The sequence below is a fragment of the Bidens hawaiensis genome, unplaced genomic scaffold (assembly GCF_021521415.1).
Source record: "Bidens hawaiensis isolate Kalapana, Puna unplaced genomic scaffold, B.hawaiensis_p1.1 tig00011762_1, whole genome shotgun sequence".
Lineage (NCBI taxonomy): Eukaryota > Viridiplantae > Streptophyta > Magnoliopsida > Asterales > Asteraceae > Bidens > Bidens hawaiensis.
Window position 1 is genome coordinate 661,025 of NW_027491932.1, and position 65,340 is coordinate 726,364.

The 65,340-nt window shown below is 36.6% G+C and overlaps 4 protein-coding genes and 1 pseudogene across 5 annotated transcripts; 2 read left to right on the forward strand and 3 right to left on the reverse strand.

The window, feature by feature from the left end:
- Positions 1–10,565: 10,565 nt before the first annotated feature.
- Positions 10,566–13,438, reverse strand: LOC143538942 (uncharacterized). The gene is made up of 9 exons (XM_077032378.1): positions 13,035–13,438; positions 12,637–12,850; positions 12,423–12,556; positions 12,240–12,352; positions 11,905–12,145; positions 11,607–11,762; positions 11,394–11,473; positions 11,171–11,220; positions 10,566–11,081 (listed from the first exon to the last, which is right to left on the reverse strand). The coding sequence occupies exons 1-9, from the start codon at positions 13,428–13,430 to the stop codon at positions 10,945–10,947; spliced, it is 1,521 nt and encodes a 506-aa protein (XP_076888493.1). The 5' UTR covers positions 13,431–13,438; the 3' UTR covers positions 10,566–10,944.
- Positions 13,439–24,015: 10,577 nt separating this feature from the next.
- LOC143538944 (uncharacterized) lies at positions 24,016–43,319 on the reverse strand. 2 transcript variants are annotated; one of them, XM_077032380.1, is made up of 9 exons: positions 43,250–43,319; positions 41,053–41,772; positions 40,217–40,335; positions 38,140–38,859; positions 37,796–38,042; positions 24,625–24,790; positions 24,470–24,557; positions 24,219–24,386; positions 24,016–24,139 (listed from the first exon to the last, which is right to left on the reverse strand). In XM_077032380.1, exons 2-8 carry the CDS (start codon positions 41,668–41,670, stop codon positions 24,302–24,304), a joined length of 2,043 nt encoding a protein of 680 aa, XP_076888495.1. In that variant the 5' UTR covers positions 41,671–41,772; positions 43,250–43,319; the 3' UTR covers positions 24,016–24,139; positions 24,219–24,301. The 2 variants fall into 2 exon arrangements, with proteins under 2 accessions (XP_076888495.1, XP_076888496.1); XM_077032381.1 differs by lacking the exon at positions 43,250–43,319 and having other exon boundaries at positions 41,053–41,955.
- Positions 43,320–48,366: 5,047 nt separating this feature from the next.
- Positions 48,367–50,720, forward strand: LOC143538927 (pentatricopeptide repeat-containing protein At1g73400, mitochondrial pseudogene; annotated as a pseudogene).
- Positions 50,721–51,176: 456 nt separating this feature from the next.
- On the reverse strand, positions 51,177–51,593 carry LOC143538936 (uncharacterized protein At1g08160-like). Its single transcript, XM_077032373.1, has one exon. The coding sequence runs from the start codon at positions 51,591–51,593 to the stop codon at positions 51,177–51,179; it is 417 nt and encodes a 138-aa protein (XP_076888488.1).
- Positions 51,594–57,257: 5,664 nt separating this feature from the next.
- Positions 57,258–59,815, forward strand: LOC143538928 (cyclin-dependent kinases regulatory subunit 1). The gene is made up of 4 exons (XM_077032367.1): positions 57,258–57,291; positions 57,376–57,452; positions 57,539–57,599; positions 59,434–59,815. The coding sequence occupies exons 2-4, from the start codon at positions 57,400–57,402 to the stop codon at positions 59,590–59,592; spliced, it is 273 nt and encodes a 90-aa protein (XP_076888482.1). The 5' UTR covers positions 57,258–57,291; positions 57,376–57,399; the 3' UTR covers positions 59,593–59,815.
- Positions 59,816–65,340: the final 5,525 nt, after the last annotated feature.

Genomic DNA, 65,340 nt, shown 5'->3' on the forward strand with positions numbered 1-65,340 from the left:
TTCATATAATTTATTTGAAATGACTTGCCTTTATGTTCGAGAAATACGAATCCACTTACTAGAGCACCTAAACACTCATTTGAACTGTCTTGTACTTTTGAGGCTGATATGCTTTTTGGTTGATAAAATTTAAATAGGTTATTGTTGTGTGGATTACTTTCTTGGTAAAGGTCTATATTATGCTACTCTATTTATGTTGATTTTGACTTTTTTATGTTATCTTACTTTTAATAATGAATATTTTTTTGACAAACATGTGTGGTCTTACAACCACTTGCTAAACCTCTTTTCTTTGTGTTGATTTGGACCTTGTTTTTTCGTTACATTAACTTTTTTTCCCCTTTGTGATGAGGTTTTTCAGGGGTTAATTTACCAGCTTTTTTGCTGTTGACCCTCCTTATTTTATCTGATTTTGGCTTTTTCGTTAATGTGCTGCATATGTTATAAATGTTTTCCGTTGTTTTTATTTTCATTTTGGAACTTATTTGATTTTCTAACTTTTGATCCATTTTTACTATTATCGGGACTCCTATAACTAGAACACCCAAACGCCAACTTCATAGGATATTTTACTTTGAGGCTTGTGCAGGGTGTTCGAGTACTAACCAGATAATGGTGTTTATGTTGCTGTTTTATTTTGAGATCTAGTTTGTTAGTTTATCTTTTTTATCATGATATGAGATCTTTTTTCTATAATTGATTGGAGATGAAATACCATATATTCGAAAACTTAGAATCCAGTTGCTAGAACACCTAAACCCTCATTTCAACGTGATTTATACTTTGAGGCTTGTACATTTCGGTTGATGAGGTGTAAATAGGCTGTTGTGGTGGGGATTACGTTGTTGATAAAGGCATTTATGTGTTACAACTCTATTTTTGCTTATTTTGACTTTCTTGGTTTTTTGTTAATGGGATAATTTTGTTTTGATTGTTACCTTTTTTTGGACTTAAGTCTTACTCGTATAAGGAACCCTTTAACTAGAACACCTAAACACCCATTTGAAAGCTTATTGTACTTTGAGGCTTGTACATTGCGCTTGATGGGCGTATGTAGCTTGTTCTTATAAGGATTGCCTTCTTGATTACGGTGTTTCTGTTACTACTCGGTTTAAAGTGATTTTTATTATGTTTTTATCTCATTTCATGATTTTTTTTATTTTGGTTTTTTAATTTAAGTTTTGTTAAACAAGTGATTTTATTATTCTTTTTTAAATTTGTTTACTTATCTCATTTCTTGATGTTTTTTTGGTTTTTTATGTATTTGGCTATGTGCTGTGACTTCCAAGTTCCAATTTTTTTTGACTTTTGAACTTTTTGACCCATCATGTTAATCTTTTTGTGCTTTTCTTGTTTGACATTTTATTTTTTTCTACTTTCTAATCATGAAGTTTTTTTTAAACAAACCTGTGGTTTCAGAACCACTTACTAAACCTATTTTCCTTTGTGTTGATTCAGGCGTTTTTCTTATTGTTACATTAACTTTTTTCTCTCCTTGTGATGAATGTTTTCTGGAGATAATTTACCAGGTTTATTTGATTTTGGTCTTTTAGTTAATGTGCTGCATATGTTATAAATGGTTTTCACTGGTTTTCATTTTCACTTCAAACTTAATTGATTTTGTAACTTTTGATTCATATATTTGACCTATTTTGTCTTACTATTATGGGGAATCCTGTAAGTACAACCCTCGTTTCAAAGGGCATTGTATTTTGAGGCTTGTACATTGCACTTGATGGGATGTATTGTGGTGGTTGTTACATGGATTCCTTTCTTAACGAGAGTGTTTATGCTGTTACTTCATTTGTATTGATTTTGACGTTATTGTTCTTTAATCCAAGTTTTGTTTACTTCTGTTTTATTTCTACTTTTCTACTAATCGTCTTTTTTACTTGGTTAACTTTTGTTTGAATTATACTTTATACAAATGGTATATTTTTGGCATTTGAGAACCTAATGACCCGTTTCAAAATGCAATGCACATTATTTTAGATTGGGTTCATGTAGGCTGTTATGATAATGAGGTTTGCTTTTTTGAGATTTGTTTCTTTTTCTACTCTAGTTTTGTTAAGTTAGAACTTTATATTATTGTTTTTTCTTGGTTACGAGTTATTTTGGGAATTTTCAGTTTTTGTTTCTTATTTTTCTTGCTTCATTTGATTTTGACCTATTATATAATGGCTTATATGTGTTGATTTCAAATTTTCAACGTTTTCAGTTTTTGTTTCTTATTTTTCTTACTTCATTTGATTTTGACCTATTATATAATGGCTTATATGTGTTGATTTCAAATTTTCAACGTTTTCAGTTTTTGTTGATTTTGGATTTTTTAAAGAGCTCAACTTAGTTATTCGTACCTGAAATCTAAATTTGTTACTCGAATTTTTCGTATTACTTTATTTGATATTGACTTTGTTATTGTTTTCTGTTTCTTAATTGATTTTGATAATTGGTGATCTTCGTATAGAAAACATAACCCACAAAGTTGTGCTTCTCTGTTCTAAATGTTTTTGCTTAAATTCTACTAATTAAATAAGAGAAAATCAGATACTTGGTTCTGGTATTAAGATTAATCTTTATGTCGCTTTATTGTGATGAACAATTTTAAAATGTTGGTTCCAGCTTACTGCTTGGAAAAGTGGATTAAACATTGATTATATTGAGTTGAAACCAAACCAAGCCGATTTCGGTTGGTGTCGTTTAGGTTGAATTCTTTAATAGGTTTTCAGTTTGTTATTAGAATTGGCATTACCCTGGCCATTTAATTAAAAATTAGGTGGAAGGGTTGAAAATTTAATTGAAAATGAAATGGGTGAGCGTTGAAAGTCCCCATAATGTTTTACAGAGTGCTTTCAAGCCTCGTGGATTGATTTAATCACACAAATTAGATTTTTTTTTAATCTTGTTTTTGTAATAATATCATGGTTGTAAATATCGTGCCTAGGCCCTGTGTACTTCCCACTTAAGCCGAGTACTCGGCGAGTTATCCCCGAGTACTCCCCAACTAAGGCCGAGTTGGCAACGCCGAGTGACTTCTGCGATCATGAATAATATTATGTCTATCTAAGTTTCTTGATTATCGATTTTTGAATTCCCCTTTTCACTTATGTGTCAGCTTAGTTTTTGAGTGTTTTACTACTATTAGCTTTGCTATTTTTTTTAATTTGGTTTCTTGCTACCAGTTTGGATATAATAATGCCTTCTTAACTTATCCAATTTGCATAATTGAAATTCAACTTTTTCCCCAATAAGCATCAGCCAAGCGTGGTATTGAATTCATTTTGTTTTGCAAGCTTCTCAATAATGGATATCTTAAGAACCCTTTTGGATTTTGAGATTGTCATTTGATACTCGGTTTGTGGTTTTGATATACGACTCAGTTCCACGGTTATTTGTTTACACCTACTTGGCAGATTGTGTTTTTGAAAATATTCAGATTTTCAATCTAACTTGTTGACTTGACATTTTGGCTTTAAATCTAACTCGTCATCAGTGACACTGCATGTTTTAGTGCGTGTGAATTTGTTATAATGTATGCCAGGCCTTAATTATGTAACTGTGGATTCATTGTCATGATCAGCAGCTGAATCGATTCAGTTGACTAGATTGTGCAATCTTTTTAGATTGGGACATAGGTTATTCATGTGCGGCTTCTGCATATAAAAATAGTTATATGCAAACATGGTTATGTGTAATTTTTGTGGCAAAAATATCATTATGGCTGAAGAATGCTTGCATATCGGTAAATATAGTTCTATTTGGTTTCTGTTTTAACTGACGTATATAGAATTGCATACTGATGTCTACTTACATATTGGTTTACTTACTATCATATTAGTTTTATCGTTACCTGTATTTTCTTAGCTCGTGTTAACATTGTTTTTTTTAAAGTTGCAAATGTTAAATTATATCAGTTTATTATAGGCAGTTATGTGACCCAATGGGCTTAGGATTAATTTGTCTTAGAAATGGTTCCTTTTATAAATGATGCAAGCATAATCATCAATCTTTGTTGCTTTACCTTCTTATGTGACTTTTTTGCTTTCTAGTTTTTAATGATTTGTAACTGTTTGTTAATATGTGTTTACATGCTATTCTTGATGCTTATAAGTTACATTTCATTTCAGTATTGGTATTGTTATGTAGATGCTAAATTTTTTAATGTTCATTTTGGTTTTTGGAATATTGGAGTATTATCAAAAAACAGAATTTTCCAAGTATGGATAAAAAGATTTCTTTTACTATTTCTTCGTTGTGTCTATTTGATTTGTGAATATGTTTTACTACTTTTAGTTTTATATGTTTTTCAAATGATTTCTTTGGTTCCATAATTAGCATTAGCCAAGTGGGATAAAGAATTCATTTTGTTGTGCAAGCTTCTCAATAGTTGAATTCCTAAGTACCCTTTTGGATTTGAGATCATATTTTGATAACATGGTTTGGGTGATTGAAATCTGAGTTATTTGCACAATTAGCATCCGCCAAGTGGGTCAAGAATTCATTTTGTTTTGTAAGCTTCTAAATGATGAATTTATTTAATACCTTTTTTGGATTTGACTTCTATTTTTTATGTTCATTTTGGTTTTTAAAAAGCTGACATTTTTAAGAGTAAAATCTGCCGTAGGGATGAAAGGTTTTCTTTTTTCTTTTCTTTTTTTAGTATACATGTAAGTTTCATGATTTCAGATTTCATTATTATGTCTTTTTAATTTATTACTTTTATATGTTTTAGGGTGAAAGGTTTTTTTTTTTTTCCTTTTTTTAGTATACAAGTAAGTTTCTTGATTTCAGATTTCATTATTATGCCTTTTTGATTTATTACTTTTATATGTTTTCAGTTTTTTTTTTTTTTTTTTGAAATTTAAAAGGATTTTTATTAAATTCGTCTAAATATGAAACGTTTACATCAAGACAGAGGGCAAACGGGCAACAAGGTGCGCCGCAAGCCCTTTTTGAATATGATAAGTCCTTGTTTTCAGTTTTCAGTTTGATTTATTGGTTTTCATAAGTGTGTCTTTTTGTTTTTTTTTGGATGTTTTACTATTTTTAGTTTCGTATAGTTTTCTTTACACCAATTTGGATAGTTGAAGTTCAACTCAGTTACACAATTAGCATCAGCCAAGTATGGTAGAATTCATTTTGTTTAGCATCTGCCAAGTTGGGTAAAAAATCTTATTTTGTTTTGCAAGCTTCTCAATAATGAATTTCTTGAATACCTTTTTGGCTTTGAGTTCAGGTTTCATTGTCCATTTTTGTTTTTGGATGCTTGACATATTCTCAAAAACACAATATGCCAAGTAGGTGTAAAAAATACTATAACCACACCATCGGTATCTTAATTTCTCCTGTTTTGAATGTTGCAAAACTATTTAAATATTTAGTAATTGTTTTTAATAGCAAGTTTCCTCCAAAGTTAAAACTGATTTGGATGCTCTTCTTAACCTACCTGTTTCAATTCTGTTGTTGAGTGAGATGTTGGCATTTTTTGGTTATATTATCTTAACTAATCATCAGTGACATTGCATGTTTTAGTGCTTGTAGCTTAGCTCACTAGCTTGTAGGTTTGCTATAATGTATGTTCAACCTTAATTATGTAACTGTGGATTCATTGTCATGATCAGCAGCCGAATTTATTCATGTGCGGCTTCTGCATGCGAAAGTGGTTATATGCAAACATGATTATGTGTAGTTTTTGTGGCAGAAATATCATTATGGTTGAAGAATATCTACATATTGTTGTTAAACTTGTTGCTGAATTGTTGTCATTATATATATATATATAATAGTCCTATTTGGCTTCTGTATTGTAGAACTAATGTATATAGAATTGCACAGTGATGTCTACATTCATATTGATTTAATTGCTATCATATTAGTTGTTTTGTTACCTGTATTGGTTTTCTTAGCTTGTGTTAACATTGTTCCTTTTGGATGTTAGATTATATCAGTTTATTATAGGCAGTTATGTAGCCCAATGGACTTAGGGCTTGGCTTAGAAATGGTTCTTTTTATACATACACACCATTTCTATGATGCAAATACAAATTGCAGTCTTTGTTGCTTTTTGGCTTCTGATCATAACACATTGCTACTACCGTTTTGCTTTCTGTTTATTAATTACTAAAGGTGTTGGCGTTGGTTAATATATGTTTACATTGCCATTCTTTGATTCTTATAAGTTGCATTTCTTTTCGGTATTTTTTTTATATACTACATGGCTTGGCTTGTAGATAGATCTATTACTAACATATGTTCAAGCTAGCTGTACAAGGCTAAGCATTTCCTGGGCTGAATGTGAAATTTCCTATCCCAGTTCGGTCCTCCATTTGTAGAAATCTGGTTTTGGGTTGGTTCCGGACTTAACATATGGCCAACCTGAAAAGCAATTCCATTTAAAAAAGTCCTATTACAGGGTGCACAAGGTGTGATTTTATTGCAATCCATTTTTGGATTCATTAATGAATTTGAGCCATCCGTTCATATATCCACTCAACTAACAAACGGTCAACTTTTCTATAATTTCGATGGTAGGAAGCCATTGCATTCTTTTGAGCTTAGAAGTTGCAATCCATTTTCGGATTTATTAATGAATTTGACCCATCTGTTTTCAAACCTACGAGTATTTAAGGCCCAACTGACATTTAACTTTTCTCGTAGGTTTGTTACGATGTATCTTGGTTGGGTAAGTGGTCGAGCTTAATCTATTTTCAATGTTAGGAAGCCTTGCTAAATAGTCTAACTTAAGTAATTATTCTACAGTTGGTAACTATGCAGCTAACTAATGGCCATATATAGTTAAGTAGTAGGTGTACTTGCCAAAACCGAAATTTGAGTAGACAAACATGCTCGTGAGGCTCATCGCGCGGGTATTTTACCTTGTATAATTTAGATATAGATGTTTTGATCTTCATATACTTTGGCTATCACTTATCATGTTATTTATTGGGTTTGGATCAAATACAAATGTAATTAGCGTGCTAAACGTGAGAATCAATAGAGTAATTATATATACAAGTAGAGTAATTATGTAATTACATCGTAGAGTAATTATTACTCTATGATGTAATTACATAATTACTCTATTTGTATATATAGTTACTCTACTTGATTCTCACGTTTAGCACGTTAATTTCATTTGTACGTTAACTTTTCCCGTTATTTATTCACCTATTAGTCTGTGTTGACATGTTGACTTTTTAATTATTTTAAATTGCTGAGTTTACTCGGAACTATATGCGACATGTTCGAGTTAGGAATTACAATGAATCTTGAATCTGATAGGAATACCTAAAGCATTTCGGACATGTATGAGGTCGGGTAATCGGAGAGATTGAGTATGTGTTTGCTTTTGAATTTTATCGCATGTATTTGATTTATTGATACTCATATGCCAGTTTACCCATATTGTTTACCCTTTAGTTACCCATTGTATACCCCAAGGCCCAAACCTATGTGCATGCCCAATACAATACCTAATGGGTTTTGAACGGGTATGTGACAAGCTTTATAATCGGGTATGGGGTTGGAATTACCTAAACCCATCTCAAATCAACTCATTATTATCCTTGGTTCGAGTTTATTAATTTAGTCCACCAACACGAAACTCTTGAATCCAACAAACAAAGTAAATAGAATTAATATAAGTATTGGGAATAACATCGTATTATCCGATTCATAAGGATAAAAAGAAGTCTTGGTGTTGCCAAAATTCGAAATAGAAAGAAAGGGTTGGATCAGATTTCTTACACTTTCATCCATTTTATATGCTTTATTTGAAAAAAAAGAACGTCCATTCTTTTCATTTTTAATAATTTTACCAAAAGAAAGTTTTTGTTACTTATTTTTGAACCTTCTTTACCCCATTGAGATATTGAATCCAAGGGGATATTCCTTTTTCCACTGTAATTTTGAAAATGAGCGTTTAAATGTCCTTCAAAAGTAAGTAAATAGATCCGACACATATAAAATGCTGTTAATCCATGTTAACCCACCATGGATAAAGTAACAAAATCGTTTCCGGTACTCGGTAACACTCCAAGCTGCCAAGATGGTCAAGGAGAATGGGTCGACATGATATCACCACTAATGCAATTATAAATTTACTTTCTGTTCAATCAACTAGTCCTCTCTTTTTTTCCATATATATATTAATATATTTGGGTCGACATGCCTTAAATGAAAAGTTTACGAAAATGTATTACGAAGTTAATGATTGAGATTTTGTGGGGTGTGTCGTGAAGGATAAGCAACCTTTCTAGAAGCAGTGGCTTTTCGCATCGTCATTCCTATGACCTCTTTTGGTGAGAAGTTACATTCCCCTTCCTTTTTATTACATGTGTGGCTTGTTCACATATAAGATATGTTGTGTATAGAACACGAGTTCTCACCCGCTTCCTCAGAGTTATCATATAGCAAGCTTATATCACAATACATTTAGTTCCCCCTCGTAGATCACAATTTTAAAATAAAAGTCTCACGATTTCACCTGTTGACTATCAACACATTGTATTACCTATTAATATTGCTATCTGGAGCCACTTAGGCAGTTGGCCCAGTGGTCACATGATTTGTGACCGGGGTTTTAGAATCCTTCTAGGACTGTTTGACCCCCCCCCCCCCCCCCAATCATATAGAAATCAAATAGTCCTTCGTTCCATTCCAAAATTGCATATCAACATTCGAATTTGCCTTGTTCTAGTTGAAATTAGGGCACCCAAAAACAAGCATCACCACTTGAAACCACTTATAATCATAGCAGTTCTTAATCGATTAAATTCGAAATGGCAAGTGCTTTTTATTCTTAGAATGGTAGGAATGTGCTTTTTAAATTTATAAATACGGAATATAATTATACAACCAACATTTGTATTGAGGAAATTACCAAAATAGGCAAGTTTGTTCCAAAACTTTATAAACAAGGCAAAGAAAAAAAACCACAATAGACATAGTCACTAGGATTTCAACACATATTTGTGGGCTCAAATGACTAAGGAGACCCTATATGTTTTCCATTCAAAATGACTTGACACCTCCCTTATCATGATATGTTTCTGAATCAGGCTACATAGATGATCAAATGTGAATAAACGGGGTAAGACGGTGCCTTCTTTTCCAAGGCTTTAAAGGTGTCCAACAGGCCCTTCCAGACACTTTTTTTTGCCTAGACAAGCCAAATGCCTAACCAACTTTCCAAGTCAGATCTGTATACAATGGCCAGGCTACGGCAGTGCCCGAAAATGTTGGTTGGGCGATAGCACTGTTTGACAAGTTTGGCTGTGAGGGTGCCTAACTTTCAACGCTTAGGTTGAACTAGTGCCTAACATGGCAGATTCCCTTGTGACTCTCAGCACCTAGGCATAAAGGTTGTCCAACTAGGTCTGCTCCTTTGGTGCCTAACCCTCATTATCTAGGCTTAAAGGGTGCCCCTTGAGCTTAGTTATCCTTGAATTATCCCCCAAGAATACTAAGATGACCTGTAATACGGGTACCTTACCCTATCACTTAAAAAAAACTTAGAATTGGCTCAATCACTTAAAAACAAAAGTGATGATGCACCTTAGTAGAAAAAAATTATGTATGTTCATTTGAGGCTGGCCACCATTTTTAATCTGATCATTTATGTATGTGCAATATCATTTTATGAAAAAACTTTGCATCCACTTTTGAAAAAATAATACTATATGTCATAAGACAAACTGTGATTAAAAGAAACCAAGCAGAAATATAATATGATTAGAAGGTGAATCACACGATTCATTCACTATATCGAAACATGAGTGAGAAAACCAAACTGAAATATAATATGGTTTTCTTGGGCCCGGCATTTAAACTTAGTCCTAGCGAGGCCTAATTCCATTTTCTATTGGGCCTTAGGTGGACCCTAACAAACAGCAAAAATCCATACTAATGTCCTTAATAAGAGTTGCCACTAAATTTTTGTGAATACAATGGGATTAAACAAGTGCTTTGATTCACAACATATCATGTAGGTATCTTTTGATGCTTTTTCGTGATTAATGGAAAGAATGGTCCCTCTAGGCCTCAATGTGAAATAGAAATACATGTTTTTAGTTTTTGGGTGACAATACAGTTAAAGAAAGCACAAGTGATAACGACCGACATAACACCAAAACAACCTTACCCTTAAACGAAAATATCATGCTTTATGTTCGGTCTAAGTGGGTCTGGGTCGTTAACATATCAACCCGTATAACTTGTTCAATAAATGTCACATCTAACTTGAGTTGTAAGTAAATATGTCAAGTCGTTTCTTGACCCCTTTGATCCAGCAACTTGTTTAACAGAGTCGTGTCCGAGTTACATGAATTTAAGCCTCACAAATACTTTTTTAAGGTTGTAATACTAGAACTAACTATGGTACTCACTTTATGATAAGATAATAATAACCATATATTGTAGAATCTCACCCATAACAAAACTATTGGTAGGGTTTGAAGAGAGTGTGATGTTGGCAAACCATGTATCTATCCTAGAGAATAGATAGACTACTTCTAGAAAGACTCTCGACTTTAATAAAGATATATATAAATTATATGTCTCCGGTTACTATTGCTATAACAAAATAGTTTATAGTAATAAAAAGTATACATTGCAAATACACTTACAATTATACATGAACAGTTAAAGGTAAAGAGGCATGTTCTTGGCCATCAATCTTATCTCTTAACACAACCCACAACCATGGTTGTCTTTCAATTATAGTGCATTATAGTGCACCACCAAAAATTCTACATTTGTATAAACATAAAAAAGGACACGAGCATTTGTTTCATATAAAGTTGATATATGTACAAAGTGGCAATCATAATGTATCCAAGTAGATAAACTGTCTTCAATAATATATAATCATAAATAAAGTCAGATTATTAGCTAGTTTGAGTAGTCTAAAAATAAAACATGCTATATTGCTCTGAATGACGTATATCATCGCTTTAATAAACGAAGATTTTGATAGTATTTTCTAAACCATTGATTAATGATCTTCACTTCCTCTTTTCGCTGATTAACCAACCACTCAGGATCAGTCTCCCTCGAGTTTAATATGTCCAAGCAATGTGAACCTGCAAGTTCCAAATCAACCGAATCGAAGCGTTAGCTTAAAGCAAAAGTCGTCATTAATCATCATAATATGAATCTTATCAACACATACCATTTGTTATTTTAATGGCAAGTATGGACTCTGAAATATCTTCTAACACTCTGCAATAACGTAAAAGAGAAGAGATATCATCACAATTCACAATCATATATTTGATCAAAGGCATGTGCCCTTTTTCGGCATGCTAGAGGTTTATGACTTTAAAGCATGTCACATTAATATACCCATAACATATATATTATATTAAAAAAAAACATAAGTTTAATATGCATACCCTCCACTGCTATATGGATCTCTTAAACCATTAGAGAATATGATGTTACTTCCAAACTTGCTAAGTATCAACCTTATGTCCTACAATGTTGTACACAAAATGGACATTAAGTCATATAAACTGCGGCCGTTCAAAAAAAAAGTCATATAAACTGCGTAATAGATCAAACCCAAGCCAAACATATATATTTAAAAAAAAAAAGAAAACAGTTACCTGACCGCCATAATATGTTGTAGTCCAATGTGGTCGAGGCATAACGCCAAACATTTTGTGACAATCGTTGTTGTGTTCTTTCGCGTCATAAGGCGAGCTCGGGAACATGCTTACGTTACTAGTTATACCAATGGGAATCACCATCTCACTACAAGTCTATACATGTTTATAAAACATAAGGAAAAAAGTTTAGTGTGTGAATAAATTTGTAATTTTTATAAAATAAAACCAATCAATTAGTAAATTTTCATAGCTTAATTAATATTTATGTACAACTTTATTTAATGTATGAAACTACTTGCCATCGCCATCCAATGGAAGTTTGAGAAATTATCGATGTCATGTTATAGCATGGTTGAACCTGTCGATAAGCAAAAACGCCCGCGAATATACGATCAAGGATATCGGTGGCATTGCTTGCTCCATCGATGCCTTGACAAACTTGGGTCGTTGGATACTTTGGTGGAGCATTATATTGAGCTGCAACCGCATACATGGTTTCTAAGTACTCCTCGAGCTCAATTGAACTTTTTAATGGCCTTAACAAATAATTAATAAAACAAATTAATTAAAATAAACAAGATAAACTAAACTGATCATGATAATTAAATGAAAAATATTAACATTACTTACGAACAAGTTTTGAACTTTTGGGAGAGAATAGCAAGACCATTTGGCGTCGAAGCAACTCTATTGATCTCACTCCACGATTGCTTTATAGTCTTGTAACAATTTTCGCTCGCTTCCTAAACATATAAACAGTTAAATCAATGTAACACGGTTTATTTAAAAAAATATACTAACTCGTTTTTTCACCTTGAAATCTTTGGTAACGATTGAATAATAACCATCTTGAGGCGTTAGATCGTCGAAGTATAGAATGGGGGCCGATGAAGCAAGAGCCCCAAGTGCTATATGTGGATACTTGAGACGAAACCACGATGCGAGCACTAAAACAAATGATTTTATAGCAATAATTTACAACATATGTAACATTTGATATATAAGTTTTTAAGGTTAAGTGACTTACTTCCACCATATGACCCTCCAATAACAATAATAGGAGAATTATGTGCATGTAGTTTATTTTTGATATGAAGCAATAACTCGGCATAATCTGCTAAGGCTTGGGCCGAGTTAAAATATCCACGAATCGTCTCGTTTTTCACCGATTCTCTCATGGCATCTATGGATCCCGGTCCACCCTTTAACCCGACCGGATTTGATTCTCCATAGAATCGATGCTAGTAACATAAATTGTTTTTTAACCAAAAAGGTAACACTAGGTTAATATAATAAGAAACATTAAATTACATTGCACATAAGTGTAAATATATTAACAAGTCCTAGCACATAACCATGTAACCCTAATGTATATTCCTTGGCTCCTAGCTACCAGTTAAAACATAAATAAACTCTAATGCATACCTCCAAGAAGACCACAAGAGCCTTAAAACGCGGAGCGGTTTCATTGTGGAACCCAAGGATTTCAACGTCTCGGTCTATGGGTCCTTCGGCACCAAGATACGCGAAGATTGGTGCACTCGTGTTCGCGCCACCCCACCATTTAGAGTTCATAATATACCTATGTTGAAACTTGGCATAACTTCCCGGGTTGTAGTTGAAGTGGTCAAGTGTTTGATTATAGAAAAAAGTTTCAAAGTCACTAGAAACAGCAGCCGAAACGCGGGTCGGGTCTTTTAGCAACGGGTTGACCGGACTGAGCGGTGGAGCCTTGTTGCGTGCACCTATGGTTGTGATCGGGGTGAAGGTGACCACAAAGAGAAGAAGCCATTGAAATACGAATCTCATGGTTTGAGTCATGAGAGTATGACTTCTAATGAAACATATAAAGTTTCTAGGAAGCTAATGTACTATTTATAATGGCTTGTTTTCAAGTTGATTGATAAGTTACAAATTTGAAAAATAAATAAATTTTATATTTATGTATACGTGATGTACTCGAACTAGGCTTTGAATATATATGACAATACTTAATAATTAATATTTTTTTTCTTTTCTTAATAGTATTTGAAACCACCCTTGATACCCAGATGAACGTTTCTAAGACGGGCTGTCAACTGTTCATCATAAATTTGACGCGCTCCATGAGTAACTCATCCAATAACACTATCAATGAGAAACCCAACATTGTGAGAACACCCGTGAGTTAGATTTCAAACTTAAAACGTTAAGATCTCAAACCTTAAATAATGTTTAATTTTAAATTATTTTTATTGTGTAAAGGTGGGATGGAAAGTGTAAATAAATTCTTTCATGGTTCAACGTCAAATAAATCTGTGCGTATTAATTGGCGACTATAACAACCAAATTAACAAATTCTATCTTCTACACATCTTTAGCAATAAGTTTGTTTTTACTCATTTCTTTTCATATTAAAAATCATGATAATTACTGCTTTTATATTTTTTGTAATGTTTTGGATTCAAGCATCCTAAGAAAAAACTGTTTTCATTTTACTATTTATGTAACAATTTTACAACACCTTGCTAGTATGGGGATTAAAAATAAGTAAATAAATAAATGTAAAATATATGAATCCACTTATAAATAATTTGTATTCGGATAGTTGAATTGGTTTATAAATTATAAATTGAGTTTTTGAAAACAAATTTGAATATTCCGTTTGGATACTAATTTGCTTGGGGGCCGAATTCGAGTTTGTAATTCGAATGCGAATTGGTTTGAAATTCACTGTTCCGAATCCAATAAATCAATAGGAGAGTGTCATATTAAAAATAGATAGTGTATAGAGATTTGTTATGGGTGGATGAAATATGGATATTCTTACTTCTTAGAGAACTATGGAGCAACTTGTTTATAATTATTTTATTTTCATTTATAATGTCAAGCTTAATTTATATATTTAAAATCATAAATATACCAAACAAAATAAACATAAACTTCATTAATTCAAATATAAATAATAAAAAACAATGCTTTTTAAATTAAAAATACATAAATATTTAATTAACTACTACCATTCATCCGAAGTGGTTTTCTTTAAAAAGTAATGTACATATGACTATTGTTAAACGCTCAACACCTTCAATAACCATCGGGTTCGTATTCCCGAAGATCCAAACCAAACCCTCTACTTGAAAGGTAAGTGGTGGTGTTACCGACCAACTCGAGCCTTACCCGGATACCCTAAGTAATATTTCTGAAGAAATAAAATGATAATTAACTTAAAGTAAAGTGGTGATCTTTTAGTAAATTATAATGGAGTGATTCGTGCAAAGCGTACGTAACATCACGTAAATATCGGGCCAAAAATGTCAAGTTTTCAAAGTCAAGGGACCAATTCTGCAAATTTCTAAACTTCAGGGCTATAAATGAAAATTCTGTTTTTTTTACCCATCGCGCTACGCGACAGGTCAAGAAAGACACCCATCGCGTACCGCGATGGGGTGTCTGACAGATATTGACACGTGTGCCACGTGGCACACGGTGGCAGCGTCTGCCGCCACGTGTCACCACGTGGCAAGCGTGCGACACGTGTCGACAAGTGTCAACACGTGGCACAACGCCTGCCACGTGGCGACACGTGGCAGGTCTAGTGGTGACTGGCCAAGCCTAGTCGTGGTACGCGATAGGCTCAAGCCAAGTCCCATCGCGTACCGCGATGGGATCAAATTTTAGCTATAAATAGGGCAGCTACGGGTTCATTCCAAAATCACTCTAAAACACACACATTACTCTCTCACTACTCTCTCTCTAGACCTTGTAAAGCGTGCCAACGATCCGTCTCGATAAACATGCCCCGAAACCTCGTTTTCCGTGCCCGTTACCTCGATTGTCGTGCCACTCTCTGACATCCCGAACAAGAAAGAAGTGCTGCCCGACGAACTGGTGATTACCTCGAAGTACGTGCCATTGGTGTCTCAAAAAGTGTGCCAAGTAAGAAGAAGGAGTTGAAAAGAAAAGAGTATCGATTAAGCGGCGTCGAAGTGCTGCCCAAGTGACTAGGGTGTTGCCAAGCCAAGCAAGGTAGGCATAATGCCCGACCAAAATAATATTAAAATATTATAAAGGCTTAATGCCTAAGTCGGAATTATACTCGATGAATATAAAAAGAAAATAAATAACAAAGAAAAGAAAGAAAAGAATATATATATATATATATATATATATATATATATATATATGAGTATATAATTATTCTTTGTTATAGAATATATTATTTAAGTGTTATGAATATGCTTAAATAGTAAAAGAAATACGTTTCTTAAAGAAGAAGAAACGTCGGGTTTTTAAGTATAAACTAAAGGTTTATAAAGATTACTTTTTAACTAAAGGTTTTAAAGTAAAGGAAATAATGAACTAAAGGTTCATCGAGATGATAAGACTAAAGGTCTTAAGCCGGATCGTGTATCCGACTAATGAATGTTATACTCGTACTATAGATGCGAGATAGCGAAGAGAAGAACTTACGGACGGTGTTGGAAACCGATCCCTATCAAAAGGTGAATATGGACCACTTTTACAAACTTGTTTTCAAACAAACAAATGTGTTATGTGTAAAACTTTACATGAGGCTACGTGTCTCTAAAAACATTATAAATAAGAGTATAAGCCAGCCCTCAGGCTATGGTATACGTTTGTCTGGATCCTTACATATGTGGAATGCGGTGGGCACATCGCACCACGCTTGGTCACGACCTCCAGCCACGATGGGCCGGACCTAAGTTACGTCCGAGTGGGGAATGGTCATGTGTATATTTATGGTACCTAAGTTATATCATAAACGCTGCGGTGTTTCGCTGAGGTGACCTAGTGCAGAGACTCGAGTTTATGATGATTGTTTAAACTTGATTATTCCTAAGCCAAAATGGGTCGAGGCTTATGTGGTCTCGAGGGGTAATTAAATAAAGAAAATATTTTAGCGTCAGCATGTTCACCAGCTTTCGTTGCTGACGTATTTTAATAACATTTTGCAGGTAATCAGGAATAGAGCTTGAGGACGAAGAAAGCTCAAGTATCCGATGGCTCGGATAATTTTGTGTAAATATTAAAATATGTTGGTTTTGTAAATTTATAAACAAGTAGATACTAAACGAGACTTTTGTCTCGTCTTTTGTAATGTAAATATTTTATAATATCGATCCTTATGTTTTTATAAAGACTTCCGCTATAACCCGCAACTCTAATTTATTTACAAATATGGTACCAACTATGGTTCACACTCCTAGGCCTAGAATGAGGGTGTGACAGCGTAACATAGTGACCCCTAATCACAAATGGACCATTCTAAAAATATCTCCATCCACTTGAAATGTTGTGAAAAATTGTATAGCATTTTAACCTTTAAATGTATATATGTTAAATACACATGTAAATTATAATTTAAGTACCGTTATACATTAGAATATAATAAACTAAATCAGTTTTAGAATTTAATATTATAAAAAAAAATCTCAAAGCAGAGTAAGCTTAAATGGTTTCTTAACAATTGGTCTAAACTATAATTAAAAATAATTTAAGGTTCACGATAGGTAATTATCATCAATTACCCACAAATTATTGATGACAGATTACCAACATTAGTTAAGAATTAGACTTAAGATTTCGCTCAAGATTATTCATTTGTTGTTAGGTGAGTTCAAATTTGTGTCGAATATTTCATATATCGGTGAATCGTCTCAAACAAGATGAAATATCAAATCATTTTTCTTCTCGGACTTTCATGTGTTGTTTGGAACTATCTTTATTAGATGGGATGATTCATCGGTGAACATATCAGAAATTTTTATTGTGCATATTTCCGATAATGTTATGTGTTAATATATTTTTTTGGAACTAGATGTCAATTGTAACTCTGGAAGGGCCATTTTTGCAACATTGAGAATAACAAATAACTATAAACCAAATAGTTAGTTGGGTTGTGTTAATAGTTATATCTGACCTTCAAATATCTCGTTTTATAGGACTGTCATTTTTAACTGAAACTTGAAGTTGGCTCAAGAAAACTCGAACCCGACCCCAAAATAACCCGAACTTGATAAAAGGCCAACCCGAACCTGAACCGAAGTAACCCAGGTTGGTTATTAAGTTTGATTTTTAGGTTTCGGGTCAACCCGAATAAACTATTTGTTAAAACATGATATTATTATTATTATGTATAGGCGTCATAGCATTATTAAGTGCACCGTATACGGAACACTATACACATTCCACATGTTCTCATCCTACCTATTATGGTTTATCGACTATTTGTTTTTTTACATATCTTTTCTATTTATAGCTAATAACAACCATAATCGAAGAATGTTGCTTTATCGGGTTATGTTACTTTATTATATGGTTATTTACGTAACGAGTAAAGAAGAATATAATGCTTTAGTTTATGCGTTGTAGCTTTAAAAAAAATTATTATTATTTTTGTTTTCTTAGATACCCGAAACCCCCGATTAACCCAACCCGACAAAGCCCGAACCCGAATAACCCGTACTTGAAAAAACTGTGGGAGGGCTTTGGGTCAAATTTAAAACCTTGAAACCTGAATAACCCGACTTGCAAAAGCAAAACCCTAAGAACACCCTATCGCTAACCCTTCTGTGAAACTGTCATGGTAATAATACTATGATTCGTTAGCAATCCATCGTTATTAACCCCGTCAGTGATCCCTCATAAACTATCATTGGTAATACGTTAGAAAATGCATTGACCCGCACCCTCTTTTTTGAGGGAGTATTAATGGTTATTCGGGTCACACTTTGGATTTATACTAGATGGGCAACTGGGTCACACTTTGAAATGGGGATTGGGGGGTTTGAAATGAATGATTACATCAGATTTAGTCCATTTATAGTAGATAGACTAATTTCTTTTTTCCGAGTATCGTCTTTTTTTATATTTATCATTGTATTTTTTTGTTTATTTTCTTCATTATGTTTTTATGTCGTTTTTTTGAACGGGAATGACGAGATGGGGGGGGGGGGGGCATTTAGTTTTAAATTTTTTACGTTTTTTATTTATATTTTGAGTTATGATTTTTTTTAAAAAAATTTTAGGGGTTTTCTTTTTGCCACAAATCTTTCTTACACTTCTCATTTTTGTCTCCCTTTGTATTTTAACTTTTCCCATGACTAATGTATCGGCTATGATTACAAGAATTTAATTACTATTAGGGTGGACTGAGTGGAAGGGGGGGGGGGTGTCGCTCAACTGTCTTATGATTGTTCAATGGTAACCTGAAAAAAAGAGTTATTTTTACCATATATATATTATCTTTTCAGCTAATTTTTACACAAACAATCATTCTTTCATCTCAAACTATCTTTATAAATCACAAAAAAATGCCTTGAGAGCACGAATGTCGTCGTGGAGCATTGACGATGAGGTCGCGTTGGCGAATACTTGGATGTACGTGACGCATAATGGCATTTTGTGAGGCCAATTTGACTTACAATTCAATTGGCTTATGTTCAATTTGGAGGTACCGGCCATCGTTTCACCCATCAAATCAACTCAAAGTGGAGAAATGTCATTAAAAGTGTTAAGCATTTCCACTAATTCTACGCATACGCACTTGTCGTGATGCTCGAAGCACAACCGTATTCACAAGCAAATCGTGTCACTGAAACCATGTCTCGAACACGGGTTTTTTTTATCACATCGAAGTGTGGGATAGTTTAAGAAAGCATCCCCGGTGTTTGGTTTTGGCAACTTCTCTGGCTCCAGCTCAAGACGACTCCGACTTCCGTGAATCCGAAGTGGATGATTAATTCTCTCTTTTTTTTTAATGAATGTTATTTTAAGGTTTTATTTAATTTTATTTATGCTTTTATTTTGAAAGCAGTTTAGTTAATTAAAAATTGAAGGGAAAAATATTAAAATTGTTGGAAAATGGATTATGATGCGTTGCATGGTTGAAAGATGGATATGGTGCAGGAATTGAATGACGTTACGCTCGCGTGGATATGAGAGAATATGAAAAATGATGAATGGAACATGAATTGGGATGGGTTGCCACCATCCTTATTTTTATTTTTTTGTTTTTATCGTGTATAAATGGTACTATCATTTATTTTTATTTTTATCGTGTATTGTTGTACAAATGGTATTATCGTGTACAAATGGTAAAAGTTCACGTATTGTTATGATCTCAAATGTGACAATTGAGGTTGTGTTATAATTACTATCATTTGTATATATTCTACGCTATGTTTTCTCGTGAGAAAGGAGAGGAAATTGTGATCTTTACATTACCCCTTGAAAATTAGCTCACATGATCAAATTAATACAAAGATGTATGTGTCAAATAAGTAGCAGGCCAACCCATTTCTTGAAGCCCAATAACCAAGAGCAAGCCCAAATTCAAAGACACGGAGGTAAGTAGGTAACTAGTTAGAAAAAAGAGAGCCCAATAAACATGGTTTGTAAAATCGAAACATAAAAATATATATACTTTTTATGGGAAAAGATCCGATACAATAATGCCTTAACGTATAATACGTATGCGAATTCATTTTTTACAAAATCGATCCATGAATTACATTCAAACATCTCGGAATTGTCAATACATATCCAATTATCATTGGTTCACTGAAAAAAACAGTTTTGGATGGTTAATCGATCAATTTTTCACTTTTTTTTTCACAAAAACCGTTTTCTGAGCGTTTTAGGTTTTTGGCTGAGCGTTTTAGTTTTTTGTGAGCGTTTTCTGAGCATTTTAGGTTTTTGCCTTTGAGCGTCTCGCGAACCTATCGTACGTTAAGACATTAGCGTACAGTAATTGCACCCTACTTTTTATTACCCCCTCAATTTGATAATCCAACAGTATTTGCATCGTAAGTTTCTTTGTTAAGAAGTCACCTTGAGCTTGATTCAAACCTTTAGTGAATATATATTCAGTCTGCTAACAATTTTCACAAATATTAATTTTAAAAGTTTTTGAAATTACCAACCGCAGTTTTAGTAAAACATGGTTAGCTCCAACATTAAACATACTTGAATAAGATGAAGCTATATTGAAGATTTTGCAACAGTTATGATAGGTAAGATTAAAAAATATTTCAAAAAAGAACTTATTTGAAGATATATCCATTTTCATTTTTTCAAAAATTTTCAATACTCAGGAAAACTTATTCCATATTAGTGTATTACCTAAAACAAAACTAGGCATGTAACAACGTCACTTTATAGTCATCCTGTATGAAGCTTATTCCAGCTTATAGTTCTAGATGGGATTGAATAGTCAACCAATTCTTTCAAGATTAAAGCAATTAAGTACCGTAAGTAATTTGCTTTATAAATATATTTTTTCGTGTTCAATAAGAAAAAACTTAGAATAGGCTTGATCACTTTAAAACAAAATAGATGATGCTCCTTTGTAGAAAAAAGATTATGAATGATCATTTGAGGTTGGCCACCATTTTTAACTTGATCATTTTGTGTATTTGTAAAGTCACTTTAAAAGAAAAACTTTGCATCCACTTTCGAAAAGATATGACTATATGTCATAAGACATAACAATAACTGTGGTTGAAAGAAATCAAGCAGAAAATATTATATGATTAGACCGTGAATCACACGAAAACCTGTGAATATCGAAAACCTACCTCAAAAGTCACGACTTGTAGAGAATTTTACAAGACAATTAGACAAAAGTCACATGACTTTTAAAAAGTTTTAGAGAGAATTTTTTGTGATATTATAGCATAGTACTACAGGGATTGTGTTGACTTCACTATATGATATTAGTAGAGACTTATTTATTTTTTCTTTTATTTTCATGTTTATGTTTATTTGTATGTTCTATGATCCGTAATTTCAGGGGAATATAATTACACACTTCGACTGCTCGATGACAATGAAGAGTAGACATTTATTTTCTTTTTGTTTTACATCAACGTTTAGTTATATGAAGTACGTTTTTGTACCCTAAACGACTTTCTCATGTGCTAGTAGAAAACATGAGTTATTATTTGAAAAATCCGGCTAATTCTCCCAATAGATTGGTTTTTTTGGATATAATCCTTATAATATAATCATGTTATATTAACTTGCTTGTAGTAGTACATGTAAGCATCATTACAACACCAATCAAAGCCTATAAACTCACCACATCACAATAACCTATATTCATCTTATAATAACCCAAACTTTTGTATTAGATAACAAACGAATAAATATATATATGTATAATATATAAGATAATAATAACAACAATAATAATAATAATAATATAAACAAAAAGGGAGTTTTGGTTTTGAATGTCATCTGATCATGTTTCACTCACGTACTCATCCTAATCGGCTGCTAACAAACCTCACGGAAATACCGTATCACAACTCACGTTCCTTTATCTAATTCGCTCAGTTATAAAACCCCCTAAACCCCATTAACGACTCTCAAACCCTACACATAGCTTCATCTCGTTTCTGGCCAACCACCTTGAGTTGTTCGACGACGCCGTATTTACTCACCACCGCCGCCCTTCAACTCGTCCCCGGAGAACTGCAACTTCGCCGCTTCTTTGCCTGTCACCCTTAATTCAGACTCAGTCACGGACCAACAACTTCTTCGCGTTCGTTAGTACCGTTTTGTTATCCGATTGGTTCCGACTATCGGTGCAGGTTAGTAGATGAAACCATTCTCTGTTTCGGTAAAATAATTCCTTGAATTCGTACTTGTTTTGATGTCGGTAACATTGACAGCCATCACCACGCGTCGTTCGACACTCGCGCTAATCAGTTCTGTTCATTCGAGCATTAAGGTAAGGATTATTATTCCGTGTTCAGCGTCTAAGTTATATATAGATTCGGTACGATTGATTGATTTCAGCGACTAGGACGTAATCTGAAATTTATTTTGAAGAAAACAAATAAAGCTTCCTTATTTCGTTTTAATTCTGCTCGTGTTACGTGATTTGTGGCACACATGAAATTGAAGAATTGGTATAAAGTCTATAATCTAATATTGTTATTATGATACCAATATATATGAAGTTTAAATCATAAAAATTTAGTTAAACATGAATGAATGATTAAATAATTCAAGTCTTTCTTCTAATTTTGAAAACTCAACAAGGATTCTGATATGGCCATGGGTCACCCTCTGTTAAAGAGTTGAATTACTTGGATTTAAATATGTTGGTGGGAAATAGATTTTTCGCAATGCGTAATTCATTAAAACATATAGAACTTTTACTTTTGTGACGGTTATTAGATTAGGACATGTCTATATTAATAATCGTCATCAATCCAAAACATTAGTCGTTGGATAAATCACTAAACTGTCGAATCAATGTGAGTAACAAAATTTAGGTAATTTATTTGGTGCATAAATAAACTCTAGGTTCTTGTACGCGTTAAGGACGACTTGTTCAGTTTTCTTTGCTTGCTAAGTTAAGATACGGATTCTGTTTTTCTTCACTCATAGTATTGGTTCTAGTCCATTTTATATTCGATGTCCGTCACTTCGTAGTGCGGATTTTTGTTATCTAGTTCGGTTTATTCGTATGATATGGTTATATTAATTTTATAGCATGCAATAGGTTATATATATTTTGAATTCATTATTGCATATTCCTGTATAAATATCTTTTAGTTATACGACTTTAGTTCAGTACTCTGTTACCCGAGCATTTCTGACTTGTCGTTGGGGCATCAACGACATGGCACTTATCGTGACAGTGCGTAATCAAAGTTCACGGCGTCTCTAAAAGTACTCATGTAGTACCTTGGCCACTTAGAGGCGTATACATCGATCTTAGCTCCGACTCCTGACTCCTGACTCCTGTTTGAGATGGAACAATGTGTGCACGCCACCCACACCGTCTCCTTGGTGCATGGACTAGCTAGCTGTGTACCCCTCTGTTTAGGCTCTGGGTGCTTCCGTATTACACGACCTATTTATTTTAACATCATCGTCGTGTATTTTAGTAATTATATTTTGTTTCGCTATATTTCTGGTCCGTTTTGATATGTCCCGATCGTGTATCGGATTACGTCCCGATCGTGTATCGGATTATGTTTCGCATCTAATTATAGTTCGGTCTAAAACGTGGTTTTATATCCGCAATAGTTTCAGTTTTATTTCAGTATGTGTTTTGTTTTATGTATGCCTTTACCTGTACTATTGTTCTCTCCGTTACTGGGCAATTTTTGGCTCAGCCGTATTTTCTTGTTTGTGTCTGTCTTATTTGCTAATAGGTAATTCGGGAAATCGGGGAGATCATTGATGAGAGTAAAATGAAGCTCAAGAATAAGGACTTGATTTAATTTTCTTTAAGCATTTAATAAATTTGACTTAGAATTTCTTTCAGTGTTTTTAACTCTTTTGGTTGCCATGGGATTCTTTTCATTTCATTTAAATGGTTTTTGTTTGGTCTATGATATCTGTAATAGTGACACGTCAGCCTGCTCCGGGTTGGGGTGTTACACATCTCGTATTCAACATCATAAACTCGCCACTATAAAGATTAAGGATGTGTTGATCTCCAACAAAAACGTAAGGAGCCAGGTTACCAATTAAGTTTTTATATCAAACGAATGATCCGAAATTACCTATTGTAGATCAATGTAAGTTAAAAAAAACTCAATAAACACAATCAGCAAGAAACAATAAGGTATTAATGAAATTTACCTGATCAGAAAAACACAGTTATCTTTCTTATTCCAACTGTTAATTATATTGTTATATTAATTCAGCATGTTACACCCAGCAGCTCAAGGTTGCCTGACACTTTCCTTCAGCTTTGACCAGTTAACTTTCCGGGCGCATTTTGAACATATATGTAACATGTGTGCAGACCTAGATGAACAATTTAATGATTTGATTATTGAACTTTATTATTTCAATTATATATAGAGAGAGTTTTAATTATTTTTAATTACCTATCTGGCAAACATTCAAACCCATCATCACAACATAAGAAGCAGTCTCCAGTTTTAGGACTTGATTCAAACCCTTCTTCAGATGCCCCTGAATCAGATTTGTCTCGTAATTTATAAAGATGTATATATGGAAGAATTTAGAAAAATAAACAAACCTCTAGAACTTGATGATCGGTTCATAGCTGAATACAACTCTTGCTGAACTGACCGTTGTAACTCGACTTGCATATCCATGCAGGCCTCAAGCATCTTCTGCATGTCATTCATCCTTTCCTCAAGTGTCTCCATGTCAATCCTTAAGCTGTTGATGATCTCATGTTCCTGCAACAGGTTAAACAATTATTAAATAAATTATCTATAACAAATATATTTTTACCACACAAACCATTTACTCGTAATTACACAGACCCACCGACCCTGCTAACCAATCGGATCATCTAAGGCATAAAAACAAAATTTGGATTCAATCATGGGTCAAGAGGTGGTAAACGGGTCGTTTTGGAGGGTCCAACTTGACGCGAACACAAAGATCATGTCAGACATATAGACGCATGACCCCAAACATGACACAAAGACCCGTCGGTTAACATGAAGGCGACTCGTTTAACCAACTATTTATTACATTATTTTTCATTTTAATCTCTTAAATTTTAACTTCATAACTAGAAGTACAAAGAGATAAAAACAATTATGTTTAATTATTAAACTTGATGTCAGATTCTCATTTACCATCCAAATTTTAGCATAAAATACCTACCATGACATGAAACACTATATTTCTAGAAGATCATAATGAGATAAAATTGCGGACCCATCAGGGGACCGGGACCTGACCTTTTTAGCTAAATGTGTTGCTGCATCAACCTGAAACTGACCCGTCTAGACTATGAAGAAGCGTGGATCGACTTACTTGTATCCGATCTACGTTCCTCGGGTATGAGTGTGCTATATCACCGATGGTTTTCCGAGATACGAGTTCTTCCACCTACAAAACGAACAGCACCGTGAGCTTACCCCTCAGAAAGGGACAGAGGGGTCCTCTTTGGGGTAACCCTCCGGTGTGAGAATAAGATATTGCAGGAGGAGAAGATAAGAATGTGAAAATGAGTAAAGGATTCAGAATATATTTCTTGCTTGACCCCAACTGTGGAGGTGGTGTGGTATTTATAGTATTAGGGTTTCCAATGATTGGGCTCAGACCCAATTAGGGCCTTTTTGGCCTCCTCCTATTGCTTCGCGCCACGTGTACTTAAGACACCTGATGCTTTTTCATTGATTATTCTCTGACCAAGGTATTTTACCTGACCCATGTGCCATCACGTGGTGGCACATGGGTTTTGCTGAGTTGTCCACCCTTCATTGGCAGCTGTCAACATCAGCACATTTTTTATTCCTTAAAAGATACCTTCTGGAAGGTTGTCTGATGAGTACAGTCATGGTTGTCCTTATCCTGATTTGGATTAGACTATTGTCTCATTTGTTGTGTTGTCCTTTATGCGCCTATCCCGGGGATGCGCAAGGTCTTCTCTTTATTCTCACGCGCAGATGTTTCATGCGCAGATGTGATATGCGTGAGCATGTGATATGCGTAAGCATATGTAATATGCGTGAGCATATGTGATATGCGCCAAGCGTAGATGTGATGCGTGAGCATATGTGATGCGTGAGCATATGTGATATGCGCCACGCGCATAGGTTTTGGCTTTGTGTCTTCATGACATCCTGATTTCAAGCCTCTTGTCTATATCTTGTGGGTTGACCCGCCCCGCTCGATGTTAAGGCGGGTGCATACCCCTTCAAGCCCCCCCAGTCTAATGTGTGTCTTGTCTCGCGCGAGCAAGGTAAGATAGATATTAGACTTAATAGTTTGCTCTTTTAACAGGGTTTGTCTTTTCTTTTTCTTTTCTTGTACGCGCGTTGCGCGAAATTCCATCCCTTTGGTTAAAACGAAATCGTCAATGCACGTGGTTGGTTGGTGCTGACATGCATCAGAGATAGAGACGTTATGTGTCAGACCTTTCGCGTGCTCGAGGTGCTACAGTTGTATCAGAGATGGAGACGTTATGTGTCAGACCTTTCGCGTGCTCGAGGTGCTACAGTTGCCTTTCACGTCTCCTCATACAGTGTCAGGAACACGTGTCGCGCTCATGTTGGCCTGCGCCTGCGAGTGGGGGCGCGTGAGCGTAGATCTGATTATTACTTGTTTCTCTTTCTCTCCCCTGGGCCTATAAAACCAAACCTTTTGAGTGGTTTTTTCTTCATCTCCATTGTCATTTTTAGAGCTTTTGCTTCTTCAATTTACATTCTGACTAAGAGCTTTCGTCTTTGTCCCTGAATTCCGTGCTTAAAGTAACCATATTGTTCGATTCGCAATTGTATGTCTGATAACCCAGACACCACAATTTCCCCTAGTAAACGCTGTGTAAATCAGTGGTTATGTCTACTTTGAAGAAGACCGGCAAGGGTATTCGGGTTGCTGAGGCTTCGTCGGAGGAGGGGGGAAAGAATAAAACGGCGAAAAAATGGAACGTGATCCCCTGCAAGTTGAAACAGCCTGAGATTGATAGTTTTATTGCTTCTCAGGGCTTTCTCCCTGAGTATGGTTGTCTGCTCCCGGCAGCCGGGCAGACGGCTGCGGATCCTCCTGCCGGCTATATCTCTCTATATTCTCATTTTTTTACTCACAGTAAACTTCGTCTTCCGATGACAAGGTTTATAGGTGCGCTCCTTCAATTTTATGGGATTCACATATCCCAAGTTCACCCTTTTGGGTTGGCGCGCATGACTCATTTTGAGTTTATGTGCAAAGCTCAGCGCGAAGAGCCTACTCCCCGCCGCTTTCAATATTTCTATAAACCAAAAGTTGATTCTTGGTTTTCGTTTACTCCGCGCAGTCAGAAGGTTAGATGCTGTACTGTCACTTTTAAGAGCCTTCATGACTGGACTGAGAAGTTTTTCTACATCAAGGCTGGGGTGATTCCAATCCGCATGACTATGCGCGCGATCGCTTTTACACCCGCGGATGACAATGTCCTCAAGAACCCAACGGGCACATGGGTTAAGAAGTTATCTGCTGAAACATCCCCCGCCAAGAATATTTTCGAGGAAGCGTTGGTGGGGGTTGGTATGAGCAAGAGATGGACTGACAGCGAGACTGAGCCTGTCATCCTTGTTGATGGCTCATGTGGGTTTTTTGTTCATTGCATTAATTTTGCGCGAGTATAATTCGTTTTGCTGATATCACTTGTCTTGTTTTATGCAGAAAGCAAGGAGTACATCCACGCCGCCTATGACGAGCATATGGAGGGTGGATCTGCTGCGCTGAACCCTGGGGAACCCGCCTTTCCTGATCGTTTTGACGATATGTTTATTCCTGTTGACTTAGAGTTTTGCTTTGACAGCGATGAGCCTGGTAAGCCTTTGTATTTGTGCTTAGGCCCTTAGAATACCAAATTTGGTTTTAACATTTCTGTTGCGCGTATTGTAGATGCGCTCGCTAATTATGAGTTGGAGCTTGTGGAAGAGAAAGTGGAGGAGGAAGAAGCTGAAGCGCAAAAACTCAAGCGCAAGGCTAAAGGCAAAACTGGCGCAGGGGCCAGTAAAAAACAGAAAAAAGATGATGTCTCTGTTGCCCAGAATCTTCCTCCTACTCAAGCGAAGGACTTGAGAAAACCAAGGGTTTTACCTCCAAGTTTTCTTCGTCTTCTTTGCCTCAAGGTGTGGGCAGTCCTACAGTCCACACGAGGTATGGTGCCGCCACCTCATCCCGGGGAGCGGCGCTGCGCCTGCTGTTTCGTCTTCTCCAACAGGTATACTTTGTTTATATTTTGTGGTTTTTATGAGCGTGATTCCAATAGAGTTATTAATGAAGCTTTGTTCACTCAAATGTTTGTAGAGCCGGCAACATGGGTGGCTCAACCTCAGGTGCAGCAAGGTGCCAAGGCTATGCCGAAAATTGTTTTGAAGTCCTCTGTTTTGCCCTCAAAAAGGGGGAAAATGGACTTCATGGCGATGCTTAATTCGCGGACTGCGGTGCGCCAAGGTATATATTGCGCTTTAATTGTCTGATTTTTTCCTTTAGTTCAAGTCATGAATCATTTCTCCTTATTGGTTTTTTCATAGGAATTATAGCTGGCACACAAGCTGCTGGTGGTACCACTAGCGCTGGCGCCGCTAGTTCTGCTCCTGCTCCCACAGGTACTGAATCTCTCCTCATTGGGATCACTAAGGAGCAGGAGACTATTTTTCGCGCTACTCTAACAGCGTCAAGACCTCCCTCACCTCCTCCTGCGCGCAGCCCTTCTCGTGAGACTATTTTTGATTCTTCCAAGTCGCAGGAGAAGAGACCTGTTCTAGAGGATGATGAGGAGGTTAATTCTGAAGGTTCTGATGGTGGCCGCGCAAGCCCTATAGCGCCATGAGATTTTGTGGCGCAGCCTTTTTCTCATGGGGCAGGCAGGAGCTCATCAGCTGGCGCTAATCTTTCTGCCGGTTCTCCTCAGGTATAAGCTTATTTTGCTCCGCTGTGCAGACTTCCAAATTAGTGTTTAGATGACTAAACGTTTCTTTGCGTTGCTTTGTGTTTGCAGGAAGCCGATCACATATACCGCCCGAGCTGGAATATCACTGAAGAGAGCTCATTTCAATCCTTGGGCGTATGTGAAGACTTTTGGGCTCACTCTGTTCCTCCAGCTGAAAGGAGGTTTCAAGAGGATCACGCTCGCGTGGACTTGCTGAATGACCACCTTTTTGTTGGGTCTGCGTTTTTTGCGGCCTCCCAAGAGCTTCGCAATGATTATATAAAGGTACGTGATGCCCTTGCGGAGGCCAAGCAAGAGGCTAAGGTTTCTGCTTGGAATCTTTCTGATGCCCGAGAGAGGGCTAAGAAACTCCAAGCAGAACTTAGCGAGAACCGGGCAAGTACCAACGCTGCTTTTGTGAAGCGCGGGCTTGAGCTGCAAGCTGCGTGGGAGAAGCTGCAAGAGGCAGAGGCAGATGCGGCCAAGTACGCGCGTCGAGCGCGTGACCTGGAGTTGGAAGCAGAGGCGCGTGACCAAACTATTGCGCAGGTTAATACTGACAAATCTTTATTGGAGAGTGAGGTTGCGCGCCTGAAGAAAGAGCTCGATGCTGCGCGAGCGAAAAAGAATGAAGCCTTGGCGGCAGCAGCGTCTGACAAAGAAGAGCTAAAACAAGCCAAGGAAACTGTTGAGTTGTTAAACTCTCAAATCCCTGCTCTTGAGACGTCTGTTTCTTCCCTCGCGCAGGACCGTCAATGGCTGATTTCACAGGGTGTGACTCGTTGCGCTTATGCGATTAAATACTCAGACGAGTTTCAGACCCTTGTGATGGATTGTAATGCAGCGTCGCGCTTGGTGGGTCGGGCTGAAGGGTTTAAGGATGGTTATGAATATGGCATGCTAAAGAAGAATCCATCCGACTACCCTTATCAGCTCGACGTTGTCTGCGCTGACATGGCTGAGGTGGGGGAGAAGTACTTGAATACTCCAATTCCCATCCTTGAGCAGGTATTTTAACCTTAATGAGTTTACTTGACTTATTTTCATAATCTTTTGTACTCATATTGTTCCTTGTGACTTGCAGATAGCCGCGCTTGCTGACCAGCCCGATCTTGGCGCGTTAAAGAAATTACTTGATGAATGTGAAGGGACTGGTGGCAGTGATGATGGCGCGGGCAATGCTACCTCTGCCAGCGGCTCTGGCGTGGCCAAAGGACCTGCTCCTGACGCTGTCATGACAGAAGACGACTATATTCAAGACGAACAGCTTGATTATGGTAAGTTTGGAGATGACGAGGAGCGGGCTGCGCCAGATGCTGAGGGAGGAAATAAAGATGAGGAAGATGAAGAGGCTGATATTGATATAGAGACTTGAAAAGCCCTTCCTGATTTTTTTTTTTTGTTTGTAGTTTTTACCTCATCATTTGTAAATTTGTAAACTTCTAAGTTTCGGAATAAAATTTTGTTTTTCCCTTATTCGCATCTTGCGCATTCCCAATTCATCTCTTTTATTGCATGCGTGTGCTTGTTGAATATAGGGTATGCTTACACATTGAAACTTGAACAAGGTTGTAAGGAAATTATTTTTACTTAATTCTTAACAGTTGTCATATTTCAAGTTATTTTGCAATATTCTGAATATGCTGACATGTGCCTTAGCATTTCATTATTCCTCTTTTGCGCGACGTTATCGTGCATTTATTATTGGGAATTATGAATGAGTTTTTTAGCCTTTACGTGTCAGTATGTGTTACTCTGCTTATATCCGTTATAATCCCATGCGCGGCCCCGACCTGAGACCCTAACAACTATGCTTTGGCATGTGCTTTGCCTTAGTTGTGCTTAAGTATTTTTATGGTCCAGCTGCGCAATACGTAGGATGGATGCTATGAGTAATTTGAGCTAAAGCTCATATTATTGGGCTAAGGCCCTGAGCTAAGGCTCATATTATTGGGCTAAGGCCCTGACGTTTAAAAGTTAAAACTCGTTAACGCGTTTGAGCTTGAAGCTCGCGCATGTATGTTTTACTTCGTTTTATTTTTAGTTTGATGTTAATACAATGTTGTCATATTGCTCAAAATTAATAAAGGAAAGTGTGAAACATGTATGCAAAAGGTAATAGAACGCATATTAAGAGAAAATAGCGCGTATCATTATTCATAATGGCTTAAAGAGCCTTGATTACAAACTTGACAACTTTTACATGAAACATTTTTCTAAGTTGTGCTGCGTTCCATGTGCGCGGGATCTTCTTTCCATTTAAATCTTTTAAAGCGTATGCGCCTTTTCCCAATTCTTCCGAGACTTGATAAGGTCCCTCCCAGTTGGGAGACATCTTTCCCGGAGGTATTGCGCGACTAGCTTCATTGTTCCGAAGGACAAAATCATTCTTCTTGAAGTGGCATTCTTTCACGCGCTGATTGTAGTATTTTTCTAGCTTTTTCTTGTATTTGGCTTCACTGATGATAGCCGCCTCTCTGCGTCCTTCAAGTAAATTGAGATCCAACCTCCTTTCGCGCTCGTTATCCGTCTTACTCATCATGAGCACTCTATAGGATGGGCATCCAATCTCTGCTGGAATCATAGCCTCCGTTCCATAGGTTAGGCTGAACGGGGACTCGTCATTGCTGGTTTTGCTTAATGTCCTGTGCGCCCACAGGACATTGGGTAACTCCTCGACCCATGTATGGGACTCTCCCTCCAACCTTTTCTTCAGCCCATTCAGCAAGCTTTGGTTCGCGCGTTCCACTTGGCCATTCCCTTGAGGGTGGTATATTGAAGTGAAGACCTGGTTGATGCGCAATTCCTTGAACCAACTGGATATCTTCCTGTCAGTGAAGACCTGGTTTGCCATTGTCGCTCACGATTTCCATGGGCAGGCCAAAACGACATACGATGTGGCTCCAAATAAATTGCTTCATTGCCTCAGCTGTGATTTTTGCCAGTGGCTTGGCTTCAACCCATTTTGTGAAATAGTCTACTGCCACTACCAAAAACTTTACTCGCCCTGGCGCTTGTGGTAAGGGACCCACAATATCGATTGCCCACTTGTGGAAAGGCCATGCAGAGGTCACCGGAATCAAGTTGTTCTTTGGCCGCATGGTGTTTGGCGCATAGCTCTGACACGCTTTGCATTTTTGGATTTCTTTTAACGCGTCCAAGTACATGCCTGGCCAATAGTAACCTGCGTTCATTGCCTTGGCGACCACCATGCGCGGGCCAGCATGTATTCCACAGATTCCTTCGTGTATCTCTCTGATCACATAGCTTGCTTCCTCAGCGTCTAGGCATTTCATGAGTGGTCCAAGATAAGAGCGTCGATATAACGTACCATCGAGCAGTTCGTAGTTCTGCGACTTGTGTCTTATCTTCCTCGCCTGTGCGCGATCGTCTGGTACCTTTCCCTCCCTCAAGAATTCCATTATTGGAGTTATCCATGATGAAGGTGTTGTATGAATTACAAGAACAGACTTCGCTCCCACTGACGGGTTGCTCATTACTTCCACCCTGACATCTTTGCCAAAATGATCGAAGCTGGTTGATGCCATTTTGCTTAGCGCGTCGGCAAACTTATTTTCTCTGCGCGGAATGTGTATGATTCTGAAAAAGTCAAATTGTTCGGTGAGTTTTTTCGCCTGCTCTAGATACAGAGGCATTGTGTTCTCCTTGGCATCATAAAGGCCATTGACTTGTGCTGCTACCAGGTATGAATCTACATGAGCCTCTAGCTTTTTAACTCCGAACTTGTGCGCGATGCGCAAACCTGCCAGCAGGGCTTCATACTCAGCTTCATTGTTGGTGCTCTTGAAATCCAACCTGATTGCGTAGGTATACTCATGATTTTCTGGATCCACCAGTTTGAGGCCTGCGCCGGACCCTTCGTTGTTTGAAGCTCCATCAGTGAATAATCTCCAAACGTTTTCTTCATTATTGGCTTGCGGAGGGTCTACTTCGCGCTGAGCCTCTTCGACTTTTCCTTCAGGGATTTCTGCGATGAAATCAGCTAAGACTTGTCCCTTGATTGCTGGACGAGGCTTATAGGTGATCGTGTGCTCCCCTAATTCCAGCGCCCATTTTGTCAGCCTTCCTGAGAGCGCGGGACGCCGCAAGACTTGCTGGATGTTGTAACCAGTCAGAACTTCAATAGGATGACCATTGAAATATCTGTGAAGCTTGCGCGACGCATGCGTTAGTGATAAAACTAACTTTTCTATTATGGTGTAGCGCGTCTCAGGATCTGTCAGCACCCGACTTACATAATAAATTGATGTTTGGATTCCCTTGCGATCCACCAACAATACTGCGCCAATGGCGCGTTCTCCTGCTGACAGGTATAACGTTAAAGTTTCACCAGGTAGTGGAGCTGTGAGCGCAGGCAGATTTATCAGACATTCTTTTATCTCACTGAAAGCTTGCTCGGCCTCAGACGTCCACTTGAATTGGCTTTTCTTTAAGCAATTTCTCAATGTGTTAATGAATGGGGTAGATTTGCTTGCATGGTTTGCTAGGAACCTGTTAATTGATACCAATCTACCATTCAACTTTTGAACTTCCTTCATGGTGGATGGTGAGGGCATGCTGAGGATAGCCTCCACCTTCTCTGGGTTCACCTTGAAACCATCCTTGGTGACCATTACGCCTAGAAATTTCCCTTCTTCCACGCCGAATGTGCATTTGCTCGGGTTGAGCTTCATGTTTACTTCCTTTAGGCGCCGAAGGGTTTCTTCGATGTCTTTGAGCATTTGTTTTTCCTCCCTGCTTTTAATCACCAAATCATCCACGTAGACTTCTAAGTTTTTTCCAATCTGCTCGTTGAAAATTGCATCCATGAGTCTTTGGTAAGTGGCTCCTGCATTCTTCAAACCAAAGGGCATTTTTGTGTAACAGAAAACACCCTTGTCAGTTCTGAAAGCAGTCTTGTCTTCATCCTGCGGTGCCATTTGAATTTGGTAATAGCCCTTATAGGCATCCAGGAAACATTTGAGCTTAAATGGCGCCACAGAGTCCACATTCGCGTCAATGTTTGGGAGGGGGTAACAATCTTTTGGACAGGCTTTGTTGAGGTCCTAGAAATCAATGCACATTCTCCATGACCCATTGCTCTTCTTTACCATCACAGGATTGGCTACCCATGTTTGGTATCGTATTGGGCGAATGATATTCGCGCGCAGTAGATCTTCTACTTTCTCATTCATGGCCTTTGCATTCTCGTCTCCCATGACTCTTTTCTTTTGAGCAATTGGCTCTACAGACTTGAATGTGTTGAGAGAGTGCTGCGCCAGGTCTCGCGGAACCCCAGTCATATCAGAATGTTGCCACGCGAAGACTGACGTATACGTTGTGAGCAATCTTTTCATTCTCACCCTTGTGTCATCTGATATCGTAGCTCCGATTGTGATTGTTTGTTCTGGGAATTTTGGGTTAAGAATCCATTCCTCTGGCGCGTTGTTTGCCACTGGAAGCTTCATTCTCCCTTCTCGAGGTATACTTGTTACTGCGCATAAATGATCTCGATACACAAATGTTACTCCTGTTGGTGTTGGGAACCCCAACGCGCCATGCGCTGGTGACGGTATGGCGTTGAATTGGGCAATCGTTCCTCTACCCAAGATCATACTATGGCATGAAGTGGTGGGCAAGACCAGAAAGTTGACAATTTCAGCTTGCTTGTGCTTCTCATCCCCCATAGTTAGTTCGAATTGTATCTGACCTATGGGGTGAATAATTTCGTTTGAGACACCTGAGATTGGTGCACTCACAACTTCGAGCCTTGCTTGGTCCTCTGGATCCAACTTCCTGAAACATTGCTCATACATGATGTCTGACTCACTACCGGTGTCCACCAGGACTCTTGACACCTCATAATGAGCGATGTGTGCAGTGATGACTAGAGGACTGCTGATAGACGGGCCTCCTCTGATTCTTGGAAAGATTACTTGTTGCTCGCGCCAATCCCCTTGGATTTGCGCGCTTCTCTTCCTCGATCTTTGCCCTTGCCTTCCTCCTTCAGCTACACAGATTCTTTTGAATTTTTTACTGGCTGAGGCTCCGTCTGGTTGTTCGTTCTCTGGTCTTGGGTTTTTTACTAGGTGAGCCAACTTGCCTGATTTCACATCTTTTTCGATCGCATCCTTCAAATGGTGGCATGCATCGGTTTTGTGCCCTGTGGATTTGTGAAACTCACAATATTTGCCACTGTTTGGTGGTCCCTTATGGAGTAATGGCTTGGGGCTTTTAAACTAGACATTCTCTGTGCTTAACACTTGCGAAGGCGTTTTGGTGAAGGGAGTCCATATTCTTGGTAGAGGTCTATTAGGCTCTCTGCCGCCTTCCTTCTTGTCACCCTCTCCGCGATTAAGAATGTCCTTTTGGGGCTGGGGTGAACTTTGTTGCGCTTGCTTTTCTGCGGGAGAATAATTGGTTTGTTGCAACCTGGGCCATACGGAGTTTTGTTTGCTCCTCCTTTCATTGCTGCGTGGTGCTTCTGTTTGATGCCCTCTATCTCTTGCTCTGTCTTGGGCAATTTGTTTTTCATTTCGCGCGAAGACTCGCGATGCTTCCATAAGCTTAGCCCAAGTGGTTGGCATGCCTTCTCTGCTCACGAGAGCTCTGCGGAGTTGATCACTGCGCGCACCTTGTATAATGGCAACGCGCAAGAGTTGTTCAGTGATGCCTCCAATTGCAAGAGATTCCTGATTGAAACGAGTTATGTAGTCCTCAATGGTTTCATCATTCCTGCGCACGCAGTGCATGATGTCATCGGGGTCGCGCGTGTGTCTGCGCTGCTGTACAAAGTGAGCCTGGAACTTTTCCAATAGCTCTTCGAACCCATCGATTTGTCCTGTCGGCAAGCTTTCGAACCAGACACGCGCTGCGCCCGTGAGGCAGCGAGCAAACATGTGACACCATGTTGGCATCGTCCAGCTTTCTAGGTTTCCAGTGTTGTAAAAACCTTGTAAGAAATCATCTGGATCTGTTGTACCATCGTACTTGCCTAAACCACTTGGCATCTTGGTTTTGTGTTGAATGGGAGCCTTCGCAATGCGCTCAGTGAATTTTGAATGTTTTACCAAGATGGTTGGCCTATATGGTGTGGTTACATCCACTTGCTCTTTCGCTTGTGGGTTGTATGGTGTGTATAGATCCATATCAGCTTTGGCTCCAGGTGCTATGTTCATGTGTGCGCGAAGCTGTGAACCTCCTGCATGAGTATCACGCGTCTTCCTCATGCTGTGCCCCTCTTCCTCATCACTAATATCAGCGTGTTCGGTGTGAACAGAATGACCGTCTTCCGGCGCGCGCGCCTTTTTTGTTGTTCCCTAAATGGCTTGTTTATCAAATGCGAGCCTTTGTGTTAAGTCGGCTAACTTTTTGTGTTTTACCAGGTCATTGTATTTGTCCATTAAACGCCGTTGTTCGTTTATGAGCCATTCTTTAGGGTCATTGGTTTCAACTTCCGGACCCATTGGTCCTTTTTGTTTTGTACCAGTCAGATTTTGGAACGTGAGATTGTCTGGGGGAGTTTCAGTCTGGCTATGAGGTGTTGTGTTGAAGGGATGGTTACTGGTGGTGCGCGCAGTGTCACGCGGCGCCCTCGGAACCTGATGTCCCTCATTAACATCCTCAAGCTCATTATCCTCCAGAACTTGATCATTGTTTCGAACACCGGAAACCATGGTGAAGATTTTCAGAGAGAAAACTGATGAAATAGTGGTTTTGTTGCCGTTGTAACAGGTGATGGCGCCAATGAAGAAGCGTGGATCGACTTACTTGTATCCGATCTACGTTCCTCGGGTATGAGTGTGCTATATCACCGATGGTTTTCCGAGATACGAGTTCTTCCACCTACAAAACGAACAGCACCGTGAGCTTACCCCTCAGAAAGGGACATAGGGGTCCTCTTTGGGGTAACCCTCCGGTGTGAGAATAAGATATTGCAAGAGGAGAAGATAAGAATGTGAAAATGAGTAAAGGATTCAGAATATATTTCTTGCTTGACCCCAACTGTGGAGGTGGTGTTGTATTTATAGTATTAGGGTTTCCAATGATTGGGCTCAGACCCAATTAGGGCCTTTTTGGCCTCCTACTATTGCTTCGCGCCACGTGTACTTAAGACACCTGGTGCTTTTTCATTGATTATTCTCTGACCAAGGTATTTTATCTGACCCATGTGCCATCACGTGGTGACACATGAGTTTTGCTGAGTTGTCCACCCTTCATTGGCAGCTGTCAACATCAGCACATTCTTTATTCCTTAAAAGATACCTTCTGGAAGGTTGTCTGATGAGTACAATCATGGTTGTCCTTATCCTGATTTGGATTAGACTATTGTCTCATTTGTTGTGTTGTCCTTTATGCGCCTATCCCGGGGATGCGCAAGGTCTTCTCTTTATTCTCACGCGCAGATGTTTCATGCGCAGATGTGATATGCGTGAGCATGTGATATGCGTAAGCATATGTAATATGCGTGAGCATATGTGATATGCGCCACGCGCAGATGTGATATGCGTGAGCATATGTGTATGCGTGAGCATATGTGATGCGTGAGCATATGTGATATGCGCCACGCGCATAGGTTTTGGCTTTGTGTCTTCATGACATCCTGATTTCAAGCCTCTTGTCTATATCTTGTGGGTTGACCCGCCCCGCTCGATGTTAAGGCGGGTGCATACCCCTTCAGACTATTTACTAAGCACACGAATTTCGTGTTAGATTCATGTGTAAGAAAGTCACACCCCAAGCTGAGACAAGCTAGGGATCTAACAAGTATTTGTTAATTGTTTCAAGTAAAAGAAGTAAAACTCACAGTCGAAATGTGATAATCGGAACCAGCAAATCGGATGTCTTCTGCACCGTGCAAATCATGGTCCCCGTGTCTTTGTGGAGACTCATCTATGCTATTTGCATTCTCACCTAGTCGTTGCTGCTGATTGTGATCTTGCATCCATTCATTTTCCGACTCAAATACCTGATCTTGCCTGCTGACATGTGATTGCATCAGCTGGTCAAGTCTTGCACCAAAGTCACTTTGAAGAAGATCAGAGACACTTCTCCTACACATCATTAATAAAGATTTTTCTAATTTAGTCAGTGCATTATTTGAATAGTGGAAGTTGATAACTGGATTATTGGTATGATATTATAATCTACCTGTTCTTAAGTTCTCTGAGTTCAACAACCCTGCTGGCATCATCACCATCATCAAACCAATAGTATGTGTTACTCCTCACTAGAGCAGTTTCCAGATAGGAATTGTTCCCACCAAACCAACTTTCTGTGGAGTCCACAACATTGTCATTGTCATTGACATACCACTCTTCTTCATGCAAATCTTGAAAATCACTCCCAAATGTTTCCTGATACCATTCACCATCATCATGTGATTCTTGTGGAGTGCCGGTTGCATTTAGAACCTCGTGAGCGGTTTCTTCGGCTTGATCAATGCGATCAAACTTCATGTCATTGTGATCAGTTGAGGAGTCAAATTCATTAGTTGTCTCAAATTCTTCACCAACAACTTGTTCTGTATGTTCATTAGCTAAATCATGGTCAGATGAGGTGTCCGAATCTGATTGGTCACCGCGAGAATGATCAACTGTGAATGGTAGTTTCTTTGTTTCCTCATATTGCAGACTGTTATTATCATGCATTATTCCTGCTGAAGAAGGAGATTCTGGTGGACTGTGGGACCCCCGATGAGTTGTCAAGTTAGTTGTCTCAAAATTTTCACTGATTTCATGTGGTATCTCCTCAACTACTTCTTCAGCTTGTTCAATGTGGTCATAATTACTCACCCCATTGTCAGATATGGTGTCAGGGTCAGACTGGGAGGCATGGCAAGAGTTGTTCAATCTGGTGAGGAACCCTTTCCTAATTCAAGTAAAATGTTCACTTTAATTAACAGTAAACCACGTTTCTTTTACTTCAATACTTACGAATTTTTATAAAAGAAATTAGTCAAGTGCATAGCTTTATAAGTACATCTTCCTAACAAAAAATCAAACACTTAGCATAAATTTTAACAGCTGAGACTGCATCACTTGCAACGTCACCATTTACTGTCATTAAAAGTTCACTTAGTACACACCAGCTAAAATGGTAAAACTTATAAAAAAGAATATGGTCACATGTCAGGGTTTTATATGAGTTTGATAGAACCCCAAAAATAGAATATTGAATTAATAGAAATAAACAAGGAACAAGAATAGTTGGCCCGATTCGAGAGGGCTAGTCTCCAGTTAATCCGATTCGAGAGGGATTAGATCTCCGATTAAAAAGGTATAAAAATCATTAATTTGATAAACATAATCATTCTTATCCATAACCTAAAACATGAACACTTATATAGACACAATTTATTAATAAATGATGCGGTTACTTAGACCCTTCGTCATCCTCGCCCTTTTATCTCCCTTGGACCCTTCAGCCTAAGACGGGCACGTATCAGAGTTTTACAAATATGACAAGATTATAAATTTAGTACAATTATAACTGTGTAAAATTGAACATTATTGTAAGTTGTATAACTGTCTAAATAAAATTTAAAACATTAAGTTTCTTAAGATTTTTATAACTTTTTCAAAAAAATATAAAATAATTGGAAACAAGTTGGTTGGTGTGGTGCCCACATTTTTCTCGTGGTTGAGATCACACAAGGGGCAGGTCAATTAGTTGTTGGAATGGTTTGAGGCCCAAATGGTCTTATGCTTTTAAGAAAAAAACAAAACTAATATTTGGTAAAGGTGGCTTTTTATTTTTTATCATTTGGCTTGTGTTTTGATAAAATGTTTCAATCCTTGAAATTTGTTCTTATAGTGGGTGTTTGAGTACACTTTGTAAAGATAGCATTCCTTTTCTCCCTTTTGATGTATCATCAGGATTGTTCTATTATATGCTCTTGTAATTGAAGGTTAATAATGACAATTTATTAATTTACTGGCATATTAAGCTATGAAGGCTAAACTACTGAAGGAATTCATACTGTTTCGGTAGTGTGTTACTTAAAAAAAGGAAAGTGAGCTTATATAAAAATGGGGTGGATTGAAAAATCCATTAGGCAATCCGTCACTGATGTAGTAATATGCAGGTTAAATAAACATATTGGTAGTTGTACATAATGGTGGATCAACTGTATGAACAATGAGTCTAAAACATCTACTAGTCTGTTTTGCACCTAAGGTAATTCAAGCAAACAAAAAGTGAAGAAAAGGATAAAAATAAAATGCACCTTATATCAGATACAGCATTTGTTCGCTTCAAAAACCCCAGTTCACTTGCTGCAACAGAAGTCAGTTGTTTATCCTCTACAAACCTTTGGTTCCGCAAAAATCTACCCTTGAGTAATGACTACAATTGAACTATGGCATTAATATGGCAATATGAATACTAACTCACAAAGTGTGCAATCCTTGGGCAGAATAATAATTGGATATAAATAATAAAACTACCATGGGAATGCACCATTACCATCATAGTTACAAATGGAACTGCTTAATCCTTATTATAAGATTGTCAAGGAACACTGAATTCTATACTAACTATAGATCTTCTTTAATAAAAAAAAACTTATGAAAAAGTGGATTATGTAACATCCGGCCCCTTATATAACACACCCAAAATGCATTGGTGGTATTTGAGATAGGGCATTCAACGGGATGATGTGGATTTGAGTAAGGTATCACAAATTACGGATATAAGAGAACATGAAAAAAGCTTCCTGGATGAAGCATCCTAATAATTCTATGTGAAAGTATTTTGATTTGTAGTAGTACCTAAATTAAAACAAGGTGTTTTGATCTGTAAAGAATCTTGGTGTCATGGGTTAGCTTTGCACAAGCTTATAATTTGATATATGCGTTACACAGTTATATTTAGTTTATTTTCACATAAACAAAGCTTATACAGCATGCAAGCTTATGTTACTATTTAAGGCTTTATGTTACTATTTAGCTCATTAATGGTTATCTTTGATGGTGATGGTCGAGTCAAGTTACAAAAACATATTTCATAGCAATAACAAACATAAAAGTGTAATTGCACAACAGATATTCAAAAGATTCTCACCTGAATTCGGTGCCGATGCGCAAAATTTGAAACATATTTGTTCTCCAACAAATCATCAACTTCTCTCTTCCTTTTTCTCACAAACTTTGCTAACAAGTCAATAAGAGCTTGCCTGCCATATATCCTACGAATTGGACTCTGTGCACCAGTGATTTGAGAACCAGTCGGTGTAGTTGACTCTTCTGAACAAGTGCTTGACTCTAGCCACTCCCTCACTATCCTCACTCTTTTGCTTTCATTTTCCCCAACCCATTGTGTCCTTGAACAATTGTTCAGACGTGAAGAACTATGAACTGTATGCCCCCCAAAACTTTTGCTTCCGCACTCATGGAGCATTTTCCTCACACCCTCTTTCTCTTGAAGCACCATTTGGTTTTGGTTTTGGTTTTGGGGACACTCATTTTGAATTTCGTTTTCTCTTTTCAAAAAAGATGAGGACGGGCTTTTGGGGCTAATAATTACACCATCCATTTGCAGCCGTCCATTCTCTTTAACTCTGCCCTCGTTTTCAAGATCCCGCCACATTTTTCTGATGAATGATGTCCGAGTGGTTGACCGATCTTTACTACCAAGATATGATTCAAGCCCAGAAGCCTTGTGTAAACCAGCCACCGCCATTTCTTCACACTTAAGCACAAGGATTCTTGATAAGTGAGATAATGTAGGATCTCTAGTAAGTCCGATAACGAACCAATTTCATTCTTAAAAATTCCAGGATCTCTAAAATTCACCCAAAAAATCCTCAGATTTTAGAAAGTTTAGATTTAATTTAAACAAGCAGCAGTAACTAGACTAATAATTGTCCTATTATGCATATTCTGTTTGACCACAATAATTCTATATAGAAAAGAAATAAAAATGTCGGTGATCTAAACATGCAATTTAATTATGAAAAACTCATATAATATAGGGAAAATTCCCATAATAGCCCATTTTGAGAATGTGTTTCCAAGATTATCCCCACTAATTCAAGTTTCTAATTTTGTCCCTTTGTTATCTCGTCGCCGACGATATGATAGCGAACACCGACGATGCGTTACTGAAACAAATAGAATAACGACACGTGGCCGGAATCTGGCCGGAATAGGTCGTCGACGATGCGTTAGTGGATAACGCATCGCTGCTACCCTACGTTAGCAACATAACGCATCGTTGCTACCCTACGTTACGTTAGCAACATAACACATTGCCGCTACCCTTAAGTATAACATAGGGTTGACGATGCGTTATGTTGCTAACGTAGGGTAGCGGCGATAAGTTATGTTGTTGCTACCTTTTTATGACAACACAAGGGTTCCACGATGTGTTAGTGATAACGCATCGCTGCTACCCTACGTTAGCAACATAACGCATCGCCGCTACCCTACGTTAGCAACATAACACATCGTCAACACAGATTCCGGCCACGTGTCGTTATCCTATTTGTTTCAGTAACGCATCGTCGGTGTACGCTATCATGTCGTCGGCAACGAGATACCAAAGGGACAAAGTTGGAAACTTGAATTAGTGGGGATAAACTTGGAAATACATTCTATGAATGAGGCATTGTGGGAATTTTCCCTATAATATACTATTTGAGAGCAAACATATCACATAAAATTTAAACAGATACCACCAAATCAAATCACGTTTCACACCACATGTCCTGTCTACCTAGATTCAATTAAATAAGTAAATAACCAAAGGCAAAAACTGCATTCTAACAAACAAATTGATAAATCAACAAATATGAAATATGAAATATGAACTGATTGAAATAAATTAATTCAACAAAATAGTCAACGGACGTGTGATTGACCTATTCTTCACTTCCTTCATCCAGATTATTCAATAACATGAGCAGAGTCAAGTAACCTAAACACAAAATGCACATAATATGCTCCGATTAACAGATATGACTTCATAAAACTAAATGCACATAATATGAACCGATTAAAATAAATGAATTCTTCACAATAGTCAACGAACGTGTGATTGACCTATTCTTCACTTCCTTCATCCAAATCATTGAATAACATGAGCAGAATCAAATAAGCTTATCACAAAATGCACATAATAAGCCCAAATTGACATATATAACTTGACAAAACTCAATCAATATAAGCAGATTCAACATAATAATCGCAATCAAAAAGCTAATCGTAAAATAAACAAGCGACGATCCAGTTTATCAATAAACGAGGCTGTGAATCGGTACCTTTAAAGCTTCAAATTCTTCACTCACATGATTAAGATTGAAGCGTCCTGTGAGAAATTCAACAAATAATGAACCGATAACTCATAAAATGATATTATGATAAAATGTCAAAATCCTGTGTTTAATAATAATTAATTACCTGTCTCCAAATTCAATTAGCATGAATGAATGAGAATAAAATGAGTCTGTCAATATTATTAGGTATTAGTCACACACACCGTCATAGTGTAGAGAGAGAAAGTGTATGTGAGAGAGAGAAGAGGAATGTTATGCACGTTGAAGTCGCATAAGTTGTGCCTTAACTGCAACGTCTTTTTTTGAACATGATAGTAGGAAGAATAAGAGGCAATCGATCACTTGTCAAAAGACAATTATGCCCTTCTCGTTTTTAATAGTTTTTTATATTTTATTTTATTTTATTTTATTTTATTTTGGGGAGTGGTCATTTACTTGCTTCCCTGCAAGGGAAGGGTATAGTAGTCTTAAATTCCCTTGGTAACGACAAACGACGTCGTTCAACTTACTTCTTTGTTAACTAAATTACTAAAATATATTTCTTTCACTTTTAGTTTTTCATAACCGGTTGTTCAAAAAGCTTACGGGTCGTACCTCGCTCGATAAAAGCTCATATAAACTAGCTACAAATACTTGATTTGTAACCGAAGCAAGCTCGAGCCAAGGCTACCAAGCCAATCTGCCTCATTATATATCTAGCTCAAGCTCGAACCCACCCTGGCTAAACTCGTGAATAGCAAATTACAAAATGGGATAATTTTTAATGGCCTCGCAAGATATTAAGATCTAAAACGCAGCAATGTAAAAAAAACCTGTTGTTGAACAGTTTAAACGATCGGTTAAGAGTAATGCAGTTCAGTTTACAATCGAGATAATTATATAAGGTATTTTCCATAAGGCTATGTGTAGTGGGCGCCGATTTGGGCGAAATTTGGGCGCGAACACAGCCCCTCTGGCGATAAGTGGGCGAAAAGGGGCGGGGCCGGGGTGTTTTTATCGCCTGGAAGAAGAAGAAATATTATTATTATTATATTATATGTATGTGTGTGTATATATATGTATATGTATATATGTTGTGTGTATGATATATATATATGTATGTATATGTATATGTATATGTATATGTATATATGTTGTTTGTGTGATATATATATATATGTATATGTATATGTATATATGTTGTGTGTGTGTATATATGTATATGCAAAATGAATCCTAGAAACAACCCGAACCAACCGAATCACTCATTCCCTTCTTTCGGTCAACACCATGGTTTGCAAAACCAACCGAACGTGAACTTACAATGGAACCCGATGAACCTAAACCAACCGAGCTATTCGTTTCAATTTCCTGACCCGAACCTAAACATGTACGCCAACCGAGCTATATGTTTTTTTATATTTTTAGTTATGTATTTTTTTTAGTTATGTATTTTTTTTTATTTTAATGCATTTTTATTTAATTATTTGAAGAAATTAGTTTTTATTTTATTAGTTTAATTATAAAAAGAAAAAAGTATATAAATTGGTTGTGGCTCAATGGTAGAGCACTCACTTTACTAGTGAGAGGTAGGGGGTTCAAACCTCACTACCACCCATTTATATAGGAGATATGAGGGATGACCCTGGCTTGCCAGGGTTCGAGTCCTGATCTCACCCGGTTTTACCGGCTCCTCGCTGTCGTGCCGTTTGGCGGGCGTGGGGGTCGGGTTTTATCCGGTGAATCCCTCAATAGGTGGACTGCTAGGGGCTCCGTCCGTCCGGACTAGTGGCCGGCTCGGGATACCTTTAGTCAATGAGGGGCACGTACGGAGTACCTGGCGTTACTTAGTTGGTCGTTCAAAAAAAATTATAAAAAAAGATACTGTGGGCCCAACTTGTAACCACTATACCATTACACACCAAAAACAAATTCGCTCCCTTTGCCAACTGGGCGTCACGTGTCACAAGTCGCCCCCATTTGAAATCCCTCCACTACATGTAGCCTAAGAGTAATACAGTTCGGTTGTCCAATAGTTTTATTTTCCATAAGTTTTTTTTTTCGTTCATGTATCTCAAATGTTTCTTGTTTGATTCCTATTTATAGTCTATTTGTGAATAGTCACAATCTTATTGAACCATCATGACCCAGTGAATATTATAATCGACTGATGGTTCATTAGTACCACCTACTAATCTTTCGTCGCGACCCGTTGAATCATCACCATTTGATGAGTACAACTTTCCATAAAACCATATGTTTCTCATTTTCTTTTTATTTTTATTTTTTTTCCATTAAGACCGAATACACACTCATTGAAATATTCTCTTAAAAGGTTATTTGTTATGAGAGAAAGTTGTGAGATGTGAAATGGCGATAATAAGTGGAGGCTTTCATATTTCACACCAAGTTTGTAAGACTATACAAATTGGGCGGCAATTCTATACGAGAAGGGGTGACAAAAGAAGGAACGCCCCACCCCACCCCCAGGCGATAAGAAATAAGAAGGTGGGGAGGGGGCGACAAGATTTTGTCATCGACAAGGGTTTGAGGAATATTATTATCTTATTGTTATGTGTGTGGTGTGTGTTTGTATTGGGCTACAACACCAGTACACCCCTAAAACAAAAATATTTTTTACTGACTGGACGTCACATGTCAAAAATTGTTCTCAGTTTGTAGCCCACCACTACACAACCTAAAATAAGATGTAATTTTGGAATGAGATGGAATGAATTGATTGGATTATATATAATTAATCTATCTCTTATAATAAAAGACTACCACTTTTTGCCACTTGTCAACCTCATAGCCATTCTCATATTTTTTTCAAACAATTTCAATATATGGTTATCTTTTAAGTTATTTTAATATACGAATTCAATATTTTAATTGAATATAAAGCCTAACCGATTCATTCATTAATATAACTTTTTATATAAGATTGGTTTCAAATTTGGTATTAAAATTTTCTCATATGCATTTGAACAAATGAAAATGTGTATTTTCTTAATTTTCCTCAAAAATTTTGTATAAATATTGCAAACATAAATAATACTTATTATATACACATATATTGGTGCTTAGCATTAAATCATTGAAATTGAATATTATAATTATAATTCATATGTATAACGATTTACTATATGAACTATCTGTCATTTATTTATATGACTTTTTTGTGTGTAGTATAAAGGGTTTTTAGCAATAAGATCAATATTTAGTTTTTAATATTTTTTCCATAACTCAGACCAAAATGCTTCGAAAACATATATATTTATTACTTGATTTATACTTTTTTACACATTTAAATATGTTTGTGCACTTTTAATTATGTAATTTTAATGTAAATTGTAATTGTATTAACAATATATGATCATTTTTCTTGATAGTATTTCACTTAATGGTTAAAGTTTAAAATTTTCATTAATTACCCGTATAATACACGGGCCTCAAACAAGTAACAAATAAACCAAATGCCCCTCACACCATAGTTGAACTTGCGAGAATCAAGCTCTCGCCCGTTGGTGTCGGCCATGTGGCGATGATTGGCACCCAAACCTGCCAGCATGAACGAATTTGGCATCCCTCTTGAGTACTATAACAATGCCCCTAAAATCTACTTATTGTCCACTTTATGTGACTCGAAATGGTGGGATAAACACCATATGCTACTAGACTTAAAGGTTAACGTCATTTTTCCCTAAAACTCACCCTAAAATAATATAGATATTTTGTGTATTTGGAAACATTCCTTGCGTCAATTCAAACCTGAAACAAACATACACGTATCATGCATCAGACATAGATTAATAAAGAAACATATTGAGCATTGACAACGTGTGACTTCAAAATGATGTTTGTCATAAGAATGTTTTAACTTTCATACTTTGTTCATACATTAACTTAAACGTCGGCTTGTCAAATAGTCGGTAGGTGATAACTCCTGAATTCTAATTGTTAGTTATGTTATAGGGCATAGACCTTTAGTTGTCCGAACAAAGTTTGCTTAATTGGTCGTGCCGTGTATGATAACCTTAGATATATACATATTTTTAAATATGTCATTTAATAACAGTTTGTCTTGTATGCATTACAAAAGCAAAGACATTGCATATGAAATTCATAAGCGTTATGAATGTTTATGGTTCGGTCCGATTTTACTTTTTGAACTCTTTAGTTAAAACTTAAAAGCCCAAGTAGTTGCGAAAATCGAATTCAACCAAAACGAAAATTATACGAACTGAACAAGTTGCTATCACAAAATAATTTTAAATTGTATATTGGACATGCCACCGACCCATGGATTGCGGCATCATGCTAGTCATATGCTGAAAAAATATTCTACATTACATGACCACGTGTGGTTTTTATTTTGTACCAAATCTATAACCTACTTTTCGTTAAAGGCATAATTACCAAAATAATTTTAATAATAATAACAATAAGTAAATAACTACAAGCTTGATATTTATCAAATAATTAATTATACATAATATAATTATAACACATTATTTTTTTAGGTTCATACTTATATTACTACTATTGATGTTGCCCCTAATGTTATGATTATGACGACTATTTTTACGATTACAACAATACGACCCCCACAATCACAACACCACTATCAATAATAATAAATCAAATAACTAAAAATTCGATACTTATCATACAAATGTATATTATATACATGAAATTGTTTGATTAGGAAAATAATTTTTTAAACAATACGATTTTGTTTATATATAATTTTAGTTAAGGAGTCTATAAACATTAGAAAAAAAAAATTCTGCTCAGTGTCGTATATTTTCTACAATTATTAGTGAGGCAGAAGAGGGATTCATTATTCGATTATAATTTCTATTTTTTTCGAATAACTAAATATTACACTACACATATTTAACTCTTAACTTTATTTTTATACTTTAACCATTCAATTATAATTATTTAATAAAATTATGATATTCACCATCTAGCCCAATTAACTTTGGTCCACAACATTCCCAAGTCCATTCCAAAGTGAAGCCCATTTTTACTTCATCTTCACAAATCACAAACTTTGAAACAAACCACTCGGTGACAACGAACCACACTACTAATTGAAGATCGCTGGTCATCTGGAACAAACTTCATCGCTCTTCGTTCACTTCAAATGTCACGAATTAATACTATTATTAATCCCATCCGTCGCTATAACATCATCTCCTACACTTTAAGATATGTAAGTTCATCAACACCTCTATACTCCACACCCATATTAAATTCATCACACAAATTGTTCAAACCCACACCCGTTTCACTCCACAACCCGTTTCCACAAATGGGTCATCGCTGTTTTACTTTAATTCCATCTCATTCGCCCGAAGACGCCACTGAAGCATTTGATCAAACACTTGGTGTGCATAATAGTAATATTAATAATCCTACTGTTTGTGTTCCAATTTCAAGCAATGGTGAGAAGTTATACAACATTGTTATAGATTCTAACCCGAATAATAATATTATCATGGAAACAGCTCTTAATGAATCCGGTATTCAGTTAACCACGCCACTAGTGGTTGAGGTTTTAGAAAGCCTTAAGTACATGGAGAAGTTAGCTTTTCAGTTTTTCACATGGGCCGGGAATCACGAAAACTATAGTCACCAACCCGAGGCGTATAACTTGATGATTGACATATTGTCGAATACCAAATACAAGGCGAAACAGTATCGTGTTGTGTGTGATGTTTTGGATTACATGAAGAGAAGTAATAAAACACGTGTCTCGGTTGACGTGTTGTTAAAGATTTTGAGACAGTATGCGGATAGGCATTTGGCGCATCTTCATAAGTTTGCGAAGAAGAAAAAGGTTAAGTTGAAGTATATGCAGCCTGAGACCGACGCGTTGAACGTGCTACTAGATGGTTTTTGCAAGTGTTGTTTGGTTGAAGAAGCGAAAACCGTGTTTATGAAAGTCAAAGGCAAAGTCAAACCTAATGCCAGCACGTATAACATATTGTTTTTCGGTTGGTGTAGAGTGAGAAACCCTAGTAGAAGTATGCAAATTCTTGATGAAATGATTGAAAACGGCTTTACACCGGAGAATTTCACTTATAACACTGAGATTGACACGTTTTGTAAATCGGGGATGTTATCGGAAGCGGTTGAGCTTTTGGAGTTCATGAAGTCAAAGGGTACACTCATGTCATCTCCGACTGCTAAAACATATGCGATCATGATCATCGCGTTTGCACGTGCGGATAAATTGGATGAATGTTTTAAGCTTGTGGACGATATGGTGACGAGGGGTTGTCTGCCTGATGTTTCAACGTATCGAGAAGTTATCGAAGGGATGTGTTCGGTTGGAAAAGTTAACGCTGCTTATAAGTTCTTGGAACATATGAAGAAGATGGGTTACCCTCCGGATATTGTGACGTATAACTGTTTTCTAAAGGTTCTTTGTGATTGTAAAGACAGCGAAGAAGCGGTTAGACTTTACAACCACATGATTGATGTCGGGTGTGAGCCGAGTGTTCAAAGTTTAACATGTTAGTTATGATGTTTTTCAAAATGGGTGATGTAAACAGGGCGTTTGAGATGTGGGGTGAGATGGATAATAGAAGGTGTGTTCGTGACACGGATTCGTATTGTGTGATGATTGAAGGGTTGTTTGGGTGTGGAAGAACCGAGGATGCGTGTGGTGTTTTGGAAGAAGTGTTGAATAAGGGTATGAAATTGCCCTTTCAAAAGTTTGATTCTTTTTTGATGCAGTTGTCGAGTGTCGGTGATTTAAGAGGTATTAATAGATTGTCTGAGCATATGAGGAAGTTTTATAATCCTGTTATGGCTCGTAGATTTGCGTTAAACCAAAAACGAAAAAGTGTTAGTTTAAGAGGGAAATAATCCCAACTGTGTGTAATGTTGGTTCATTTGTTTGAATATTGTAACATTTAAACCTTTAAAGTTGAACTCCTATTGTGAAAGTTTCAGTCAGAAAGCATTTTAAATACTATGTAAATGGAATCACAGAATTTTGGCATGTTAAAAATCATGTTTTTAATATGGAAATACATATATATGACAAAAAATGCTAAATCATCTGTTGGGGCCCTTCAGTGAGAAAGTTTGACTTTTGCAGTCAACAACTGCAATTGGACTTGTGCAGGGAAAATTCAAAATCTCAAGTAAGTTTTTAATTAAAAAAAAGACTGAATTATTCTCAAGTGGATGGCACTTGAGGTCATTTTTCTTTAAAAACTGTCGGGCGTTAACGTTGGGGGCTAAACATGCAACTCGCTCACAATTATTGGAGTAAGTTTCTAATTTTCCATTCCTAGAGACTAAACATGCAAATATGATTAAACCAGATGAACTATTTGTGCAATTAAGTCTTTTTGTTATAACATCGTTTATTGAAACTAAATGGGCTGGGATCATGCCAAAACGGATTCGTGTCACTAATGTTGCAACTCGCATAACATATTCGGGTCATGCTGCGAATAAAATTGACTGTCAACTCATTATCCTTACCATCTCGTTTACAAGTCATCAATTTATTATGTGATTTGTATTTGCTTTACATGTGTTAACCACAATCAAGCTAGGATTATGTTTTTCAACGTAAATAATTAAATAGGTTGTGTTCAGGCTACGTAATAACAATAATAGATTTTCAATATCCGGTTGATAAGTGAAGACAAGTTGATGAACAAGAGTACAAGGCAACACCAAACATTATTTTTTTAATAAACACAACAATACAAAGAACAAAGAAATAAACATCACATAAAAACCCTTCAAATCAATTTAGCAATTAGAATTTAGAAGTGCTACAACTCCCATGAGATTCCTTTGAAGAATTAGAAAAGTGTGCTTCAACATGTGCACACGAGACCTTCATGTGGTAATATCTTGACTGCCATATTCCCAATTTCGATCTTAGTCTGCTCTTCAACTAGACATCTAACACGATGTCATCTAACGATCTAGCCAATTCCATACCTAGTGCCACTGCCCGGGATAACTCCACATTATGTGACCTTTTATGTTGGTGCCACGGCCCGATGACACCACTAGCAACCGTCACATTCTCAAACAAAATCTTGATATCCATCTTCTTGTATCGAAGATGCATCTTTTTGTTGGGGTTGAATGACTTACGAACAAGATTGTAAGATGCATTGAGGTGGTGGTCCTTGGTTAAGCTATAGTTATTGATTGAGCCACCTTTGATGTAATAAAAGGGCCTTTTGGGTTTGATGCTTAGCCAAATGACTAGGATGGTTAGACCGGTCATGATAATGAGCATCAACAAGACCGTAACGATGGTCTTTGTGAGCATAGAGCGTCGGGACGGTTGCGCTCTAGCCATTGTGTTGGGCAATTACAAGATTTGGGCAACACCATCAAGATGAGTTTTGGTGTTTTATAGTTACCAAAAAGTGGTTTATGAGAATCTTGTTTACTGTTTTCTTTTCTACATGCACTCTTGGAACAATTTTTAGCGAGTAATAATTCTTGAATTTGTAACAAGAACACCTTTTATTGGAAACAATTCTTGAGTAAAGTGAGATCAAACTGCATAAAATAGTATACAATGATTCTAACTTTGGATAATGTACTTGTTTGGGTGCACAAAAAGTATCATATTCCTAACCCATGAATATTTAGATACAGGTATCGGTATTTAAAAATTTGGCCCACCACAAATAAAAATTGCTTAAAGTTGTGCTTTGCTTCAAGATAGAGGAAGATATCATTCACCCAAAAGTGTTATAGATGAAGAAACCTTTTAGATTCTTATCCAAGATTTAATTCTATTGTTGGTAGATAGTTTACCGGTATTAAAATGATCAAAGTACCAAAGGTCTAAAGTTAATAGTTTTTTTTTCTTTTTTGCAAATAATCTTTATTATAAACTTCTATATTAATTAATTTTGATTTTTGAAGAATATAAAAAAGTACTAAAGGTCATCACCCATCAATTCCATTCTCAATTAGCAATGAGCAATGATCGTGAAGAGGGGTGTTATGATTCTAGGTGAGCTTGACTTCACGTAACCTTGAGTTCGGTTCTTTAAAAGCTTTATATTTAAATCTTAATGTTGACTTGTGAGTAATTTATTAAGTACAAGCTCGTCCCAGACTAAGATTATTTATTCAATATTTTATTTATAACATATCATATATTGATATAAAAGATGGGACACATTTATGTAGCTGGACTCTCATTCAAAGAAAACTATATCTTCTGACTGAAACAAACAAACAACGAAGAAACATGATACAAAATCTTTAGTTAATCAACAATCGATCTAGGCAAAGACTAGCAAACAGAGATAACAATCACTCTCAAGAACACAGGGGGGAGAAAAGAGAAGAAAAAAAATCAAACTATATCAAACCCTAGATCATAAAGAAAGAGAAATATAAAATCGGGAAAATATCTAGAATCAATAACTTGTGCCTTTCACACTCTTTTTATGTTATCAATAACAAACACACGGGCCTTGGGCCTCGACCTTCATAAGCTTTCATCTATCTCATCAGACTTTAGCCTATTCATCCATAAGCAAGCCATCCAACAACATTAGCTTTAAGTCCAATAAATCTCCGGTGACCAACCCTAAACATATGCGGAAAACATAGGAGAACATTAAACAACCAACCGATATATTCGGATTGGATATAAAATTGATAAATACATGTCATTTTTCAACAGGGTCCCGACATTTGGTATCTAGGCGTTAATGTTAATGGAGGTTGTGTCATATAAATGAAAGAAAATCTAAGTATTTTCTGGTGCCATGATGTTAAAGAAAAGGTAAAGATGGATATCTAGCTAATATTCGTTTTTTGGGTGACCCGTTTTATGGGTGAAACGTGGTATATACTTAGGATTAGGCTAATCAAACTTCTCTTCTTACTTGCCATGCCCCTCTCCCCTACCTTCTAAGAAAACAAATATAATAATTCATACTATCACAATGTAAAGAATGACAATATCAACTTTCATTTTCACTGCCAAAGACGCTTCCAATCTATGTTCCTTACTTTCATATATGTCGTTTCAAAACAAAATACACTATTTTGATTTTGATAAAACTTAGTCCTTTGTTCGTGAAGGACATCATGTAAACTTACGTTTTCATTTAACTAAAATTGTATTTTGCAACAAAAATAAAGGTTATAAGATCATTTCCATTGGTGAATTAGTTTGGGTTGTATACTATTTAAAAAAAATAATACCTCAAACCCAGCCGAACATATTGCGAACACAAACTAGTTTGCCTGTCACTTTTCAACACAATCATGGCCACATGTCACTAAATGAATTGTTTACATTTTAATTTATTTTTCCTTTTCTTTTCGTACTAATTAATTTTAACACTAAAAATGTTTTTCTTTAATATTTTTTTAGAAAATCTAAAAACACAGTCTTGTTTAATTATTTAATTGAACACACCCACGGTATAAATTTTATTAAAAAACATAAGATTGCAAAAATATTATTTTTATAATAAAATAAATGTTAACCATTACTGATTTACATCGAAACCTGTCAACTCCGTATTGGTTCATGAGATTTTTCGAATAGAACTTATTATCTAAACAACCTAACATTATATAATTATATAATTCATTATTCGACGCTTGTCAACTTCCTACTGATTTTTTGGATAAAACTTAATATCTAAACAAACTTACATTATCTAATTATATAATTCAAATTTTTTTCTTATAAATATGGTATCTTATAACTTATAAACAATTTTAATATAAACAATAATTATTAATAAAAAACAATTATAATTACATTTATTTAATAAAAAATAGTGAATTTTGAGTTGCTGATGATTGTGAAAAGTTTGGTTTGAGTGGATTGTGTTGGTGGAAGTAAAAGAAACTAATTTTATTATAATAAATTTTGGGTTAAGTTGGTTTGTGAATAAGAATAGTCTAAGTATCAACCAATATGTGATGGTTTAAATTAATAAAATCTAATTTGTTATAGAAATAGTTAGTGATTTTCCTCGAGCATATTCCACAAGATGTCATTTTCTTAATTATTTTATTTGGGCAATAGAAGGATTAAATTTAATAATAATAAAAAAGAAAGAAAAAAATAAAAAGGGAAAGGAAAAAGGTAAACTAGTCACCGGATATCCCATGGAAGATTCTCAGCAATATACCTAAAATTCTAAGCCAAAGCCACCACATGATCACCATTCACTACAACCTTATATCATCATTATCACCACCACCATTATTAACCCTCTCTCTCCTATATATTACCGGTCGCCGGAGAGACCTATTCATGGCACAAGATGTTCATGGTGGCTGTTGATTCTACTCAGCTCGTTAGTATATGATGGAGTCTTGGAAACGTGTGGGTGGTGACACTTATTATGTTGTTCTTGCATCTTGATCATATCCAACGGGGCAACTTAACTCCTTTGGCATATTTGTAACTATTTTATCCATTGTTTGTTTGTTGTACTCAATTTCCATCTATATGTGTGTTGTGTTTCTAATAAGTGAATAAATCAGTATTCTTACAGTTATATATTAATACTTTTTACGGATCTTGTATCTTTTTGTACTTTTTATGAATCTTGTTTCTTTTGCACGTGTTATGGTTTGACGTCAAGTTGTGTTTCTTTTAGCTTGTTATTGTTTAATACTTTAATATCAGGTTGTTTCTTTTTGTGTTGATATTGTTTGACATCAGGTTGTTTTTTTTTGTCATGTTATTGTTAAACATTAGTTTGTTTACTTTATCTTGTTATTGTATGACAACAGGTTGTTTCTTTTTGTCTCGGTATTGTTTGACATGAGGTTGTTATTACTTTATGATATCATTACTTTATCTTAGTGTTTTAAAATTGGACTAGCGGTCCTTAAACGCTTTGATTTTGGCTAGTCGGACCCTCCAGGCGCTTGGCGTTATAGTCGGGTCAAATTGGTACTAGTCGGCCTAGGCGGTCAAATAGTCCATAAGGTTTTTTATAATTAGATATGACCCAACACATTAGGCTCAATTACAATTTTTGTCTTAGATTACTGATGACCAGATAAATAAACCATCAAAATTCGTCGATGTTTCGCTTCCAATTCCATGACGATCATGATCAGATGACCAAATTTTGGACTTTGCACGAACTATGTTCTCTGTTTCAACATAGTTGTATTTTTGTTAACAAATATTTATGATAACTTTTGCTCAAATATTGAAACATTGCCTTTTCTTTGAGGTTTATTTCAACTAATGCTTTTGATAATGAAATTTATGAAACTTTCGTAACAAAATGAGGATATATTTAGATTTTGAAATTAATTCATCAATTTGATAAAATAATTCATGTGTGAACTTGAAAATTTATTCACTAAATTTAATAAACAATTAATTTCAATTTGATGGTATTAACAAAATCATGTGTTAACGTGGTTTCTTATTGAATTAACGGATCTACAAAAATGCGCATCTGATAACTTGTATTTTAAAATCATCAAATTGAAAACTGGGGGACGATTCATGACATGAGACTACATAAAAATCGAAAATAATAAGGTTGTGTGTTAGCTAATATAACATGCTTTTTTAAACATGACTTGTTTTATAAACAGGAAATGTATGTTCTAACATTAGGCATTTAATAAATGTGTTGTCCGTTTAAGTTTACAGGATTAGACAATATTTTATTTATATTTATAGTTTAAAGGTAGTTATTTAGAAAGTGATAATTTAAAGTTCATTTTTTAAAAAAAATTTGTATTTCATCTTGCTATTCATTCCAAACAAAAGTGAACTTATTCTCATTTCAACTAACTTTATTAATTACCCTCTAAGTGTCTATTCTCGTTTCTTGTTCTTTAATAATTTCTATTCAATTATTCTAATCTCGAGCTTCATACATTTTATCTGAACAGCCAACAAAAAAATGACTATATTAAAACCACCACAATCACAACAAAGTTGAGCCTAGCCAGAAGCTAACCCACAACACCAAATCACCGAAAGGAAACAACACAACCAAACAAAACCATTTAGTTACACATTAAATCTACTCCAACCCTTTCATGACAAAGACACACTACCCGATCTATTTTTAACCCAGAGAAAACTAAGGGCCTTAACATCCCTCACCACCCTTTCCACAGTTACCGCCTGGCCATTAAACACCATCTCGTTTCACGCCTTCCATAAGCACCACATCGAAGCAAGACAAAACCGCGTGAAAAGATTTCGCTTTTCTTCTAGGAAACTTAGTATACTTGTATAGGTCAAGAATATCTCGAATGTTAAACGCGAAGATATGAGAAACCTTACACCATAATGTAATAGTCTGCCATACCGCCTGAGCCAAACTGCAAGAAATAAAGACATGCTTGGTTATCTCGTCCGACTCACCACAAGCCGGACAGTTCACCTGGCAAACCATAATACCTCGAGCTTCATACATAAACTCAAAATTATTAATTGAACGAGAGATAATGAATCAAATATGTAAAATAAAAAACAACACACACCAATTGCTAAAACAAGTTGCGTTAAAGTCATTGATTTTAAGTGTATTCAGATTAAAGTTGTCTTCTACACAAACAAACTTATGTGACGTATTTGGGTTCACCTACACAACATGTTAACCTTCCAAGCTAACATGATTAAAGCAATGTAAAAACACACACTATAGTATCAATATTAAAGGGGTCAAGAAGTTGTATTTAAAATGTATGTTGTACATTGTAAGACCAGCCGTTGTGGGATGTACGAGGACTTAAAGAAGACTAATTAGATCGAATGTTTTGAACTAGAAAATAAATCCTTAATCTCTTGAATTCTATTAGAAAGAGTGTCTAAAGTAAAAATAAAAAGAAATATATTGCTTTTATTTATTATTTATTTATACCGGGTAGTTTTCAAAATTTGAAAACGAGAATCATTTTCCCACCGTTACAATAATAATAGGCAACTCAAAAAAATATAATATAAAATGTAGTTGACAAGATATTTAATTTAATTAATTCTGCCTTTCGACGTCACACACACAAAGCCACAATTCGCAAAGGTATCCATCCATCTGATCTAGGGTTTCTTCATTCAGTTCACTCTTAATAATAATAATAATCTGCAGTTATTATTATTTGAACAGGATCCGATTGAAATCTGAAGCGCCATGGGTCAGATCCAGTACTCCGAGAAGTATTTCGACGATACCTTCGAATACAGGTAACCGTCAATTCATTTCGTACTCGCTTTAATCGTTCTCGTTTCGATGATAATTTGTGTTTTGAAATTGTTATTGTGATTGACAGGCATGTAGTTCTGCCTCCAGAAGTTGCCAAGCTTCTGCCGAAGAATCGTCTTTTATCAGAGGTATATTCTTCATTTTCATAACTTATTACGTTTTTATAACTTGTATGTTCAAATTGTTATTAGGTTTCCATAGTTTATATGTTTAATTATTTCGTGCCTTTTATTTTCCTGATTAAATTGATGTTATTCGGCACATATTATGTCTATCTGTTTTAGTTGAAATATTGCTTTCACGGCTTGATGATCAAATGTATTTGTAGTAGCGTTGTAGAACTATCGATTGATAGGGGTTAACTGGTTTGGAATTTTATGTATAATTTTTCAATTAGTTCAATGATATTGAGCAATTTTTGGCTGCTTTTGGTTTTAGGGGCCGATTTGGTGATTGAATTGGCAGCTCTTCAATTTCTAATTAGTCGTTGATTAATTGGCGACTGATTTGTAGCAAATTTTGATCAGTTTTAGCTTTAACTAATAAGCCTTTTTTCCTTTTATTGATCAGAGGTATATTGTTGATTTTGATAACTTATTAGGTTTTCGTAGTTTATATGCTCTTTGTGCCATTTTTATTTTCTGATAGAATTGATGTAGGAAATATATTTTTGTCCCAGATTATATATATTTGTAAACTGTAAAGTGTTTTATTTTATCTTCCAATTGGAACTGATGCTTTCACAGCTTGATGATGAACTGGGTATGTTTGAAATATTGATAAATTTCTAGTTTTAATAAATAATAACCAATAACATCTTTTTCTCCTTCTGAATTACTTGTTTTCAGATCTGAGATTGTAGGAATCCATGTTAAGTTTGATAAATTGTTAGGTTTTAGTAGTTCATATGTTCAATTCGTTGAGTTAATTGACAATGTTTTGAAGTATATACACTTAGATTAGCATATTTAGCATATACCTTACATTCGAGATAAAATTGATGCAGGAAACTCTGAACTTTAATGTGCAATTTGAATTAGAGTAATATTTGTCACAGACTATTATCTTTATTGTGTAAAGTACTTAATTTGATCTTCCAGCTGGAAGTTGTTGCCTTGTTTTACTTGAAATGATGCTTTTGCAACTTAATGTTGAAATCATGCTTTGAACCGTTGTAGGAACCCATGTTAATTTCGATAACTTTTTAGTTTTTGTAATTCATAGTTTCATATGTGCAGTTCGTTGAGTTAACCAACGATGTTTTGAAGTGTATACGTTTAGATTAGGATCTTGACATCTTCGTGATCAATCGCCAAGATATATAGCATTTGCTTTTTGAATTCGAGATAAAATTTATGTAGGAAACCTTAAACTTTAGTATGTGTCATTTGAACTATAGTATTTGTCACAGATTATGTATATCTGTATTGTGTAAGGTAGTTAGATTGATCTTTTAACTGGAAGTTATTACATGGTTTAACTTGAAATGATGTTTTAGAAGGTTGATGATGATCAAATGATTTTGCTTGAAATATTAATAATTTTCAGGCTTAACAGAAGCCCTTTTATCCCTTTGATCAACCTGTTTTATATTAGAGATATAATTATTGTAGGACTCCATGTGATGCTTTATTAATTCATGTTCTAAGTTCTCCTAAGTTTAATTTGCAACAAAGCATTTGGTTAACCCATTCTGCTCAATATGGTTGATGATATACTTTGGTAATGAGCCTTGAAAGTTGTGTGTGTACGCAGGTGATTATGTATTAAAACTTTAGAAGGTTTTTTAGGATATCATATTAACCATGATTCTTTGTTCTTTAGTCCTAGAAGTCTCATTGACCTGTGTTTGTAACCTCTTGTTTCATTATTGTTAACCGAAAGTCTTGAGTTTGTATCTATCTCTAATCACTTTTTTTATAACTAAATGTGCTGATAAAGGGTTTTGATTTGTTTGTGTAGAGTGAATGGCGTGCGATTGGAGTGCAGCAGAGTCGAGGATGGGTGCACTATGCTATCCACAGGCCCGAGCCACACATCATGCTATTCAGGAGGCCACTCAACTATCAGCAGAACCAAGAGAACCAGGCTCAGGCTCATCAGTCTCTGCTAGCCAAGTGATCTGTTTCGTGTGAACCCACATCTCATTTCGTGTAGAAATGAGTACATGATGATAAAAACAGTTTTATTCTGGTCTATGGATCTTGTTTCTGATTGTTAAGTTACTGCAATCTGGTCTTTTATCATGTTTTTAGAATGTTAAAAAGTTGGATTGTGTTGCTTGTTTGCTTCTCTTTACTATGGAGAAATTACTATTGAATGAATGAATTTGACTTATACTGCTCTTCCTTTGTGCACATAATCATTTATAATTCCATTTTCTTCTAATCTTTATTAACTGTAGACTGTAGAGGTGTGCTTTATTTTATGTTTTGATCATATAAAACTAATGACTTCAGTTTAATCCTCTTAAGCTTTGAAAGTTGAAACACAGATCGGTTGTAACTTGTAAGTTTGCAATGTGTGTTGTGGCTCTGTGTCTAAATCATAATTAATCCATGTGGTGTTGAAGAATGAAAGTGATGAATTCTTTTAACTGGAATAGTGAATTCCACTAACCACGCCCTGCTTGCGGTGCGCGCATATAATGTATATATGTGTGAACCCTTGGGTGGGCAAAAGTAAAATTGCACTAATTTTGACGTTATTTTACTAATCTCGTGAAAATAACGTTAAAAGTGGCGGAAGGTTAATCAGGCATCATGTGGTGGCGTTGATAGCCGAAAGACTAGGGCACATGCACCAATCAGTCGGTGTCCCGATGATTGAGTGCTATGTGCCTTGTGTCCAAGGATTAATGCAAAACTACTATCGAGCCGGGGGTCTCACCGGAAGCAGCCTCTCTATCCCTATGGGATAGAGGTAAGGCTGTCTACATCTTACCCTCCTCAGACCCCACCATAGCATTGCTATTGGTGGGATATACTGAGTATGATGATGATGATGATGATGATGATGATGATGATGATGATGATGAGTGAATTCCACTAACCATCTATGGACTTAGAATGCACTGAGCATTGAGGATTTGCATCACTATCATGTCTAGTAAGTGATTTTAGTGTTTGCAATTCATTTTAGGCAGTTGAGAGTTTTTTATAAAAATAGTGGAATACAGAATAAACATTGATACAAATGAGTTAGGATGTGTCAAGTGCTTGCCCATTCGAGACTTAACTATCTTTTGACATCAACGAACCCTGGGAGGTTCAAGGGGGGATTGCCCCTGGTGGAAGTCTTGATGCCCGTTTGGTTAAAACATCAATGAGATCTGATTCGTCAGCAGATTCTAGCGGTAACTGCATGATTAACACTAATTGTAGAGATGTTCAAAACGGTTTGGGACTAGGAACCGGAACCGGTTCCTATATTCAAAACCACCTTTTAAACCGGTTCCAGGCTCGAACCGGTTAGGGAACCGAACCGGTTCTCCCACCCTCGGACCCCTAACCTATCTAACCGGTTCTTACCGGTTCCTAACCCGGTTCCTGTACCGTAACCGGTCAAAAAACGGCTATTTTTGACCCCAACGGTCAAAAAACGGCCAAAAAAACGGTTAGGAACCGGTTCCGGTTCCAGAACCGGTTCCGGTTCCTACCCGCCCCCACTCAGAAATGCAACATCAGGTTGAATCAGATAGGGTCCGGTTCCTACAAAAAACGGGTAGGAACCGGTTCGGGTCCGGTTCGGGTCCACCGGTTTGGTTCCAGGAACCGGTTTTGTTGATCATCTCTAACTAATTGTACATCTGGTAGCAATTGACCCGTCATAATTACATTGACCCATCAAAAGTAATCAAGGTGGTAAATCACTCCTGATTTCACATTTGAACCTGCTGGATTGGATTAAACAATTAAAGGATAGTTCTAGCCTTGAAATGTAATGATAAAAACAGTTTGATTATATCATTCGGTTTCTTCTCTTTCAGGTTTTATTCATTATAAGTAGATTGCAGATTTATGTAATTATTGTTAACACAAGTGTTACACTATCAGAGTAGGAATAATCAGATTTGGATGTATTATTGTTGTTTAACTTGTATACTCGGGCAGTGAATTTTTGTTATTTAGTAAATGACTTTTAATTAGAAATTAGCTAAAGACTCATTTGCAAACCATAACACCCAAAATTCAAATAAGATAATGAAAAAAAAAAACTTGATAAAAATTCAAGAGAAAATTAATGAATTGATTCAATATCCGGTAACACTTCCATTGCAAACAAGTTTCAACACATAATCCAACAATAAAAGATAGATAATAAGTCTTTACAAACCCTAACCCCCAAATCTAAGCGGTGGTAAACTTGGTAACAGCCTTGGTGGCTTCAGAAACAGCATGCTTAGCCAGGTCGCGCGGTCTGGATGCTACTTGGGAGGCCGAGGATGAGATGCACAAGTTTTACCCTAGTCTGTTTATGTAATAGTTAGGTTTCGGGGACGAAACCTCTTTAAGGAGGGAAGACTTGTAACATCCTAAAATTTATAATGTTGAATAAAGAAAGTTACGTTTAGTGATTTCGCGTTATTAATTAATTAATATCGAGTAAAGAACGGATCATGGACTTAGATTAATTGAGATGGGTTAAATGAGAATGGCCTTAGGTCCATGGGCTTTAAGGGATATAAATATCCCCTAAACCAACCTAAAACCCTAAACCCTCATTTCATTTCCATCATAATCTCTACACACTCCAAACACACACACACCATAAACGAGCAAGATCCGAGAGAGAGTAAACGTTAGTGGTATTAGATCTTATTACACGAGATCTAGAGTGCATAAACAAGCTAATCAAGATCGAACGAGCGCTAAAGGTATGTTCTTGACCTTTAAAGTTTGCGTAGTATTGAACGTTTTTCTTAAAGGTCCAAGCTTTATAGTATATACGGGATATATATACGACCGAAAACGGTCAGGGAACGTAGTGGGTGATGTCGAACCATAACAAGGGTATTAAAATCGCCAAAATGCTTGATAAAAACCAAACCCGTAGCTGAACTGGGCAACTTCGCCTGCAAAACCATAACTTCGCCTGCAAAGCCATAACTTCGCCAGCAAAGCTTAACTTCGCCTGCAAGCTTAACTTCGCTTGCAAGCAAGTTCGCCTAACTAATTAACTTCGCCTGAGTTAAGTTCGCTTAAGGTTTAACTTCGCCTAAAGCTAAGTTCGCTTAAGGTTTAACTTCGCCTAAAGCTAAGTTCGCCTAAGGTTTAACTTCGCCTAAAGCTAAGTTCGCCTAAGGTTTAACTTCGCCTAAAGTCAAGTTAGATTAGAAAATAAATTAAAAACCTAATGAAAAATGTGTTAAGACAGTTAATGGAAATAAAATTTTTCCAAGCTGACCTGACAGCTCGACCCCAGCCAGGGGCTCTGCCCCTTGGACCCTGTTAGGGGCTGCCGCCCCTAGACCCCCGCTGCCAGGGGCGCTGCCCCCGGACCCCTATTCGTCGTGGGTTATATAAAGATAGAAATACAACATGAGTTGTAGTAGTTAATTGGTACGTGTAAATATTATACAGTTAGCCGTGCACAACTCAAGAAGGGAATAACGATTAACGGAGAGCGTAACAGGATTCAGGTGAGTTTCTAGCCCCACTTCCTTGTTATGTTTTCGGGGCTGTGTGCATACTCGATGTGATAGTTAATACACTTATCTTAAGTGATAAGTGTATGCCTTGTATGATTTATGTATGATGATTGCTTGACGGTGCGTGAACGATCTTCGGATATTGCATGAACCGTCAGATGGTAGTTAAGATATGATTGATAAGTATGATGAGAGATATGATGTATGTAAGAATATATAATGTATGCATAATGTATGTATGTTATGATGATGGTACGTGAACGCTCTTCGGAGATTGCACGTATTGTCAAGGAAAGTATGTATGAACAGGTATGGTACAGTTACACGAAACAACGGGACCAGACCCTTATAATATCTGTGATGTTAGGGACCAGACCCTTATAATATCTGTGATGTTAGGGACCAGACCCTTATAATATCTGTGATGTTAGGGACCAGACCCTTAAAATATCTGTGAGGTTATAGGGCGAAAGGCTCTTTAAAACGTATGATTATATATGTAAAGAAAGTATGAAGGTAAGAATGAAAGTATATGCACTTATGTGTGTATGAAAGAAAGTTAAGAGGTTAAGTATGAAATGTAAGAAAGTATTGTATGAGTATGTGATTAACTAGAACTCACTCAGCGTAGCTGACTTTTAGTATGCACGCAGGTGAGTAGAATGAGGCAGGTAGCTTGAGGAGGACACATGGCAGAGTTGGACGAAGCTGGCATCTGAAGATTTTGCTATGATGTTTTATTTTACAAGACTATGATTTGTTTTTAAATGACTATGAATGCTCGATAAGACAAGAATTATGGTTATGGAATGTAATGGTTTGAATGTTTTTAATGTTCCGCGAATGTTTTAATTAACTATGATATTTAGAACTGCGTTTATGAGTAAATCCAACACGAAAGTAGGGCTACCGGTAACGGGGCTTTACAAGTTGGTATCAGAGCAAAGTTCGAGAGATTTAAGCATCCTACATGCTTAGACTCGAACTGAGAATGGGATTTAAGTAAGAAAAGAAAGAAGATGCCAGTTCAAGAATCCCATGTGTCGCTCAAGCAAGATCAGTATAGGTAAAGTGTATGATTAAATGAGATATGTTAATGAGAAAGAAAAGTTATGTGAACGACAGGTATAGGAATAATTGATTGTTTGATTGACTAACTGCTTAAGTAGAACCAGCACAAACAGACTCATAAAGGGAAGTGTATAGGACACGGAAAGTAACGTGATCAGCTAATCACAGCTGGCCACTGTTATTACCTGTTAGCCTTACTATCCTTGTACTAAATAGTTCCTTGAGTGATGAGGTTGTGTTTTCCCTTTTAGAATACGATGGCTGGAGCTGGAGACATTGCTGGAACTGGAGGTCGCACTGGACGACGCGGCAGACCTTGTCGTGTCCAGCAACCTTCGGTTGAGACAGCTTCCAACACCGAAGCTGAAGGAAGCGCAGCTGGAAGAAACCCGGAAAACAACGAAAGAGTCCAACTGGATCCCGTGATTCAAGCAGCTATTGTTCAAGCCGTATCTACAGCTGTGAAGAATATAATTCTGGAGGGTCTGCTGGAAGCCGTGAAAGGACTGCTGAAGGGGCAGGTGGTGATGGTAGGAGGGATGATGAGAGGGAAAAGGGTGATTCAAGTGAGGTAAGGTCTGTGAAAGTTGATGATAGGAAGAGGGGCCGAGGCGGTTGCAACTATAAGTCTTTCAAAGGTTGTGACCCGCCTAAGCTGACCGGTTTAGGAGACTCAATCGCTACTCTTCAGTGGATAACCGCCATGGATAAAATTATCCGAATCAGTGAGTGTCGTCCTGACCAAGCTGTCGGTTATGCCACCCAATCATTTGAAGATGAGGCTATGTATTGGTGGGAGAGTGTGGAGCAGAGGAAGACCCGTGAAGAGATCAAAGCGATGAAGTGGGAGGATCTGAAAGAATTAGTGATGAAGAAGTTCTGTGCTGACGTCGAGGTTGAGAGGGCGGAGATGAAGTTCCTGAACTTGAAAGCTGGGACAATGACACATCGTGAGTACACCACCGAGTTCAATCGAATGTCTAGGTTGGTACCCGATATGGTTAACACTGAGGCCAAGAGAATCAAGTGCTATGTGAGGGGATTGCCACAGAAAGTCTGCATGCTAGTCAGGACGAGTAACCTGCTACCTTTGACTCTGCTGTCGAACTCGCAGAGGTGGTTTATGCTGACCTGGCTGCGGATGACGC

Bases quoted from the DNA above. Each gene is read 5' to 3' on its own strand.
- LOC143538942 (XM_077032378.1), bottom strand. From the start codon at position 13,430: ATGACTCAAACCATGAGATTCGTATTTCAATGGCTTCTTCTCTTTGTG. The intron at 12,557-12,636 runs GTAAGTCACTTA...CATTTGTTTTAG, and splicing joins TGGAGGGTCATATGGTGGAA to TGCTCGCATCGTGGTTTCGT. The intron at 11,082-11,170 runs GTATGTGTTGAT...TGGAACTTGCAG, and splicing joins TGCCATTAAAATAACAAATG to GTTCACATTGCTTGGACATA.
- LOC143538944 (XM_077032380.1), bottom strand. From the start codon at position 41,670: ATGGCGGTGGCTGGTTTACACAAGGCTTCTGGGCTTGAATCATATCTT. The intron at 40,336-41,052 runs GTGAGAATCTTT...GTTCAATTGTAG, and splicing joins CGCATCGGCACCGAATTCAG to TCATTACTCAAGGGTAGATT. The intron at 24,558-24,624 runs GTTTGTTTATTT...AATCTGATTCAG, and splicing joins CCGATCATCAAGTTCTAGAG to GGGCATCTGAAGAAGGGTTT.
- LOC143538936 (XM_077032373.1), bottom strand. From the start codon at position 51,593: ATGGCTAGAGCGCAACCGTCCCGACGCTCTATGCTCACAAAGACCATC.
- LOC143538928 (XM_077032367.1), top strand. From the start codon at position 57,400: ATGGGTCAGATCCAGTACTCCGAGAAGTATTTCGACGATACCTTCGAA. The intron at 57,453-57,538 runs GTAACCGTCAAT...TGTGATTGACAG, and splicing joins GACGATACCTTCGAATACAG to GCATGTAGTTCTGCCTCCAG. The intron at 57,600-59,433 runs GTATATTCTTCA...TTGTTTGTGTAG, and splicing joins AGAATCGTCTTTTATCAGAG to AGTGAATGGCGTGCGATTGG.